At 40.3% G+C, this 62,732-nt stretch overlaps 1 protein-coding gene across 1 annotated transcript; it reads left to right on the top strand.

Moving 5' to 3' along the window:
* Window positions 1-9,268: 9,268 nt before the first annotated feature.
* Window positions 9,269-60,593, top strand: slc4a5a (solute carrier family 4 member 5a). The gene is made up of 23 exons (XM_036598853.1): window positions 9,269-9,336; window positions 11,726-11,886; window positions 13,120-13,272; window positions 13,654-13,755; window positions 15,463-15,518; window positions 26,391-26,548; window positions 27,619-27,706; window positions 28,192-28,346; window positions 29,219-29,347; window positions 31,594-31,768; window positions 34,804-34,937; window positions 36,768-37,039; window positions 38,422-38,456; window positions 41,139-41,330; window positions 43,664-43,777; window positions 43,932-44,093; window positions 44,352-44,530; window positions 45,985-46,057; window positions 47,404-47,472; window positions 52,040-52,213; window positions 53,233-53,412; window positions 55,000-55,055; window positions 60,422-60,593. Exons 1-23 carry the CDS (start codon window positions 9,284-9,286, stop codon window positions 60,591-60,593), a joined length of 3,042 nt encoding a protein of 1,013 aa, XP_036454746.1. The 5' UTR covers window positions 9,269-9,283.
* The last annotated feature ends 2,139 nt before the right edge of the window (window positions 60,594-62,732 follow it).

Below are 62,732 nucleotides of genomic sequence, written 5' to 3' on the forward strand. Positions count from 1 at the left end.
GTTCACTATTTTTCAGTCTTGCCCTTTTTACATTTTTAATAAGTCTCTGCACACAGGTCCCTCTCTGCCCGAGTCCTGAATTTTACAGAAGACTTCGCCATTCAACATAGATCCAGCAGTTCCATGAGCTTCAAAGTAAACTCTTTGGCTTCCATAAGCAACAGCTCAGAAGACTTGACAGTGCAGTTGAGCAGGAAGGGAAAATATTGCAGACGTTTTCTACCTTAGGACTCTACGCTGCAAGACACTACAGTTTCTTCACCAAACCAATAATGCTGAATTTTGAGTCTGCAAGACTCGGTTAGCCACTTCATATGAGTGAGATGGCACCCCTGGCTTGTGTAAGGGCTTTTTGCCACAGTGCATCATTGCTTTCAAAAGTGAACCGGCAGCTTTCTCCTCTGATGGTGCCAAAAAAGGATTTGTTCTTTCACTCTTGACTGGGAAAGCATTGAAATGGACTATTTGACATGGCAGTTTGGAGCAAGCCAGTTACAAGAGCCCAGTTTTTTTTTGTTTTTGAAGGGCAGCTTAGAGACATTTTTGATCAAATTACCTCTGGTAAAGAGCCATGTGAGCATCTGTTACAGCTAAAACAAGGAAAGACTCGTGCAGATGAATATGCATTTGTCTTTTCGAACACTTGCTGTGGAACTGAAACAACCAAACCCTGAACCTTAGAATTAGGCTACATTCATCTCTCCACTTGTCCCGAGGCAGCTGGCTTCTTGCTGCTTTTTTGTGGTGGGTTAAATCCTGTATCAATTATGGGAACTTAATACCATCTCCTTTAGGAATCAGTACTACTTGCCCTTAGTTCCAGCAGCCTTAGAGCTGGTCTGGGTTTTTCCCAAATGAGACCACCACAGTGCCTAAAATCTCATCAAATCAGAGAGGGTGATGAGTGGAAGACTCCTTTTCATCACCATTTCGGGTCATTATGAATACCTTGTGATGCAGTGTGGATTGTAAAATGCCCCTACTTTCATCCAGGCTTTTGTTAATGAGGTGCTTCAACATACGTTGAACAGATGAGTTCTAGTATACACCAAAACCTTTCTTGTGTTTTTCCCTGCCATGGAGGAACATGTTATGTTGGCACTCCAACATTTGTTTTGGCAAAATGAAAAAATGCTATTTCCATAAATCTGTCACAAAATTCCTGGCATACATTCCTGATCCAAAAGGATGATACCACGGTCAGAGAAGTCAGCGTATGGCTCCAACCACATGGAGAAAAAAGAACTAAACCCTTTTTTTTAGAATTTTTATTTTGCTTTACTTCTATGGGGCAAACCTCATATCCCCCCAGCACCGCCCTCAAAGAACATTTCTCAACATTCCCCATTCTCAGACACTCTGACCCCAAACTCCTTGTAGTAGTAGAACTTGATGCTTCCGAGACAGTCCCTTTTGCAAAGCTTCCTACGGCAATGGAAATAGCCGAGACCTCCGGGCTTTTTTAGACTATTTGGTCTCCCAGCGGAAATTGTGTCAGACAGAGGTACCCAGTTCACAATTCCCAATTTGGAAAGCATTTTGTAATCAAATGAACATCAGATTCTCCTCATGGTATCACCCACAGTTAAATGGCCAAGCCAAACAGCTCAACCAGAAAATTAAACAGTTCCTCCTAATGCAGCAGGTCCCAGCAGGAACCAAATGCCCTGGGCCAGATTCTTAAAGAATGATTAGTGCTTCCACAAAGCTCATTCTTTTCCATTGTCAAGTGTTATAGTACGATACACCACTCTTCCCCTAGTCAGGGGACATGCCAACTTGTGGACAAGTGGTTGAGGAGGTGTCAGGGAGCCAGCTGAGGACATACTGTACCACTCATTGATTGCTGATTTACTGATTTACAGCTTCCCATCCTGGGGGGTGGGGGTATTCCTCAAATGGAATATGTAAATGTTTGTCACAAGCTGTAAAGGTCAGTGCGTATCTTAGGGCTGCCTTAAGTTGTATTAAGCCCAAGTGAAAGTATACTGTGACATAAATTATATATTAGCATAGCAGTGATAATATATAATAAGGCCACTTATAAAATGAATGTTTCTGCATTAACACTGACCTAGATTATATGACAAAAAGTACTAAAAATTAATAAAGATTAGGAAGTTTATAAAATTACTTGAATACCAGGCTCTATTTTATGCTCATACAGTACAACAATGTATACTTCATTAAAGCAATGCCTGTATTTGACAATGAAACAGACGAAGAGGAACATTTCACAAATGCTTAAACATATTTAGCTAAAAAGTGGTTGAGAAATTGGTCAGGCTAATCCCATGTTGTCCTGTGATTTATCAAGGCATTGTTCAGTAATACTCATCATTATAGCATTCAGGCTAAATTCAGCTTGAAGGATCTTAATAGTAAATGTCCCACTGGAGATCGAAAATAAGAGACCAGATCTCATTACATGAATTAAACATATGTAAAAATCAAATAATACAGTTGTCATTCTGTTGTCTGCACTGTTAATTCCTGAGACAGTCCTGAGGCAGCCATGACAGCATGACCTTATCCAACCTCTCACACAGAGTAGTTGGTGATCAAGAAGCAATGGCCCAGAAGCAATGGCTCCAATTAAAGCAGATGAACAGAACAGGTCTCCTCTTTTAGCATCCAAAATGTTTTAAAAAAAAAGAAAAACTCTTTTTTTTTTTTGCTCTGCCTCCCCGTCACCGCTCCCGCTCCCCAGCTAGGCCACCTGGATTGATCATGAGGTGTAGTCTTGCACCCTTGCTGTGGAATGGGACTCATATCCCGCCTTTGTGCCTCTCGTGGCTATCATCGTCGTTTCCCCTTCTCTGGTGGTTGACGTTTTCCTCCCCCGTCACTTACGTCCCTGGGCGGTGTTCGGGCCCCGCCTTCCTGCCGGCTCTCTTGGCTGTCACCGGGGCCCGGGGGACGGGGGCATGGCACACTCGGCCAACTGTTGTATCTGTTAATCAGAGGAAGCTGTTATTTTTGCTAGTTCTCGGGCTGATCCTCTTGGTCCTTCGCTCCACTTTGTTGTCTTTTTCTTAAAGTATGAATGAAGAACTTACTATGTGAAAACATGCAATATCCTCTTTTACTCCAACAACCTTTATGGTTAGGAATTCTCGTCGCTTATGCCAGGCAATCTCTAGTTGATCCTCATCAATATAGAAGTGTTTACCTTTGAAGGTTAGGTTGGCCTTCTCTAAAACAGCCCCCTCAAGCACCTTGTAATGATCTAAGTCTGCCAACATGATGGCAGGTTTTCCAATCCAATGAACCCACTTGAACTCTGTCTTTGCAGTGTCCACTTTAAGGTTTCTGTCATCATTTTTTACCTTTTCCTTCAATTCCAGTCAACTCGAGTGAGCCAAGTCTGAAATGCAGCCAGCTACAGCATTGTTCCATCTTTGCACTAGTCCAGTTTTCTTTTTGTTTTTTTGTCTATAGATAACTTGTTCACAAATTGTATTTATTCTCTTTATGCAGACATATAAATGCTGGTTAAAGTTTGTCCTCCAATTACATCCTATACTTCATTTTGTTTGAGCTCTTACACAATCAAGTGAAGCCTATAAAAACATACAAATACATGAGCAAGAAAAAATGAAGTATACCAGCTGTAATTCATCATAAATGTTTGATTGTAGTTTGTGATCTTCCAACAATCTTTACATGTACAAATTTATCAAGTGGTCAGGCAGACTGTAAACTATTAAGGAGGCTTTTCTATTATGAATGCAAGTCAGTGAAGACACAGTGAAGACACGGCATAATTTGGCATACTAATAGAACTTTTTGTTCTTTAAGACTTTATAAGCAGCTGCTTTGGGAATCATATACTTTTTTAAGTGAATACATTGCAGACAGCAACCAGGGTGCCTCAAAAATCATGTGAAAGCACCTGTAGATGAAAGAATAAAAGCAATTTAACAGAAACTAATGAAGGTAAAAGGGATATTGGGCAGCTCCACCGCAGCTTTCATTAAATGTATCGTTTTATGCTGTTCAGCATTTCTAAATCTGACGGTAAACGACTGAAGGAGGTAGCATCTCCAGCATTTTTTCGACCGCCATCACTACACAATTTTTGGATGAACCAATGTAAATTCGGCTTCCAATAAATGTTATCTCAGCTTGACCTTCACTATGTTTAAGCATGCGATAGAAAGATCACCAGGCCTATTTGTTGTTTGTTGCATTTGTTGTCATAACTTCTTTTGGTAAATAATAATGGAATATCTGATAGCTATATGTCAGAGCAATTTATTGATTTACAATATTCCTTAACCTACAGTACAGTTCAAAAGTTTGAAAACATTGATTCCATTAATATGAAACTAAATATGTTGCAGATCCTGATTAATTAATACATTTTTGATGTATGGAGCTGAAAATGATTGTATAATACTTAAGAAAGCTGTACTGAGAATGAAAATATCCTGAATGCCTCATATTTAAAAAGTGGTGACCAAATTTACTGATAAAATAGCTACTCATCGTTCTTTTATGTCAACAAATTCACTATAAATGAAATTGACTATAAATAGATAATTACAGTTTCTTATTTAATAATGTTGCTATTGCTTTTTTTGCTATGTCATAACATCTAATAATGTCCTTATCAGTACAAACACAATCATAGTTTTCCAAACTATTTAAGTGTATTAGGCCTAAATTTAGCCTTTGTAAAAGGAATCTAATGAACTAGTTAGCAAGTTTTTAATGCTGTTCTAACTGGTTTAGGAAACGTGAGAACAGGAGCTTTAACATGTGGGTCCTCAACCTCAAACATAGTCCCAATTTTTTAAGTCATTCTTCTAATCACTGATGCCTTTGGAGTCTTAGATGGAATGTCTGTTGTACCTCCCAGTCAAGGGCTGTGATTTGAGTAATAATCAAAAAATCCAATTTTTTGGCCCTGCACCAGCTGGATGTCATCATATTGGCTCTTTTTCAGCAGCAGGACACATTCAGCATCCGACTTGCTGGCAGCCACAGCAGCAGCACAAATTTAGTGATTCTTTTTCCCAGAAGGTGACCTCCTTTGCTGCTATGTTTTGAAAGGTGCTGGCTTCTGTCTCTATAACCCTCCACAGCTCCCTCTCCACGCCGAGCTTGGCTCCTCACTCAGTTTTGAGAGTAAGAGGGCTTGTGCTGGGCTTGTGCTTGGCTTCATAAGGAGCGATGTCTGGTTTGCAGGTACAGCTGCACTTTGATGATGAGCCAGATCCCATAGTTCAGCCGAGATACCATCAACAAACTGGCACTTTATGTTGTGCATCCCACCTAGGAGAGAAGACTCTCTGCTTTATGGTTAAGTTTATTAATGTCATAACATTGTCATAGCAGCCCTAGTGTCTTTTCATATTGTCATAGTACCAGTCGAACACCTGGACGGAGCTGATTGGTCTTTGCATGTGTACAGTGTAATCAGTAGTATTTCATAGTTTTGATGTCTTCAATATTCAGTGACAAGCAGTGACTGTTAGATCTAGGCCTTCAGTTTGGGCTGTAAATGTCAAAACTTGGTTAAAAATGAGGGAAAATGTTAATGCAATTTCTGCTAGCAACTCTATGTGATTCTAGTGATATGTTAGCACTAAGCTAAAGGTGATTCACATGATTTTTTGACCATTCCAGATTACAGATGTTTGAAGTTTGTAAAATACATTCTATGTTTTTGTTTAAAGAGTGAAATGGATATTAACTTATATCTTACTTTGTATGTAGCACTTTTAGATTGATTCTTGCCTGCTGCCTTCATTTTCCAGTTCTAACAACTGACTGAAACTTGGTTAACCTATAGCCTGTACATTTACACTTACAGCATTTGGTAGGTGGTCTTATCCAAAGCGGCTTACAACTTATATAAGTGGTGTTAGGAGTTTTGCCCAAAGAGTTTTACTGGTATAGTGTAGGGTGTTTGCCTAGGCAGGGGAATCAAACCCCCATCTGCAACATGGAGGACAGAAACCCACTAAACTATACCAACCACTACTTGCAACCTGTATTCTGACTCAGTGACATATCTTGTTTTCCACAAAATCGGTCCCTCTCATTGAAAAGGTGGAGAAAATGTGATTAGTTAACTCCTCTGTCACTAATTATGTTGGTGGCTAATCTAATGTGTAAGGCCTTCAGTTCAGCTCCTGACATCCTAACCAATGGGAGGGCTTGCTTGGCAGTCTATGCCTAAATACCATGAGAAATGTTTTTAGTGTTCAATTAAATCAAGTTAATTTACATTTCACAGTAGAATTATATCGGAGTCTTATTGTGATAGCATTATCATTACTGCTAAACATAAGTGAAGTTACTTCAAGTGAACTGCTAGCGATGCACGCCACTCTGCTCAGTGGATTCAGTGAAATAATTCAATTAATTTCTTAACTCTAACATGCTGTATCTACTGCTGTGTTATGATGTATCCACATCCAAGGCAGATTTAACTAGCTATCAGTGTAAATTAGAATAATAGCTAAGTTAATTACAGCTAAATTGTAGCCATTCCCTCTCAATGTGCAGCGTTCATACTGCATCAGTTTTCTGCTCTATTTTGGCACCATAATCATCAGGTTAAGCTCATTTTATAGAGCTTATGTTGGATAACAAGCCACAATGTCTTGCATGTTAAGCATCCTTACCGTCAGATATAAATATTAAACTGCAGAAAAATGGAAAAAATTATTTGTAGGCTGAATTGTAAACATGGAATGGCTCCAGTAAGCCAATTTATCCATTTCTATGGCATTTTGACAGAAGATTTTGAATGAAAGCTGTCGTTAATCTTCTTCCAGGCCAAGGAGGAAAGTCAGGAGACCGAGATGCAGGACATGGTCTTTATTCGAGGAGTGCTCTGTCCATCTGCACCCAGTCTGACAACAGTACAACTCTAAAAAGCTGTTTTCACTCTGATCGCAATGTGTTACGCTCGCCACTCATGTATGGGGCAAGGTGCTTTCACACCACTTGCAGCATAAGCAGTGCTCGCCAGTTGTGCACAAAAGTGGGCAGTGCTCTCCGATAAAACTAGGGTTTCGAGTAGCGACAGGACCTTCCAGACATTCCTAAAGCTCCCCTAGTGGATTAAAGCATTTGAACTTTATGTAACCCCAGCGAATTGAATTTATATTCAAAATCCATCTCATTGAAAATAATGTGTTTGAAAGCACTGCTTTAAATTTTCCACATTCAGTGTGATTAAGTCAAGACAATAGACAGCTCTGTTGTAAACACATACAAACAAATACTATGTTCTGTTGTAAGTCTGGAAACCTTGAGGTGGATATCTGTTAGACGTGTGATCAGTCATCGGTGAGGTCAGTCATAGGAAATAACTGAAACTAAAAAAAGAAATAAAATAAACCCCGAAGCCTAATGCCTACAGGAAACACAAGGCCTCTTTTTCATGTACAGGGACACAGCAAGGGTCAGTTGAGATGGAAATACAAAGTAAATCTACTCTTGGTGTTGTTGAAGTGTTAACGCCAGCTACAATTTAGCAACTCCACATGTACTTATTTCCTGCACTTCCTCTCAGATGTTTGACTTGAACGCAGTACATAGAAATGTGGCAAAAATAAGCAGAAATAAATGACGCCCCTGCCGTTTATCCCAGCTTTGCCAATGAACTGAGTGTTTCTCTCTCTAACTAGCTGGAGAGCATCAAGCCGCCAAAGCTCTCAGTCTAAAATAGCATCACGCACGCTTCCTGGCCTGTTCTCTCTCAGGAGCAGTAATGGGTAATGACTCAAAGAGCGCAGGTAGTCTTCACAGACACAGACAGCCTTCACAACAGCACACTGGGCTGAGTGCTTTATGCAGAACATCTGTCAAACGGCTAATTTGTTGCTCCCTGAGTCGGAACATGTGAAGGCAGAATCCTCTCCGCGCTGTGAGCTGCTGTTAAAGGGCCCATATTCCACATTTTATTGTTTTTATTCTCCCCCTGAGCCCCCTTGTAAGATTTGAGTGGTTCTGTATCCCGAAACCAGCCATTCACTTTTACATGGCCACTTTCCAACTTCTCTTTCTCCCTTAGAATCAAACAGGCTGTTGCCTAGTTAGCTTGTTAGTGTGCCTTTTAAGGTTGATATATGTAAATTATCTCTTTTCTGATTGGCTGCCCTGTATTGTGCTTTGCCTAGGGCTCAGATAACCATGGTGTTTGGTGCACAGAAGGCTGCAGTGGTGTAGTTGCATCCTGACAGCCATGAACAGCACAACGTTTATTCATTATCCCACGTTCTTCCACTCCAATAACTCTGCCACAGATTGTCTGCAAGAACAACACCCTACATCACTTCAACATGAATGGGTGGAGCTAAATTGCTATAGGCTGAACTGCTGTGGGTGGTCATATATAAAGGCCGTTTTACACTGTACAAAGTGCTAGAACTTTTGGCACCAGAAAACTGGACCAGGTTCCAGTTTTACATTTTTTGTTACCTGCTCAAGATACCAACATGACCTAATGGTACTCGAGGGTATTCTCCTCTGTCTTTGGTAAAACTAGCTGAAACTAACTTTGCAAATTCTTCAATTTTCCAGGTGAAAATAAAGTCAATCAATTGCTATTACATCACCAATAAGTGCACCTGAATATAAATAGGAATGGTATATTAATGTGTTGATAGCTAATTTTTTCTATACATTCTATACATGATTCTGTGTAATTGTAGATATTTTTATGAGTGCATTAGCAGAACAGTGAAGTACATCATTTGATATCAGCCAGTAAGGTAAGCTAACTAGCAAGGAAGATACAAGATACTTAATTAGCTGTCAAAAAGACAGCTAAATCATTGTATGTGGTTATTATCGTGGTTCCTGCTGTCTCTCAAACAAGTGGAAAATGAACTATTTCTAGAACTATAAGATCCCTTGATTTTTTTCCTGTCCTTTCCCGGCCTGAAGGCAAGTTGTGGTATTTTGTGTTTTCCTTCACAATTTAAATTATCCTAATCTTAACAAGTGACCCATAACTGGTTCTAGAAGCATAAGTCTTTATATAGACATCTAAAGGTGTTCCATAGGAAACTAGCAGTGTCTAATGCTAGCCAGTGCTAAGCCAATTCCCACTAACATGCAAATCCCTCAGGTTTAAATGATTCTTGAGAGTTTTTCAGCAGGAGTTTGGGTCAGTTCTTGTGGTACACATAACCATAGCGACTGTTAAAATAATAATAATGTCTATGTTTGTTCAAAAGTGTCCCCAGCGGCAGAGCGGCTGCGCTACATTTTAGGAGAGGATGAAGACGCCATGCCAACGCCCACTCTCTTCACTGAGATGGACACACTTCAACATGACGGAGAGGAACTGGAGTGGAGAGAATCAGCCAGGTATGACCCCACAAACTTACAAAGCCTTTAACACACACTGATACATAAAAGTATGTGGACATCTCCAATTCTTCAGAGTTCACGTTTTTAGCCACTACGATATCTAACAAGTGTCCAGCACATATTCTCGCAATCTCCATAGACAAAGACTGGCAATAGAATGGGTCGTACTGAGGAACTCAGAGACTTCAAACATGGCATTTTCATAGGAGGTTTGCCATAAGGCAGTTTGTGAAGTTTCTGCCCTGCTAGATCTGCCCCAGCCAACTGTAAGTGCTATTATTGTAAAATGGAAGCATCTCAGAGCAGCAACAGCTCAGCCACAAAGTGGTAGACCTGGCCAAGTGTTGACTGGAGTGGTCTGGATGAACTCCAGTGGCCTGCGCAGAGCCCTAACCTCAGCCCCAATTAACACCTTTGGGATGGACTGGCTTCACAAATTCTCTTTTGGCTGAATGGACACACTTCAAAGTTTGTGAAAAAGCCTTCCTAGGACAGCGCAGGCCGTTATATCCACAAAGGGGGACCAGCTCCATATTAAAACCCGTGGTTTTGGGATGGGATGTCTAACAAGCTCATATTGGTCTGATGGCCAGGCGTCCACATACTTTTGGATTTCTAGTGTATAATTCGGTGGAGTGATTTTATAAGGCTAAATGTCTTTCATATGCATAATGGCAATATGCACCTCTGTGTAAGGAGTAACAGGGTGTGCGTGACTGTAAAGTTTGGCCTTGGTTGATTTTTTAGAGGGAAAAAAATCTTCGAATCATAAACAGTAGCTCTAAATCCAGGGGTGTCCAGTCTTATCCACAAAAGGCTGATGTGGCAGCAGGTTGTCATTCTAAAAAGCCAGTTTTTGGCCTCCTCTAATATGAAGTAAAAGTCTGTTCATTAAACTTATGCTTTGTTAAACATATGCTTATGCAAATACTTGAAAGAGGTTAACCACATTCTTTTTTTTAATATTTTTATGGTCACCATTGAAATGAGAAGCAAGGTGAACGTCATTACAGCCATTAGAGGAGTTACACTTTTTAGCCAGTTTTACATACATATGCATATTCAATGTTCATGCATGCAGCTGGGCTAAAAAGTCCATAAACCCAAATATCAAGTGATACGTTGTGGTTCACTTGAATATGGTATGGGTCTAAAAAGTGAATGTCCAACTAACAGCCCCTTTTCACATTTCATTTCGTTTTTATCAATAACTATTTTATGTGCGAGAACATTAGCATGCTAGCAAAGTATATGTCTTAGCTAAAGCTAACGCAGCTTGCTGCAGGGGCTTCTTTGAGGGACGGACTGTTTAGGAAGTCAAGTATGCGGGATTTTCTGCTCACAGACGAACAATTGGGAACCATTTCACCTCATCATAAAGTTTCCTCTCAGGACTAACAAATCCAGGATCATTTTACTCCAACAAAAGTGAGAATAGTCATCATCTGTGGTGAAGAAGGAGGTATGCTTTGACTAGCTGTTAGCAAGACTAGCCTAGCAAGCAAGCAGCAATGCAGCTAAAATAATGGCTATAAATATCTCTCACTCGTTAATTTAACATTCATAGTGTAATTTCTTTTGAAATAATAACATGAAGTGTTTGAATATAGTTTTCTAATAATGTCTGTTCAAGCAGCTGTTAAAACAGCTGACAATAGCACAACTCATTTTTAAGTACACTCGTAAAAAGTACACTCATAAAAAAAGGGTCTTTCTGTAAAGGAAAATGGTTCTATATGGAACTATGGACATTCAAAAAACCCTTTGCATTATTAAAGGGTTCTTCGTGTGGTGAAATGGTTCTTCAGATTGATAGAGAATGTGCTGTAGTTAGGTGGTTCAATACAGAATCACCCTTCTCAGAACAAAAGCTTGTATCTCCATTTTTGTCGTTTTTCAGTTTTTGACATAATTTGAAAATGCCTGTTGTCCATCATATTGTGTGTAAATTTCATAATGAATGGACCAAAAGAACCCAAAATTACTTGGACAAAAACTCTGGTTCCATTAAAAGTACAGTATGTTTTTTCCTTCTCCTGTAAAGTTACCATTTTGGAAATACAGGTTTTCTTCCGACAGCAGCGATATATAAGGATCTATATATAATAATGTTAAGGCCTAATCCCAAACCTAAGCCTTGTAGATCCCTAAAAAAGCAAAAGCAACAGTTTTGTCTCTTTCAGTTTTAATCAGATTCAATACCCTTTTATGTGAAGCAGTTTCAGACTCAGACCATAATTCAGACTGCCGTTGGACAGCGCTATGAATAGACTGCCATTCCGGTTAATAACACCATCTTCCCACTAGTAATTACAGTAGGTGAAGAAGAGTTCCTCCTCCTCCTCTCCTGTCACTGCGCTCTCATTCAGCTCTCTGTGTTCCTCAGGTGGGTGAAGTTTGAGGAGAAGGTGGAGGAGGGCGGCGAGCGCTGGAGCAAACCGCACGTGTCCACCCTGTCCCTGCACAGCCTGTTCGAGCTGCGCACCTGCCTGCAGACTGGCGTGGTGCTGCTGGACCTGGATGGATACTCACTGCCACAGATAGTAGGTGAGGAGGGGGATGAGTGGATTCACCAGTTGGGTTGGGCTGTTTTTTGCTGGAGAAAGTGCAGAGCTGTCTAAAAATTGGCAATTTGGAAGACAGTTGTACCAAATGTCATACAATAAGAGCTCTTCCACCTCACCACTTTAAGAAATTGTTTTCCTTTCCGCAGGCAAGATGTACTTGGTGTCAGAAGTTGGCACTTTCTGTGAATAGAGGTCATGTTAGGCCTCAAAACACTTCAAAAGTATGCTTTTTCTTAGGTGTTTAATTTAAAGACTTTAGCATTTAAAAATACCACTTTTTTGTTTCTGATTCCAACACTAAAACCTTGAGTATCAACTGATGCTAATCAATGCTAATTCTAGGTTTCCTCCATCACACATTACTAGCACATTGAAGGCTAACATGCCCTTAAACAGCATTCCAGGTTGGTCTAAGCTGGTTTAAGCTGGTTTGTGCTGGTCTAATGCTACTTCAGCTGAATGGTCATGCTGGTTGACCAGCATACCAACATCCAAAACATCCTCTCTGACTGACGGTAACCAAAAGTTGTTGGACAGCTCAACACACTTGGAGGAGAATGTTAATTATGAATTCTGTCAGCTAACAGATGCTACGTTAGCTAGTTTCACGCTGTGTTATTATGTGGTTACCAATGTTATAATTTGCCCTACTTTACTTTGCTTTAAATTTTGTGGCACTACAAGAAGTTCTGTGCTGATTTTAGGCTAAATTTGTGACAGAATCGGATCAGATTCATTCTTTTTTTCTCTTCCAATGTGTGATTCACCATTTTTTGCTGATATCTTCCCAGTAGCAATACCCAGTATCGGATCGATGCCAAGTCTAGCTAAGATTACGGTTGTTCTACATGGACAAAGTCCAGCTCCAGGCTAGAAGGCCACTGCACACAGTTAGTTCAATTCAGCAACAGCTTGGTCAGCTGACTACATTGTGTGATAGCAGGAAGACGAGTTGTGTTAAAGCAAGGGTAACGTCCTGACCAGTGCTGTGGCCATTCAGAAGTAGGTCTTCTAGGGATAATGTTTAAATTTGGACTTAGCAATCACTCAGTACTTCAGATGAGCTTGTGTTACCTAAGCTTCTGGAGATGCTACGTATGCGCTAAGCATTTTCCAGGAGTAGCTACGAGCACGCTCTAGCGCCCCCTTGGCACCATCAGTCTACACTACTCTACTTTCCAATAATTCAGTTTCCTGTTTCTGTTTCACACAGATGACATCATTGAGCGTCAGATTGAGGAGGGGATGATTGGTCCAGAGCTGAGGGATAAGATCAGCTTCGTGTTGCTGAGGAAACATCGGCACCAAACCAAGAAACCCATCCACCGCTCGCTGGCCGACATGGGCAAAGGCAGCTCTGGCGCCCGTAAGTGACCTCTGGCTTTATCGAACACTGATTATGTCTTTATTAACACTTTATTTGACTTGGATGATGTTGACATAGCCATGCTATAAACATATAATGGCAGATGTCATATGTAGTCATGAGTAGTTATGACAGATATAGTTCAATAATATTCCAGTGTCATGTTATCATTAGCGTTAACTGTCATGGCAGATGTGGAAGCACAAGGGGGGTGCACAAAGGGAAGCACAAAGTGGCCATGATGTTTTCTATTAAAGGTTCAAAAACAGCCATTAAGTGCAAGTTATTCATTATTCAGTGTTATGAAAACAAGCAAAAAAACATATTTAAAGATATGCAGAAGCCCCTTAGTTAAGGGTAATGTCTCTCTCTGTTTTGCAGCCCGGAGTCCGGCTCGCAGCCCTGCGGCCGCCTCCACCTTCAACCGCTCCACAGAGGACCTGCGCAGTAAACAGGCGGGCAGCTACGGACGACTGCGTGAGTGTGTGCCTGAATCTGACTGTACTGCTCCACTGTTAAACCTTAAAACACCTCAATTCCCCACTCTAATTACCACAACATTTAAGATTAACAGCTTAATAGTAACAAACTTAAAATCAAGGTGTTACAATGAAAGAAGTAGAATAATAAAGTGGCCAGTAAGTGGAAGTACAAGGTGGGTGTTTCTAATAAAGTGGCCAGTTAGTGGAAGCACAAGGTGGGTGTTTCTAATGAAGTGGCCAGTTAGTGAAAATATAGGGTGGGTGTTTCTAATATAGTGGCCAGTTAGTTGAAAAGGAAGGTGGGTGTTTGTAATAAACTTTCCAGTTAGTGGAAGCACAAGGTGGGTGTTTCTAATATAGTGGCCAGTAAGAGGAAGCACAAGGTGGGTGTTTCTAATATAGTGGCCAGTAAGAGGAAGCACAAGGTGGGTGTTTCTAATAAAGTGGCCAGTAAGAGGAAGCACAAGGTGGGTGTTTCTAATAAAGTGGCCAGTAAGAGGAAGCACAAGGTGGGTGTTTCTAATAAAGTGGCCAGTAAGAGGAAGCACAAGGTGGGTGTTTCTAATAAAGTGGCCAATTAGTTGAAAAGGAAGGTGGGTGTTTGTAATAAACTGGCCAGTTAGTGGAAGCACAAGGTGGGTGTTTCTAATAAAGTGGTCAGTAAGAGGAAGTACAAGGTGGGTGTTTCTAATAAAGTGGCCAGTTAGTGGAAGCACAAGGTGGGTGTTTCTAATAAAGTGGCCAGTAAGTGGAAGCACAAGGTGGGTGTTTCTAATAAAGTGGCCAGTAAGAGGAAGCACAAGGTGGGTGTTTCTAATATAGTGGCCAGTTAGTGGAAGCACAAGGTGGGTGTTTCTAATAAAGTGGCCAGTAAGAGGAAGCACAAGGTGGGTGTTTATAATAAAGTGGCCAGTTAGTGGAAGTACAAGGTGGGTGTTTATAATAAAGTGGCCAGTTAGTGGAAGCACAAGGTGGGTGTTTATAATAAAGTGGCCAGTTAGTGGAAGCACAAGGTGGGTGTTTCTAATAAAGTGGCCAGTAAGAGGAAGTACAAGGTGGGTGTTTCTTATAAAGTGGCCAGTTAGTGAAAATACAGGTGGGTGTTTCTAATATAGTGGCCAGTAAGAGGAAGTACAAGGTGGGTGTTTCTAATATAGTGGCCAGTAAGAGGAAGTACAAGGTGGGTGTTTCTAATAAAGTGGCCAATTAGTTGAAAAGGAAGGTGGGTGTTTGTAATAAACTGGCCAGTTAGTGGAAGCACAAGGTGGGTGTTTCTAATATAGTGGCCAGTAAGAGGAAGTACAAGGTGGGTGTTTCTAATATAGTGGCCAGTAAGAGGAAGTACAAGGTGGGTGTTTCTAATAAAGTGGCCCGTTATTGAAAATACAGGGTGGGTGTTTCTAATATAGTAGCCAGTTAGTTGAAAATACAGGTGGGTGTTTCTAATAAAGTGGCCAGTTAGTGGAAGCACAAGGTGGGTGTTTCTAATAAAGTGGCCAGTAAGTGGAAGCACAAGGTGGGTGTTTCTAATAAAGTGGCCAGTAAGAGGAAGCACAAGGTGGGTGTTTCTAATATAGTGGTCAGTAAGAGGAAGTACAAGGTGGGTGTTTGTAATAAACTGGCCAGTTAGTGGAAGCACAAGGTGGGTGTTTCTAATAAAGTGGCCAGTTTTCTTTTGTGTTTTTATTGTGTTTTTATTGTGTTGCAGGTCACGCACAAAGCAGAAGTATGAATGACATTGCAGACACACCGAGCACAGATCAGGTAAGCTGGTTGTTGTGACTGATGTCCACGTATGTATCTGTAGATACGCCAAGTTTTGCATACGAGTGAGAGGACATCCCTGCGGAGTTTCATGGTCGAGTCCAGCACTGACCACCGAATTGACATTTACACGTACTTTGTTTGGACATTGACACCAGAGTTACTTTACGGTTGTCATGGCAACCTGGCCCTTTTGTCACACTAATGCACTTCCCTGTCCAGAACAAGCAAGTTATGAAACGTCTTCCTGCTGTGAGTTAGAGTTAAGGGGTATTTTTATTAAAGCCCTCAATCTCTTTTCTAATTCACTTAATGATTGCTTCTGATAAGTGTTACTCCACACTGCCTACTCTAAAAGCCCTGTACAAGTCTTTTGTTAGACAAACCTTTTACTTGCACAGTTCTCTGGCTGTCCCATCAGATTTTATGCTGGCTTTGTTCTTAAAGAAGAAAAACAAAACTGTCTTGAAAGAAAATCTAATAGAACTTTGCCACTACTGAAGTACTGAAATATTGAAAGTGGCAGTTAAAGCAGTGAGGTGAGAAAGAAGTGGCTGTGCATGCAGTTAATATTACAATATATTATTTAGGCCTATTGATTTGGGTGCTAGTTCTTTCCTAGCTTTGCCAGGTGTATTTTAGTCTTTTTCCTGAGGTCCACTTATGATGTTAGGGTTTTATTGTACCAAAACAGTCAAAATTCAATTCTCCATGACCAACCTCTCTATTCCATAGAATTACACAGGCTGTTTGTGTTACTGTGCCTTTAAGACTGATACATGTAAATGAGCTCTATTCTGATTGGCTGGCCTGCATTTCACCTCATTCAAAAAAGCAGTCTGGGTTAAAACACTCCTTATAACTTCGGCATGAATGGGTGGGGTAAACTGCTGTGGGCTGAGTAGGCATCACAAAAACAGTGAATTCAAAACAGGCTGTTTTGCAGCTTAGGCTACTTTCACATTACAAGCCTCATTGCTCAAATCCGATTTTTTTGCTCAAATCCGATCTCTCTGACATGATGGTTCACACTCGTTTAGGTAAGTGATTCAAATCTGTCATTAATGTGAACGAACTGGCGTCCTGAAATGACCCAAATGTGCACATCCTACTGTCACGTGCGTCATGTGCATCATCAGCAAACAAACTAACGGTCAGAACGAGCTTCGCTGTGAAGATAATTAACTCTGATCAGCTCTCAGCTTCATTATTAGAGCAAGATGAAGGTGAAAAAGGTGAGATGCTGCTTTTCCACTGTTTACAGGCTTGAACTTCTGTTCGGCGCTGCTGCCAGAGTAATACTGAATGATGATGCACACGCAGTGGAAAAAAAGCACAAGTTCTCAATCCAAGCATCACATTAAGGTCGCATGGCCACGAATTGGATACGTATCCGATCTAGGACCACCTATGAAAGTGGCTCAGGTCGGATTTGAAAAGATCAGATTTGTGTGTCCACACAGCCCTGAAAACATCAGATCTGAGTCACATTAGGGCAAAAAATGGTATTTGTGCCACTTCAACCTGGTAATGTGAACGCAGCCTTATGTTCCATATATGGATGTGTTTTGAAATATAAGCAATGTTTCTATACTACATTAAACTGTTCTGTTTCAAAAAAAGAGGAAAAAAAGACACTGTTTACACTTGGTGACTTCATGTGACTAGTATCTGGATTGTATCCTGATGAGATTTTAGCCACATGCACAAAACATTTGGTAGTCAAAATACATCTCCAGTTAGGCTGCGTTCACATTACCAGGTTGAAGTGGCACAAATCAGATTTTTTGCTCTTACGTGACTCAGATCTCATGTTTTCAGGGCTGTGTGGACACAAATCCGATCTTTTCAAATCCAACCTGAGCCACTTTCATATGTGGTCCTAGATCAGATACGTAACTGATTCGTGGCCATGTGACCTTAATGTGAATGCTCAGATCGGAATTCATGTGCTTTTTTTTTCCTGCGTGTGCGCCATCATTCAGCGTTACCATGGCAGCAGCGCCAAACAGAAATTAAAGTCTGTAAATGGTGGAAAAGCAGCTCATCTCACCTTTTTCACCTTCGTCTCACTCTAATAACGAAGCTGAGATCTGATCAGAGTTAATTATCTTCACAGCGAAGCTCGTTCTGCTCGTTAGTTTGTTGCTGATGATGCACGCAATTCATTCACGTGACGTTACTGAGTAGGATGTATGCATGAGGGTCATTTCAGGACGCCGGTTCGTTCACATTAATGACAGATTTGAATCACTTACCTAAACGAGTGTGAACCATTGTGTCAGAAAGATTGGATTTGCGCAATGAGGCTTGTAATGTGAACATAGCCTTAGTCGGACTAAAATCCGATTGCTGTGTGGGAGAAAATATGCAAATCCGCAACCATTTACCAGTTTATTAAGTCGTCTGCAGTTTGTTTGGCACAGTATTTTCTGTCCACGTTGCTGTTAAGCATTTTGTTTCATCCGGTCCCCAACCATGCGTGTCCTCCATGATTATCTTCCTCGCAGAGACGAATCACATGCCCAGTTTCGGTTGCACTGGGGGTGGTTTTGGTTGTTAAATGTGTCTTGGAGAGACGGATGCGTTTACACTAATATAATGTGGCTCAAATGCTCTCAGATGATCTCAGACCATGTTCTGAAGCGGTTTTTATGTGGCTTGGCCTTATGCAGATATAATCCTGATACTGAAGAGGCATAAAGTGACCAGGTGTAAACAGTTTATTTAATTCTGACTCTTCAAAGGAATAGCAAAGATATGTTTAAAAGGCCGAAAAAAGTCATAATTAATTTCTACCATGACCATTTCCCAACTTCTCTTTATCTCATACAGATGGGTTATGTTACTGTACCTTTAAGCTATATGTGAATGAGCTCTGTTCTGACTGGCTGTGCCTCATTTAAAAAGCAATCTAAGATGAAACACTCCATACAACTTCAGCTTGAGTGAATGGGGCTAAACTGCAATAGGCTGAATAATTTGATATCTGTGAATGCATTGGTTTTCATGGCCGGAACGAGCGTCGAACTCCCGTGTCTCTTTTGTCCGAGGGGGATTGTGACGTTAAGAGCATATAAACACTTGGCATTTGTGGTTCATGTTAATTTGTTGCTTTAGAATAGTCAGGAGTGCACCAGGTAGAAATAGAGCCAGGCTCATAAAATGCAGCAAGACAGTAAGAGCAAATTAGCACATTAGCGCAACTGCTCATTCATAGTTTTTAAACACCTCAGTGTCGCTGCTGGACTGAGAACCAAAAATATCCAGCAAACAGCGTCCTGTGACCACTGATGAAGGTCTAGAGGATGACCAACACAAACTGTGCAGCAGCAGATGAGCTACCGTCTCTGACTTTACATCTACAAGGTGGACTGACAAGATAGGAGTGTCTAATAGAGTGGACAGTGTTTAAAAACTCCAGCAGCACTGCTGTGTCTGGTCCGCTGGTATCTAGCACCTCTATGAAGGTGGTTCATCAAAAGCTCTGAGTGATGAATATTTATCTATTTGGTTTGCTGTTTATTAGTTATTGATCATCTCAGGATATGAAAGATCAGTTACATCTCAGGCACTATTCACAAGAATTTGGTCATAGATCAGCAGGTTTGCTCTGGGAGATCATCTAATAGAACCTAGTTTGGCTGAATGTGCTTGGTCCACTCTGATGTGGCCTTGAGTCTGGGTCACTATTGATCGACCATCGAGGGGAAACGTGTCTCCCTGCCTCGTCCTCGTGCCTCTCTCTCACATGCCCACAGCAGCAGGAAGCTCTTTAACTGATAAAACGGTGCTGCAGTCATCTTTTCCCTGCTTTCATAATTATGGGACTTGCAATAGTTAAAGGGGAATTCCACCCATTTTTCAAAATTTATACATAATTCAGTGGTAGTGATTTAAACCGGCATGCAAGAGTAGTCTGATGTGAAGTGGTTCCATTCTAAAGAAACATACAGACTCAGATTTCTTTACAGAGGTAGTGATAGGAACCAGGGGTCACAAAATGTATACAACACAAATATAGCCATTTTACTTACTATCCAAAACCACCAGTGAACCTACACGAGTCTTCTGAGTTAAATTTAAAAAATAGTGTTCTGAGTGTTCTTCTCCACCATGAATAGATTTAAAAAAGATCACTTCCATTGAAAACATACTCAAAACTATCAGAAAACAATGGATTCAATTGAAACAGCATACTACTGTACTACATACTGCATACTGCACTAGTATGTACTGTATACTCCACACTACTCTACATAGCAGTATACAGTACAGTATCCATCATACCACAAAATCCATGTGCCATACTACAGGGAAGGGGCTGGTTTGCCTATCGAGGCCATAGATTACTATATTGAGGCAACAAATTACCATATTGAGGTCACAAATTACTATATTGAGGCCACAAATTAATATATTGAGGCCACAAATGAATAGAACGATGTCACAAATTATTATATTAAGGCAACAAATTACTATATTGAGGCAACTAATTACTATTGAGGCCACAGATTAATATATATAGAGGCTACAAATTACTAAATTGAGGCCATGAATTAATATAATGGGGCCACAAATTAAAATATTGAGGCCATAAATTAATGTATTGAGGCCACAGATTACTAGATTGAGGCAACAAGTTAATATATTGAGGCCACAAATTACTATACTGAGACAACAAATTAATACATTAAGGACAAAAATTACTAAATTGAGGTCACAAGTTACTAAATTGAAGCCATGAATTAATATGATGGGGCCACAAGGTAATATATTGGGGCCACAAATTACTATATTGAGGCTACAAAATTACAATATTGAGGCCACAAATGAATATATTGTGGCCACAAATTACTATACTGGGGCCAAAAATCAATATATTGAGGCCAAAAATTATACATTGAGGCCACAAATTAATATATTGAGGGCACAAATTACTAGATTAAGGCAACAAGTTAATATATTGACACCACAAATCACTATATTGAGGCCACAAATTACTATACTGAGGACAAAAATGACTACATTGAGGCCACAAATTAATATGAAGCCACAAGTTCATGGCCTCAATATTTGAATTTGTGGCCACACCTTATTAAAAATAACCACCATGTCACTTTTGAGGCTCGGTATGTATCCATAAAGACTGAAACTGGGCCTATTAAACTGTACGTAGCAAACCAGGTGGTTACGTCAGTGGTTACATTCCCCTGAAACGGCTGCATTGCATTTTGGGATGCAGCATATCATGAGGACAGCTCTGCTTGTGTACGGGAATATTTGGCCGGACTAGTACGTCATCTGAGTATCTTTGGCGTACAGGGGAAATTCATGTTGGTCACATACTTCAAACTGCGTACTACTTCTGGGCACAGTCAGCATGCTGGCAATATATAATAGGCTATTTTGAACACGGCCAGTGTCTCAGACATCAGGCAGTGTCTTCATAACCACTTCATGTAATAACTTTCTGTGAGGGAGCTTTTAGAGGTGGATGTTTGGTCAGACTTTTCATTCAAGCTCTTTTATCTTGCACACCGCTGAATTAGCTCAGGACCTCCTGCACAACATGAATGGAGTATTATGTTGTTATTTCATTAGTGTAATGAGATATTAGGTTTTAAATAGATGTTGTGCATTTGTGATAATCAGCCCTGTAGCCACACAGCACGAGGTTGATTGTCGCAATCACTGTACTTAAACCTGTAATGAATGACTAAGTCAAAGTTTGTTTCTCATTAAAAAGTGATAACATTTAAAGAACTTAACATACGAATAGAATATAGAGCTAATTTAGCAGATCATTTTCTGGTCATTCAAGTTCCAGACAGCCACATCTTAAGGCTTATTGTTCAGTAACTAAATGGAGAGCAATGCAAACTGACTCATTAATAACTCACGTCAGTTTAAATCTCTTATAGTTTCAGTTATTGTGAGAACGTGTGCCGTTCTAGACGCCTTCCCCCTGGTGTACAAGATAACAGCACCATGACAACCAACCCCATGTTCCCCTACACATTTTACCATCATAAAGCTGCACTCTTAAAATATAAAGATGCCATAATGAAAATGGAAGAAGCTTTTAAAGGTATGAAGGACTTTCACATAATGTTCAGGGCTCTTCTTAGAACCTTTACATTATGAGGAGGTTCCCGAGTCTTCATGCTTGTGCAACTCATTTACAAAAAGAACGTACCACTGAAAGGTTCTTTAGGGAACTAAAGTCGGTTCTTCTATGACATCATACAAAGAAACATTCTTTAAAAAGTGCTACAAAGGGCTCTTGAGAGATAGTAGACACTCTTAAAAAGGTGGTGCCTCACTGGTTCTTTAGTAAAGAACATGGTTCTATATAGAACCATGACCACTCAAAGAACACTTTGCATGATTGAAGAACATCAAGTGTTCTTCAGATTGATGGAAAATGTGTACAAATGTGCTATAGATGGTTCTACATAGAACCTTTTTGAACAGGGTTCTATATAGCACCCAAAAGGGTTCCTCTATTGTTATGAGCTTGACATTGTAACAATAGAAGAACTCTTTTGGGTGCTATATAGAACCCTTTTCAAAAAGGTTCTATATAGAACCATCTACAGCACATTTTCCATCAGTCTGAAGAACCCTTTTATGATGCAAAGAACCCTTCATGGTTCTATAGAGAACCAATGTCTTCACTAAAGAACCCTTGAAGAATCATCTTTTATAAGAATGTAGAAGAACCACTTCAGTACCTGTAAGAACCATGTTTGTAAATGACATATATGGATGTGAAAAACCTTTTAAAGTAAAAAGAACTTTGCCATGATGTTCTTTACCAATTCAAGAGTTCTTCTTAGAAAGTTTACATTATGTCAAGGTTCTTTACTTCTTTAAAACGTTCCTCACACTCACACATCTCAATTACAAAAAAGATTCACTTAAAAACCTTACATTGAAAAGTTCTCTGAATTGTATCACTCAAAGAAGACCTACTGCTATACTTAAAAAACAAGTATCACAAAAGGGTTCTTTGAGCGATGCCTTCAAAGAACCACTGTAGTTCCTGAAAGAGCCCTTTTTGCAAATGAGGTATTTGAATGTGAAGAACCTTTTAAAGTTATAAAGAATCCTCACATAATGTATACAACTTAAAAGATTCTTCCTAGAACATTTACATGACATGGAGGTTCTTATTTACAAAAGCGGTTTTCTAATGAACCTTCCATTGAAAGGTTCTGTAGCAAATCAGAATTGGTTCTTTTATGGCATCATGCAAAGAATACTTTCTGCTACACTGCCACAAAGGGTTCTTTGAGTACCATAGAAGAACCACTTTAGTACCTTAAAGAACCATTTTTGTAAATGAGATATGTCAGTGTGAAGAACCTTCACATCACATAAAGCTTGTTTAATACTTTAATGGTTCTTTCTGGGTGGAGATACTTTACACATCTCAATTACAAAAATGGTTCTTTCAATGGAAGGTTCTTTAGGAATGAACTTTTCTGTGACACTAATGGATTCTTTAGGCAGTGCAACAGAAGAACCATGTTAGTTCTATAAAGAACCATGTTTATAAATGAGATGTGTTGGTGTGAAGAATCTTTAGGAAGTTATGTAGAACCTTCACATAATGTAAACCACTTTAAGGTTGTTCTTCGACTATGAGGAGGTTCTTTAAACTTCTTAAAAGGTTCTCATTTACAAAAACGGTTTTAAAGGGTTTTAGACAACCAAAAATGGTTCTTCTATGGCAGTGGTCACCAACCCGACAACGTTCCAACTCCGGAATGTTCAGTCTGATTGGGAATGCTGTGCTTATATACAGCTTTTGAATATGATGCACAGTTTTCATACAATCTTTATTAAATTACGATTTTCTCCCATAGAAATGAATGGGGTCAAAAATTACAGGACAATCTACTGTACTTCTGCTTGACCAAAAGGCAGCGTTTTGCGTACACTATCTTAGGGCAGGCCCCCGAGCACAAATTCAGTGTTTTTTGGACCTGCACTCATCTGTTTGTCATTTTTTCCCCATCTCTCGTTTCTCCCATAGACCCCCATTCATTTTCGCCCTGACACAAACACTATTATTTTTTCACCCCACAGGCACCAAACTGCATGTACTCACTCAGGGCAGGACCTCAAACTCTAATGTAAAGCAATACTGACCCACACCCATCTATGTGTTGTTTCTTCATCCTTCATTCCTCCCATAGACTCCTATTCATCTTGGCACCAACCCAAGCCCTAATCTTTCTTTTGCCTGACAGCCACCAAACTACATGAACTCACTAAGGGAAGATCCTCAAGCTCTTAACCACAGCCATACAGACCCGCACTCCTCTATGTCTTGTTTTTTTCATCCCTTGTTCCTCCCATAGACTCCCATTCATTTTTAACAACAACGACCACTTGGCAACCCCTCATACCATAGCAGCCTCCCGGCAAAAAGCTTCAGCTGCACAATCACAATCTACAGGAAATGCACTATTCTAGTTGTTATCTGTGACTGTTTTGTTTGTATTTTGTTCGTCGGCTGAGGCTTCCAGATTGGACACTTGAATTTCAGTGTCACCATCAAGTTTTGGGCATCTTTAGATCTCAACATTTTTGAAGTTGGTGCTTTTTAATATGGGCACACTATTATGTTTCATATTCTGACTTGCAGAAAGTGATAAGAAGGAGGAAAACGATCAGGCCAAGTCAATTGATATTCTATTGACATGTTACAGCAGAAGTTTCTTGTGGAACTGGGTTTGCTTTGCTCCTGCTGATCTTACTAAACTCCAAGACTTGAAGCAAAATCCATTTACCTTCTAAAACTTTAGAATGGAATAATCGCCTTAAGTGTACTTTTGATTCAGCTTCACTGAGCTTATTACAATGACGAGCTAAGTCGACCCTTTTTTTTGTACAGTGCACACGAGCACATGGATACAATGTAATTGGATGCTCTATAATTAGAAGTGGTTATAAGACATATTTTCAGTAGGTGGGAGTAAATGGGCATGGACTTCACATCTACGACTCTAACAAAAGAACAAATTAGAGCTTGTGTTCTAAAAAACTACTGCCAGTCTCGGCCGTAGGTGGAATACTTTTCTATAACTCTAATAAGCATCTGAGAAAGTATCACAATAGTCATAGAGAGCTCTGATAAAGAGTATGGCTCCTTGCTAATGGCCATTTGTGTTACTTACGACATGACTCATAATTTATAATAGCGTCCCTCGAGGAAGTTCAAAAGGCCTCATTAATCAAAGACTGAATCCCAAAATGCTCATATGTGAAAATTCATGTTAAAGTAGTTGTTAATAAAGCATAATTTTGATTTCAAAAAGTGTCTAAATTGATGTATGTTTCCAACCTGACATATGAGTTTTGGCAGTCAGCCCCTGAGACAGGACCAGTTAGACATGGGGGCAAAATGAATCCCCTACCTCATAAGAAATCTAGCCTACATCATTAAAACCACCCATGTATTCATTTAAAAGTCACTAATGTCTGACAGTTAACACATCTTACCATAAGATACCAACTAAAAAAGGTGAACAGTGAACTATCACGACGAACTATCAAGACTCACGACAAACATGTCAGTGATGTTAACATATTACTGATGTAATTTTGCTTTTCTACTGTGGTAAACTGGACTTTTCTTCCACTGATGTAGGTCTATATTCTTGTTGGATCCCTGTAAGTTTAAAATGAAGTCAGAATCAAAAGCTTACATTCATTCAAAGAATATAAACTAAACTGAGACCGAAGCACACAGCTGTATGAGAAGCCCAATGTGCCCTTCCACCATGCCTGCCAGTATGCAGAGAGAGTTCGTTCCGTCAACATGTGATTCTCTTAGATACGCTATATTTGGCAAAACTATGTGGACACCCCTCCTTCTGTTTCATCACTCAGTACAGAGTTCCAAACTGCCTCTGGAAGTGACATCAGCACAGAAATAGTGCATTGGGAGCTTCATGAGACGGGTTGAGTATCTGTATACAAGCCTAAGATCACTATGTGCAGTGCCAAGTGTTGGCTGGAGTGGTGTAAGGCACTGCCGCCACTGGACTATCTGGCAGTCTGATGGACGAATCTGAGTTTGGAAGATGCCAGGAGAGCATTACCTACTGAGATGCATAGTGCCAACAGTAAAGTTTGGTTGAGGAGGGATAATGGGACTGGCACTGTTTTTCAGGGCTTGGGTTGCTTAGTTCCAGTGAAGGTTAATGTTAATGCTACAACATACAAGGACATTTTAGACAGTTATATACTTCCAACCCTTGTGGCAACATTTCAGGGAAGACCATTTCCTATCTGTTATAGCTGCAAAAGGAGACCAACTCCATATTAATGCCCATGGTTTTAGAGTGGGATGTCCAAAAAGCTTAGGTAAGTGTGATGGTCAGGTGTCCATATCCTTTTGGCCATACAGTGTATAATAAGTATAATTTTTCCATTGCATATCATGCAAAATTCCAATAAGTCAAATAAAACTCAATTTACACTGATATATCTTTTTTCTTTGTAACATTTTAAACCAGTGAGCACCAAGTCCGTAAAATAGAGCATGCAATAATCTTTTCTTTCCTTTCGAGCATTTATTGCTGGAAACATTCATATGCAAATCAGTTCAATCATGGATGGAGTTGGAAAACTGGTTTGCATGCACTCACTTCTACGACCGTTTTTGATTTATAAATGATCAGTCATACTTCAAATCATTTGCATGCATTTATTTAAGTGTACACTCGAATTTTATAAACCATTTGCACACAAATTCTGAGAACTTCTATTAAGAACTGATTCAGTATGAAATGCAAGTACACTTTATAAATAAGCCCCCCCCCCCATTTTTTCTTTCGCCCACTGTGACTGCAGCTGAAGAACAAGTTTATGAAGAAGATCCCGAGAGATGCCGAGGCATCCAACGTGCTGGTGGGGGAGGTGGACTTCCTGGACAAACCCTTTGTGGCCTTCGTTCGCCTGGCCCAGGCCACCACACTGGGAGGCTTGACTGAGGTTCCAGTGCCCACCAGGTGCACTATTATCACTCATTACTGTGTTTATTTTATTTTCTTCATTTAGTTTTGGTTTTTGCCTTTCTATTTTATTTAAAATTGTAGAGCTCCTTAATGACTGATCACAGGTCTAGCAGATGTCAAACTCAGATATTGATTATAGATGTTTCTTGACTTACAACAGAATGTCTAGTGTCCATACTGACCTCACAAACAGATGCTTATATATGTTTACAACAGAATGTTCACTGTCCTTAGTATGTGCACAAACAGCAACTTGCATGTGTTTACCACAGAATGTCTATTGTCATGACATCATAGATATAGCAATAGCTGCAGAAGAAATAGACAGTATAAAATTCTCTGTGCGAACACTATTGTCAGACTAGGCTACTGCAGACTGATGGACAGTGCACTCTCGGATAAGGTCTCAGTGTCCTGGCTCTCTCCTTGGCACGGAAAAAGATTTACAGTATTACCATTCAGTTTTTCTCAGTCTGTTAGAATCCTGCCTTGTAACATGGGTCCAAACACCTTCTGCATCAAAATGGACCTTTTGAGACCACTGTATTGGTTTATTTTTCTGTACAGGTTCAGTTTTTCCCTTTGCCCAACCTTGTCAAGTGTAGTTGTGCAAATTGCGACAAAGGTTATGTTTCTAGTGTTTATGGTGGTTGTAGTCCATCAGGTAATTTGAACAATATAGATGAATACAAAGGGCCTGGCAAAGTACAAAATGTCCAAAGGTTGTTTAGTTTGGGGCTGTAATTTCAGATGTAACAGCCAGTAATAATTTGACATCTCACTGAAAAAAACTTAACAGGCCTTTTTATAATGAAGCTGAAGCTCCCCCTGCTGTCCTATCTTTGGATATCTTTATCTTTATGCCCTTGCAAACGCATTTGTGCGTTTGCAAGGGTTTCCTCCCTTTCAATGATGCAGACAAACGGTAAAGCAAATGTAAGCAGTTATTTAGGAACTTCAATTTAACTTACATTGGAAATGTAAAATGAAGTGGAGATCTTGAATGTTTAAGGTGTAACCTAACTAATGCCAGCTTGTGTTTATATTGACTTTTCGTATGACAGATTCTTATTTGTGCTTTTGGGCCCCCTTGGCAAAGCCAAGTCCTACAACGAGATTGGCCGTGCCATTGCAACGCTTATGGTGGATGATGTAAGTATGTTTCAGAATGCATCAATGTACAGTTTAAAAATAGGCTTAACAGAAAAAGAAAGTGGATAGATCTCAATACAACCAACTAACTCAAGGATCTCAACATGGACCTTTCAGCTTTACCAGAAGATGAGTTGCTAGAGCATACTTACCTTGTTTGTTATCCAGTTTTTTGTCAGCTCAATCTGATCCCACTAATGATTCTGATCTATTGGATTGGACTGGGACACACCTACATCCAAGTTATTTAAGAATCTACAGAACAATAAAATTAAAATATAATGTAAAATATAAAAATATCTGTCCCAGACAGGAATCGCAGCTAGTCAGATTTTGGTAGCTAAAAGCCGAGGCCTTCAACTTGCAAACATGCTACATAAATCTAGCACAGAGAATCTCTCCAAAGCAAACTTGAAGCTAGTGCCTTGTTGGGTTTGTTTGTTCCTTATTCTGTTTGGAGCTTTAAGACTAAGTTTCATCTCCAGTTGTTTAGTGATGTGGCGTACAAGGCCAGGGACCGTGAAGACCTGATTGCAGGCATCGATGAGTTCCTGGACGAGGTGATCGTACTTCCGCCTGGTGAATGGGATCCCAAAATTCGCATTGAGCCCCCCAAGAAAGTGCTCTCTGCAGACAAGAGGTAAACCCAAGAATTTGTTTAGCATTTTTGGTGCCACTAATAAAATTGGTATCTACATGTGTTGTTTTTCTGAGGCTTGAACCTTTAGAAAAATAAGCCCGCGGTGGAAATTGCCAGAAAGAGTTCTCGACCCAAAAGGTTCAACTTGAAGTTGTAATTTCAAGCAGGAAAAATTCTGCTGCCCAAGTTTACGCCTTGTTACTGACCTTTACACATCAGTGGTTGATGGAAGGTCATTATTTAGTTTTCTGAATTGTCGCTGTCAAATCAAAACCTTATGTAGCCTCTTTCTGCAGGCCACTAGTGGCTGTACCGCAGGCATAAATCAACTCATATGTTTCATTAACATACCCAATAGTGTTAAATTCTCCTCATAAATCTGTAATAAGATTAACTGAGACAATGTCAGCTCTAAGTATGTGAAATGCTATGAATCTACATTGAGCTGCTAGTGAGCGACGAGGGGTAAATGCTAAGAACAGATTTTTACTTTTTTAACATTTCAAGATAAAAGGTTTGTTACGACAACAATGAAATGTAACTCAGTCACTGATTAGGTTATTTGCTTAACGGTTGGTTGAGTAAGTTAGGAGGAAGAAGTTAGGAAGATACCAAAATAGATCAGTCTAGCGAACGAGCTAAACATGTTTCCAACTATAAAAAGTTTGTAATTACAACTTTGCAAAGACCATCTGACAATACATGAAGGCAGTATGAATCGCTGTTTGTCACTGGGTTGCTCTAACCCATAATCCAAAGGCACTGATGCCTGTAGTTTGCGATTATCCATTTACTGCACCATTTAACCTTCACTAATGCAAGGTTTTGCTGCTAAACTCAATATCCATCACATTTCTGTTTCACTAAAACAGGAAGTCAGTATTCTCTCTGAACGAGCTGGGTCAGATGAATGGCTCGGTGGGCGGAGGGGGCGGTGTGAGCGAGGACGAGGAGATGCCTGTGCCCCATGAGCTCGGAGAAGAGCTGGCCTACACTGGCAGGCAAGTTCTTCTGGTGCCTTATTTGCTTAATTCCACTTGATTATCAGGATAACTAAGCAGAGATGTAGTCTATGTAATACACAAATATACTATATGTACACAAGGGAAACCTCAGGGATTTGCAGAAACCCACTAACAAATGGACTATAATACATAGTTAGCTGTGCCTACCATTGGGACAGTAATTGGCAGTTAATGTTGTCCTCATGCGTGTTGGACTGTCCAATCACACTGTGCTTGCAGCAGTTTGAAAAGATGCGGTGGTGCTTCATGTTTCTGGGAGGAAGCTCGTGTTAGCCTTCACTCAGCTTGGCAGCATTGTGATGGGGGTCTAGCCAGCCCTGCCAAAATTCGGGAAAAATGTTATGTTTAAATTGAAAGAAAAAGTAGCAAAACGACTTAATGTTAGAGAAACAGTAAGTGAAAAACATTCGGAATGATATCCAGAGTGAAATTACCACATTAATACAGCATTAGTGGGTGAGAGTTCACTGGCTAAATGTTTTAGTTTCGTTGCTATATGCTAAGCAAGGCTAGTCTTGCTAACAGCAACTCGCTACTTTACTCTAGACTGCATCACTGGTTCAGAGGCTGGGATGTCTTTCAGATTTCTGAAGCTGAGGAACATTTTAGTTATGTTGCTATGTGTTGGCTAGGCTAGCCTTGCTATGAGCTAAACACAGTTCTTTACTCTGGGCTACATCACTGAGTCAGTGACTGAAGGGCCTTTCAGGTTGCTGAAGTTGAATATTTTAGTAAATTTTTGGTAACACCACAGTATTCTTTACTCGAGATGATATCACCAGTTCAGAGGCTGGTGGGTCTTTCCAGTTGAAAATGTATTTAGCTATATGCTACCACATAAATACAGCATTAGTGGGTGAGAGTTAACTGGCTAAATGTTTTAGTTTCGTTGCTATATGCTAAGCAAAGCTAGTCTTGATAACAGCTTATCTCAGTATACCTACTACTTTACTCTAGACTGCATAGGTTCGGAGGCTGGAGTGTCTTTCAAGTTGCTGGAGTTGCTGATGTGTTGACTAGGCTAGTGTTGCTAACAGCTAAGCACTGCATAGTAACTACTTTACTCAGGACTGCAACCCTGGTTCAGAGGTTGGATGGCCTGTTGGGGTTGCTAAAGTTGATGAATATTTTAGTCAGTTTGCTACGTACAAGTCTCAAAGGGCCAGACATGAGCTAATAATAAAAACTTCTGGGGACAACCATAAGAAATTTTGGGATGGGACTATTAGGGTGGTAACAAACTGAGTGTAATCCAACATCTTGTGAAAGTGGAGCTCAGGGAACAATAGTGTGCTTGTCAACACCTTCCAACGGACAACAGGCATTAACAGCAAACATTAGCTTTTCCAAGAGAAGTTCCATTAGCTTATAACAGTGTTTTGCTAGACAGCTTGTTCTGTTGTGTGCTTTCTTTATTAAGTACCCAATTAGCTGGTGCTTCTATAAACGTTATTCCTCCTTGGGGCCCACAAAAACAGATACAATAACAACAAACAACAAATGTTGAGTGGTGTTAAAAGAGTACAGACTAGAGGAACAGGGGGGGTTGGCTTTTTAGAGGGGATGTACTTTTGTTTTTGGCAGATTTTGCAACAATCCAGCACAAATTGCTTAACAAGCTGTCCCCAGGCATACAAGATCTGACCCTACGAGACTAGCTATATTCTGGCTAGGCTAGTCTTGCTAACAGCTAATTACAGTATTCTCACTACTTTAGAGCACTTTACTGGTTGGGAGGGCCTTTCTGGTTGCTAAACTCATTGAATATTTTAGTTATGGCTAGACTTGTTAACAGCTAATCACACTGTACCCACAACTTTCCTCTAGACTACATCACTGTTTCAGAGGCTGGACAGCCTTTTGGGTTGCTGAAGTTGCTGAAAATGCTGTACCTGGCAGTTTTGGAGTTAGTTAGAGGGTTTGAACCAGCTGGCTAGGTTTCCAAAGCATCTAGAGAAAGCAGGTTTATTAAATTTCATGATGATAAATAAGGTGATGAAAAGAAATGCATTACAGTCTTTGGGTATGATGAGCTGACGGTCCTGAATGTTCTGCCAATAAACCAAACAGTTTGAAGGGCCAGCAGCCTCTCGTCTAAGCCTCTCTGTGTCTCACACACACTTTGTCACTTTTTACTTGACTTTTTAATGGGAGCTGTGCAAAGGACAGGCCTGTCTTTAATAATGTATTAAGCTAAGCCTGTGTGGGTGTGTGTGCTGCAGGTTTTGTGGAGGCCTGTTTCTGGACATCAAGAGGAAACTGCCCTGGTACCCTAGTGACTTTTATGAGGGCTTCCACATCCAGTCCATCTCGGCCGTGCTCTTCATCTACCTGGGCTGCATCACCAATGCGATCACCTTCGGGGGTCTCCTGGGGGACGCCACAGACAACTACCAGGTACACGCTGGAACCTTCCGCCAGGAAGCCATGAGCATGACATTTCGTTTAAATTTGAATGTGGCCTTTACTGAAGTCATACTTTCAAAGTGCAGGCTCCCTTTTTTATGTTGATCTTTATTTTTCTTTCCTTTATTGTTTTTCATTCTCTCTTGCTGTATATGCGACTTGCCTCATTGGTCGATTCTACCTTGATCGTTCATTAACATGCACATATTTTACACATTGATGCATCAGATATCTACTCTGTCTGGCAGAGAACCCTCAGGACCTTCTTGGAACTAAAATACACATCTGTAGTTTTTAGTTAATTTTTATTTAAAAGAATCATAATGCTTGTTATTTTCAAACTGTAAATATTTTGGTAATACTCTTTTTTCATTGTTAAGTTTCATTATCTAATCAGGATTGTTTTCCCCCTGATACCTTGTTACATCCTGCAAAACGAGCTCTCCCATTGGTTAAGGACTTTAGTAATTGGCAGTGGAATGTACCAGTAATGTTTTGATTTCCCGGAGACAGTTTAGTAAGAAAAAGGTCACTCTAAATCTTCTGGAAGTTCTAGATATGTCACTGTGAATATGAGCCGTAGCCAAGTTTCGGTTAGTTGTTGGCAATGAAAACAGCTCAGTGCCAAAGATCTTCACTGAAACTGTAAAAGTGCTACATACAAGGTAAAATATGCTATTTCTTTTGCAAGCTTTAAATGTCCATGTATAATCTAGAATGGCCAAAAAATGTTTATGTGCACCATTGTTAGTTTAGTGCTAACATACTAGTATAAATCCCATAGGGGTGCTAGCAGAAATTAGCGTTATTTTGGGTTTTTTTCTTAGTTTTTGACCTTTTTGGCCCAAACTGAAGGCCTAGCTTTGATAATTACAGTTCACCACTCATTGAATCAAGGAGCATACCTGAATATGATTGTAGTTAATCTCTCATCCAAGCACGTCCAGGCGCAATGGACCTATGTAATGATGCCATTTGTCCTATATGAGGACTATTGACCCAACAGTTTAACTCAGCATGCTACGAAAATGCTAAAGAACTTGTTTTGATTGATGTAAAGTGATGGTAGTTCCTATGGTTACATCTTGAATTTAACATTACCTAATACATTTTAAAAATACATTTATTTTTTATTCATAATCAAATTGTTTTTCAATTGTTTTGTATAAAATCAGTAGTGTGTGTCCATTAAATGATAAAATCTCTCTCACAAACTCACAGAATATATGACCGGGAGGAAATTTCAAACTGCAGATATGGACTTGAAGGGTCTATAGGGTCCTTAATGGGAGCCCCTTAACATCAAAGCAGTGAGGACAGAGATTTTCACTTTAGTTCTTAGATCAATGGAGTGGATCCACTCGAGGTCAGACTCTCTGGAGGAACACTGACCTCTCATAGATTATCTCACTGCAAGGCAGACGAGGCCAGCACCACTGCCAGGGGAAGCAACATTGAGGTCATGAGCCGGGATACAGGCCTGTCTAAGGAGTCTCAGAAACAAGCCCTATCTGCCATGAGTCCTTATCATGAGCAAGCGGCCTGGTTGACTGTGCCTGCTAATGATGATATAAATCTTGCAGACTCTCAACCTCCTAGACTGTCTCATCAGCAGGGAAATGAAGCCAATGGAGCTAAGAGAGAAAACCACAGCAAGGAAAGGGACAGGTTGGACCAAGGTCTCAGCCACGAGCCCTACCTGCATTTAACTCGCCAGTTAGAAGGCTCACTGAGCCAATGCTTAGACTTTGGAGCCCTTTATTCAGTTAATATCATTGCTTTCACAAACAGCATTCCAGAGTTACAGTGATCTACATGGTTTGTTGTTTTTATTTCTTTAATTTAATTTAATTTCTATGGCCTTTTACCATTGTAAATATACAACAAGCTAAAATTGCATTTTAGAGCTACTGGGTTAAATACGACATTTTTTCCTACAAATTTTAGTTTTACATTTTAATAAATAATGAAAAAACTATGACTTTTCAAAACTGGCTATTGTGCCAGTCTTACTAACCAGATGTCACACAGTTTGTTGGTGATTATATGGTTTCCATTGTACTCAGAAGTTTGAAATCTCTGAGTCTGTATTCCCAACCTTGGATCTAAATGTGTTAAAGTGTTTCTTGGATACATTGACATTGCTTCTTCCTGCAGTCCCTCTAGTGGACACTGGAAATTGAGTATTATTACATTGTTTTTAATTAATATAATCAAATAATACATTTTCCCCATAGCTCAACAAAAATGACTTAATGTTGAAGTAAAAACAGGTGCAACTGTAAGCACTATTACTATAAAACTGGAAGCAACAGGAGCAACAACAGCCAAGATTGTGGTATGTCCATGCAAACTCAGAGCAAGGCTGTCGAGTGCTGAAAGGCAAAGCACATATAAATCTGTTGCATCACTCACTACAGAGTTCCAAACTACCTCTGGAAGCGACATCAGCACAAGAACTGCATGTAAGGAGCTTCATGAAATGGGTTTCAGTGGCTGAGCAGCAGCACACAAGCCTAAGATCACAATGCACAATGCCAAGCGTCGGCTGGAGGGGTGTAAAGTGCGCTGCCATTGGACTCTATCATAGTGAAAACATGTTCTGTAGAGTGATGAATCACGCTTCGCTTCTTGGCAGGTTGATAGACCAATGTGGGTTTGGTGGATGATAATGCTACCTGCTGGAACAGTACGTTTTAATGGAAGAGGTATAATGAGCTGGTGCTGTTTTTCAGTTCTACTGAAGGGTAATGTTAACGTTGCAGAATGGAACAGGACGTCCAACAAGCTAATACAAGTGTTATGGTGAGGTGTCCACATACTTTTGGCCATATAAAATATCTGACGGACACAAAGAAGTGCCTTGTTGTCCTGATTGGATGTTAGTGGTTTGTTTTTTCTTTTGTTTACAGGTCCAGAGGCAGCCGTAGTTTTTCTTCTGAGCATATATTTTATTGACTGCCTCGTAATAAGTGTTCTGACCTAAAATCAATGATTCCACATCTCTCTCTGTTTCTCTCCATTAGGGGGTGATGGAGAGTTTCCTAGGTACGGCCCTGGCAGGGACGGTCTTCTGCCTGTTTGGGGGTCAGCCTCTCATCATCCTCAGCTCCACGGGGCCCATCCTCATCTTTGAGAAGCTGCTCTACGAATTCAGCAAGTGAGGAGGCCTTTGTAATCACTTCATAGGTGGCTATCAAACATGCCGAAGTATAGATCAGTCAGTTTCATCAGTCTCTCCTCGTTGGCTTTTTCAGCCCTGACTAATTTGACTCCTGATTCGGGACACTGCTACTTGCTTGAAAGAACAATCTTTTTGCCAATCCATTCACAAGCTGACGACGTGCTTTGGATGCCATAGCAGTGAGCCAGACTTGTCTGATGTTTTCCAAATTTCTCCAAGTTTCATAATCAACATAATCAACATAAAGGAAAAACTGCCATTGGAATAACATTAACATGAAGCTATAGCTGATGTAAATGTCTACTTGCATCCTACAGTGCTGTAGTCTCTGATTTTCTCTGATTTTGAGAGGTAACCCCCCCTTCTGTTAAAGTATATTGAAGGTGGGAGGAAAGACCACTACTTTTGGGTGTTTTTTTCTTAGGTGACAAACGCAAAGGAAGTCAGATGGCTAAAATTACTGCTAGGGAGCTGAATGTCTTATTGCAGCTGTATAACTGTGGGAGCTGTCTTCAAATCACCATTACAATGGAGAGAATGGATTAGTCAAACAAAATAAATGGCTCAGATGAGGAATACAACATGCTAAATGCTAAGTTTAGCAATGTGCTAGGCTTTCTAGATATGTTACCTCAGTTTGGCTTCTTTTCTTTGGCTAGAATGTTTCCGTAATGATCTCTGGCGTCCATTTTGTGCTGAATAAAGATTGAATGGATGTTTTCTTTCCCATTTTGATCAAAAACTGAGGTAAAAGTTACGCTAATGCTAGCTTGGTTGTATTTATTAGCCTGTAGATCAGTGGCTAGGCTAGTCAGAATTGGTTGACACCACAGGGGTACCGTGATGCATTTGCGTAATGGACGCTGGATGTTGTAGTGAGAGAAAACTGATGAATGTAAGTATGAAAATGATCTAAAATTATCAATTCTGTCAAACTGATAAAGCTAAAGGGTACAGAATACTGCGTAACACAACAAAACATAGTCAACTGTAGTTTTCGGCCAGAATTCTCCTTTGTTACAGTGTTTATTTTGAATGTGTCTGTATTCACTGTCTAGTCCTTGGTTCAGTTCAGGCCTTAATTTTCATATAATGTTGGAAAACAAAGTTTTTAGGTGATTAACATCTAAAACAATGTCATTAGCAGTACTAATATGATTAGGCTATAATAATAGTATGATAAAACAGCTGCTCTATATCATAGCTCATAGCTCATCAGTCATCTTAATATTTAGGAAAGTTTTCTGATGGGCCTTATTTAACCTTTAGATTTTTTTTTAGATGTTTTTCTCTTGTTTTTTGTTGTTTCTGACTTTGAAACCAACTGAAAAAGTTGACAACATTGAATACAAGTCGACTGTAAATGCAATTCCATTTGGTAAATAATAATATAATTAAGTAGAAAAGAACATTTCCTGGTTGTTAGGAAACTGTTAGTTGGTTGCTATAGTGTTCCAGGTAGTTGTTATGGTATTTTTTGTGGTGACTGTAAGGATGTTAATAGGTGGTTTCTATGGTACTCTAGTTTGTTGCGAGGTTGTTGCTAAGCAATTACTGTAGTATTTCAGGGGGTTGCTAAGGTATCTCAGGTGGTCGATGCTGGCTACCTGCTACATTATCTAGCTAACCTGCTTACATTACTGTTAGCCACTTAGCAAATTTCCATCAGCTGCACACTTTAGATCGAAGTGTGTTATGAAAAATAGTTACCTGTCTAGCAGTTTTGGTGTTACTGTCTCTGGTTCTCTGAACAACTATGCATACATGTGCCCACAAACCCAAACCAGACTCTCTTTTCTGTGTCAGGAGCAACAGCATTGACTATATGGAGCTCCGGCTGTGGATTGGCATGCACGCCTGTGTGCAGTGCTTCTTTCTTGTGGCCACTGACGCCAGCTACATCATCAAGTACATGACGCGTTTCACTGAAGAGGGCTTCTCCAGCCTGATCTCCTTCATCTTCATCTCTGATGCCATCAAGAAGATGGTGGGGTCCTTCAAGTATTACCCCATTAACACTGAGTTCAATCCCGACTACGTCACTGCCTACAAGTGTGAATGTGTCGCCCCGGACCCAAGTGAGTACATGTTCAGAGTAGAGCTACAACATAATGGCCTGATTACAAGATGCTTGTGAAAACTGACGTTAATTAAGCTAGTCAAATTCAAACATGACAGATAAAACACTGGTAAAATGATAAAACCCTGTTATATTTGAACCTATAATGTCAAATGTGCCCAAGTATGTAATGGATTTTACTTACATTTTTACCATTTTCCACCTTTCAACAGCAGTCGTATTAATCCCACTGAGGGATTCTCTGTCTTTGCTAACATTTGCAGCTAAAACCAAAGACAGTTAAGAATTCTTTTACTCTTCCAGTTGAGGATAATTTCACCAAGCACTATATTATATAAAAGCACCTGAATGTTAACTGGGATGGTATTTTAATGTGTTGTTTGCTATTTTTAAAAAGACTACTTTGTAGAGAGTTCAACATAGGTGATAATAGCTATAAGCTAACGCATTAGCATGTATGCTACTAGCCACAGAAGAGTGTTTTTGCCCATATTAACACCGCTGAAAGAGAAAAAAATGAAGCTTTGACTGTTTGTTCTGGGAAGCTTAACTTTAGCTTACAAAGGCTGTGACTTTCCATTGGCTGAATGGGCTGTTGGTTGAATTTGAAGTGCACTTCAAACTTTAGAACAGAGTAAAACAACTTTTCTATGAAACTGGTTACCAAGATTTTCAAGATCTGAGCCGGAACACCATCCTGTCTCAACTTTTACTCCAGGAACGAGGGTCCGGCCCATTTCCACCCCGGACGTAACCTGTTACGTCAGTGTTATGTAGCAGGCCTCAAGTGCTGTAATGGACTCTGAGTTAACTAGGCCTTAAAGAATGTTCGTACTGCTAGCGCTAAGCTACTCAGCTACTGTCATAAAGTTACTGATGAATAAGTAGTAATGAATGTATAATTTTATCATGAATGCATTTTGAAGCTGTCTAAAAAGAGCCAGCGGAGAATCTGTGAGTGTTGTAACTGATTTGTACTGTGGTTGCTTTTGCTGCAAACATCCAACATGGCCGCCGCTTCATACGTGTAAGTATCAGCTCGGTGGCTCTTTTGTTGCTCAGACTTAAATTAGGTATTATTTACCTGTAACATGCTGCATGTGAATTTAAACCAGAAGCATTGTGTCTCCGAAAAACGTGGTTTTGTGCCGCTTGGGGATTTTGAACCAAGCAATTAAAATTCCCAGACTGTAGCTTTTAGCCGAAACCCATCTGTTGTCTACTGTAGTGCACAGATGTGGCGTGACCCAACAACGAATTGCAATTTCCATCTCAGATTCATCTTTTTCTCCGCTCTGCTCATTCTGATCATGTTCTCTCCTCTTTCTTCACCCACCCACCTGTTTTGATTAGTGGCTCCAATGATCTTCGCTGTTGTAGTTCCAGTGCCAGATAACTCTTCTGCTTTATTTGGTGTAAGTGCTTCTCTTTCTTTTTTTTGTTTTGGTTTGTTTGTTTTGTTTTTTTTTAACTTCATCCTTGGCCTTGTTGGATTCATGTGGGATTAGGAGTTCAAGCCTTGTCTCGGTTTCTGATTCAAGTCTTTAAATGACTCTCATTTATATTCAAATGGGATTTTGAGTTCAGTGATAGAGTCTCGAGAGGAATTGAAGGACACTGTGATGAAAAGGGATTCAATCTTCCGCTGCTGTTTTTTTTCCCACTCTCTGCTGTTTTATTGTCTTCTCTTTCTCTATCTCTGTCTCTCATATGAGAACCATTCGTCCATCCATTACTAGTTTTGGACGATTTGACGATACTATCGTCGCAGCCTCAAAATTCCTGACAAGGTACATGGAACTCACTCTCAATTCATGGCAAACTTTGGCTCATCACCTTCAACCATTCATCAATAGGTGTGGCAGGAAGTTATTTAACACTGTAGCATGGTCAAATTATAAAATACTTTTTAGTTATGGTCAGTTTCCACCCTCTAGCTAGTTCTTCCCCTTATCACATGATGCTAACAAGCTTCTAGCATAGAGGTTAGCATGTGTGCCCTCCAAGCCAGCCGCCACGTCTCTTCAAACAGCTGTTAATGCAACGTCATTGCACAGGAGAACGCTAGCAGCGTTATGTCAGCTAACATGCCTTTATTAGCTAGCATCATGCTCAGAGATGCTGGCCAACAAAGAGAGAGTGTGGACAGTTATGCTCTTTTAGGCCTCATCCACACATGTCCAGGGTACTTTTAAAAATGTTTTTTTTCCCTTTGTTTCAAAAGAATCTTCATCCACAACAGCAGCATTCCCAAAAATTTACAGAAATAAAAAATGCAAAAATGACTCACATGAGCATGCCGGCCAAGTAGGGGCTACAAAAATGTAACATTATACACCTCAAGAACAACATTTTTAGCTGCAAAATATAGAGTGCACCGCAAAGCTAAGGCAGGGATGTTCTAACAACACCACTACACTGTGTTACAAATGCTAAAGACTTTAACCTGCTGGCCGTCAGACCTCTTCAATATTTCACACAGTTTCAAAGACTGATTCCTGCCAGAATCTGTGGTTTAATTAAAACGTAAAGCTAAATTCAGTTATCAACACGGTGAAAACATTATGAGGACACAGAAACAACCTAGCCTTCGATTATATTTCAGACAGTGTTCTGCATTATTAATAATTGTAAAGAGCTACAGACATGCGCAAGTTAATGGCATGAAAAAAGCTGTATTTTGCCTGACCACATGAGAACACTGAAAAATTCTCCATCCTGGACAGCATTAAAAAAAATTCTAAACATTCTTAAAAACTTACGAGGCCAAAATACAGAGAAAAAACATGTTGTCAAAAACATCCCGATATGCATGAACAAGACCTTAGACTCCCAGCCATGGATGGTTGTGGCTTCGCTGGGGACCAAACTTGATGTTTGGTCATCTCTTGATGATAGGGCCAACTTTTAGAGTGCTGTGAGTCCCATTCAGGAATCAAAATAAAGCATAGTCACTCTAGACATTTGCTGGACAAGCTGACAAGGTTGGACTGGAATAATGATGACAAAAAGATTCTCAATTTTGGTTCAGTTAACAAGTTTAAACAGTAAAAACACTAAAGTGCATACTAGAGTGACGCTTAACATAACATAATTGTGCCATAACATTATATACTTTTGACAACATTAAGTTATAGACTAAAGTGTACATAACTGGTGTGGGTAATTCCAAGGAGGTGACTGGTGTGTGCAGCAGTGCTTACCCAAGTAGCTAACCTTGAAGGAAATTTAAAGACATATAATACAGTCTCCCGACTGACTGCATATCACACAGTCTATCTATACACACACACTGATGTGCCAAAACATTATGACCACTCACAAATGAAGCGAATGACGTGGATTATCTCGTATCAGTGACACATGCCAATCTTCAGTGGGCATGTGTCAGAACTGGACCTTGGAGAAATGGAAGAAGGTCGCTTGGTCAAATGAGTCCTGTTTTCTTTTGCATCAAGTGGTACATCTGTGCCATTTACCTGGGGAAGAGATAGCACCAGGATGTACTGTGGGAAGACGAGGAGCTGGTGGAGGGAGTTTTTGGAAATGTTCTGCTGGGAAACCCTGAGTCCAGGCATTCATGTAGACGTCAAGTTGACACATGCCACCTACCTAAACATCACTGCGGACCAGGTACACCCCTTCATGACAGTGGTATTCCTCGATGGCAGCAGGATAATGTGCCCTACCAAACTGCACACATGGTTCAGGAACTGTTTGAGGAACATGACAAAGAGTTCAAAGTGTTTTCCCGGCCAAATTCCTCAAATCTTAATCCAATCGAGCATCTGTGGGATGTGCTGGAACAACAATTCAGATCTGCGGCAAATCCATCTTGCAACTATCAGGACTTTAAGGATCTGCTGCTAACGTCTTAGTGCCAAATCCCATCATGAGTGGTCTTGTAGAGTCCATGTCTCGGTGGGTCAGAGCTGCTTTGCCAACACACAGAAGACCAACAGAATGTTAGACAGGTGGTCATAATGTTTTGGCTCCTCGGTGTATTGGTGATTTTGAACCCTTTCCATCTTTCCTCTTCACATTCTTTCTTTCCCTCTCTCACTATCTCTCTCTCTCAATCTTTCTCCATCTCCCAGATGAACATAACAGCTCTGGACTGGACTCAGCTGAGCAAGAAAGAATGCGTGAAGTACGGTGGCTCGCTGGTGGGGAAGTCCTGTAAATACGTGCCTGACCTGGCCCTCATGTCCTTCATCCTGTTCTTCGGCACCTACTCCATGACCGTCTCACTCAAGAAGTTCAAGTTCAGCCGTTACTTTCCTACCAAGGTATCCACAGGGAAGGAGGGGTGAGCGGGAATTAGTGTGAGAGGAAAAGAGAGAGAAAAGAGGGGATAATGTGTGAAAGAGAAAATACGCCCTTCACACATCCTCTGATTCTAGCAACACAGTCTCTCTCTCACAGACACCAGGATGCCTAGAACTGTCTTCTCAGACTCCCAGCAACCAAAATGGGTATTCTGTTCCTTCACATGGTGTGCCCGCCAAAAGTTTTGGCACCCTTGAAATGTTTTCATTTTTTATAGATAACAGTGTGTCGTAGGTGTTAGAAACCACATGTCTATTAGACATTACTTAACAACTCAATTAGTATAGATGAATATAGTATTATAGTATAGATTGAATCCTGTATGCATAATATGACATACATAGCATCGTACAATCCCTGGCATAAGCCTGTATAATTGCACCTAAATAGTACAATTACATAGCAGTTTATAAAGCAAACATATGTATGACTCTACCAAATCGGTTCAAAGTCAGGACTGAAAACAAATTTGGGACTTTTAACTGACTTGTACGAAGCCCTGCTGGTGACATCCCGTATAAATAAAAATATTGCGTGGCCACGACTTAGTAATGTGTGGGAACAAGATAATTAGGTTGTGGCCACGATTTAGTAAGGCATTGGAACTAGATCCTAATGCATGGCGACAGCTTAGAAAGAAATGGAAATGAGATAATTAATCCTTGACCACAGCTTAATAAGGCATGATCTCACTCCCACACCTTATTAAGTCATGGCCATGACTCAATTATCTCGTTCCCATGCCTTACTAAGTTGTGGCCATGCGTTAAGATCTCGTTCCCACATGTTAATACGGCATGGCCTTGCATTATTTTTATTTATATGGGATGTCACCAGCAGGGCTCCATGGACTTGGACTACCTTCTGCTTTGAGTAACCCTACGGTTACTATGGTTATGTTATTAAAATAAATGATTGAACAAAAACGTTGACTTAATTGTAGAAAATGTGTGTTTCGGTAGGGACAGTTTTTAATGTTCCTCACTGATTTTCAGACTTTGGGAGACATTTACTTCAAAACAGTGGGATCTAACTGCTCATCATGTGGCCAAGAGGGACAGGGATGCAGTCTCACTTCCTGCTCTTAAATGCAGGGGTGTGGCTAAAATAAGGCTCCGCCTATGCACCAAAAGTCTTTGTGTTTCAGTAGTGACATGAAAACATGGGACAGCACTTTTTTTAAAAACGTTGAATAAAGTCCAACTTCACTTTAAAGAAATCAAAAAAACATTGAAGAAAATGTAAATATTATTTACACAAGTGTAAATTTGGGGGGTTAAGGTTTGGAACTGACACCTGAGTTTCCTATAAATTGGGTTTAAATAGATTATAAAATAACCCTTGTAAATATCTAAGATTTCAATGCTTAATTGTTTTTATAAATAGTTTGTTTTTTTTTACTGTGCAACTGCAGTTTGAATTAATTTGATTGAATGCTCCATATATTAAATATATAATATAATGTGGCCTGTACAAAAGGGTTACGTTTTATATTTATTTATTTATTTATTTATTTATGTTTCAGAGTCAGAGTTGAGCTACCACTAAATAAGCATTAATAATTCAACAATAATTATTGTTAAATGATGATGAATGGATGAATTTATGTATGCTTTCAAGGGTAACTTTAATATTGCCTTCTGTTACATACAAATGACCACTATTTTATCCCAAGTTTGAGGTTTGTTGTACATGAATGGTTACACCTGTTTTATTCCACTGCTGTGACTGATGACAAAGGTTAGATAAACTGAACCCTTGACAGAACATTCCACCGTGGTACGCTGCTATTGCCACTGGTGGAGGTGGAATTTTCCACCACTGCTCCATTTAAAAAAAAAGGAATATCTGGTTTGCCATCATCCATCTACCATTCCGAAGTCAATAAGCAGGTCTTTCTCCCATCACTGGTATTTTCAAGATCAAGCTGATAAGCAACAGAGATGTTTTTTAATGGTACTTTCAAGTTTTCTAAAAGAGCCAATAAATCTGAAGAATCCTCTGTCATGGTCTTGAACTGCTCAGATATTAGTCGTATCCTGGTGCAAAATAATAGGTTGTTGTTTACCTCAGACTTCAGTTCAGACTTTGCTCAATGTTCAGATGCAGGAGGTAGGAGGGGGAGGTTGGGGTCAGCCAGTTAATTGACTGCTATTTGACTCCTGTTTGTATTTTGTCTGTTCCAACTTATTTTCAAACCTCAGAAACTGATGCATGTCTTGTATTGTGATAAAAGTATCGCAATGTTATATTTTTGCCTTCATACTTGTGGTTGTTTTCATCTTGTGTGCAGCTGCGGAAGCTCATCAGTGACTTCTCCATCTTTATGTCCATTATGACATTCGTGGGGCTGGACATGCTGATAGGCCTGAAAACCCCTAAACTCATAGTGCCCACTGAGTTCAAGGTGAAAAAAAAATAAGCTCTTGTTCCTTTGGTAATAAGCAATTTTTAGCAGAAATTTATATATATTATATATTATATCATATATATTTATATATATATATTCAGATCCTTTAACTGGACAATCTGTTGTACATCTTTTGCTGTGTGTTCTTTAGCCTACACGTCCAGATCGGGGCTGGATCGTGATGCCGTTTGGGAAGAACCCATGGTGGGTGTATGTAGCCAGCTTTGTCCCCGCTCTCCTCGTCACCATCCTCATCTTCATGGACCAGCAGATCAGTGCTGTCATCGTCAACAGAAAGGAGAACAAACTAAAGGTTAATTCATCCTGAAAACACAAAGTAAATCATGCAGTGCGTTCTGAATAAAGAAAACTTGAGGATACATCAGTATACAGTTTCTCCTTTTGAATCTTGGTTCCTCTCAGTGGTTCTTCCTCACACTTTCAGTGAGTTTCTCCTTTTGAGTCCTGGTTCCTCTCAGTGGTTCTTCCTCTGTTTCTGGAAAGAGGCTGTGCAACAATGTCTGTTGAGCTGATCTGAAGTCCTCTTTCTGTCTCCTTCTGTCTTGAACAGAAAGGGTGCGGTTATCACTTGGACCTTTTCTGGGTGGGGGTCCTGATGGCTGCCTGCTCCTTCATGGGACTACCATGGTACGTGGCAGCAACGGTCATCTCCATCGCCCACATTGACTCCCTGAGGATGGAGAGCGAGTCCAGCGCCCCGGGAGAGCAGCCGCAGTTCCTGGGTGTGAGGTACGGGAGGAGCACTGCTGTTCAGAGTTCTGTACAACTGAGAAAGTTTGAGCAATAAAACGCTAATGCACGTTTGAAGGGACATCTTTTAGCCACTGGGGGTTAAATCAGAAGATGAGCTAATGCTAAAGCTAAATGTTTCATTAGATGAGGGGCAGTTGTCTCTTTCTACATGAGGTTAATAATGTTAGCCCAGCCGCACTACTTCAGACTTCTCAGCCACGTCCGTGGCTTGTTAAGTCACTCATGTTTCATAGTAACAAAATAATATGCGTTAGTAAGATGCTACACTGTGTTCGAAGCGTCCGTCTGCAGTCCGCAGTCTCTCAGACACATCTGTTAAACCACCTACCAAAAAAAGCAATAGGTTGATAGGCCACACGTTGAGTTGTAACTGTAGTGTAATACAATAACCTGTTGTCCAGTGTCAAATTTTTCCAGCATCAGCTTTTTACGTTTACAGTCCTACATGTCTATAGTTGATGCTGTGAGAGCGTCAACATCCAGTATCCAGTATAGTTCATATATATTATATATATATATTTTCAAATTATGTCAAAAGCTGAAAAACGGCAAAAATGGAGACACAAGGTTTTCTTCAGCAGCAAAATAGACATTTGTCTGCCTACATATATCCTGAAACAGATTTTAAATGCATGCAGCCTTTTATTTTGGAAAATAAACTAAGACAAATGTTACAAACAATTCAGAGAAAAGAAAATCAATGACTAGGCCTAATATAAAAATGCATTCAAAATGTTGTTGCTGCTGACACTGTGCTAGATTGGTTACAGCTGTATCACCGGCTTTACTTATGATATTGCTGTTAAATTATTTACTTAACTAATTAACAAAGGATAAGCAAAGAAAGAAATTAAGGAAAAAATAAGCAAATTGCACCATGGGTGAAAAACGAGTGCTGAAAAGTGGAATATTGTCTAATACTCTGCTTGAACACTGGGCTGCCAGCTTTGCCAGGCCAACAGTGGCCTGCTATCCTCTTGCCATCTGGGCTAGCGGATTGTATGCAGCGTTTGCCAACAGCAACCAAAACAGAACCAAAACAGACACAATAATTCTGCATGTTTGGCCAGAATAAGCCTTTTATTTTCTTCAGGGTTCAAAATACTTTACGTTAGGAAGCGTTAGGAAACACGTATACTAATGATCAGTAATTATCGACATAGAATGATGGAAAAGTACAGTGTGATGAGCTTTACAACTGATAGACATTGTTCTAGCATTGGCTTTTTTAGTAATCAATAGCATTTTACTCTCTTATTACAAGTACAGTGCACATCTTTACATTCAGGCCTGTCTACTAAATACATGCACTGAATTAGACTTAAATGACTTAGTACACTCTTGATATTTTGGCCAGTGGTTCATCTCTTCATCTCCATTCTGCTCCTTCTTCTCCTCTCTGCCTCCGGCTGTGTCTGTCTGACCTGCAGGGAGCAGCGGGTGACGGGAATTCTGGTGTTTGTGCTGACCGGAGTCTCCATTTTTCTGGCCCCCGTCCTGCAGGTGAGCTCAGGACATGTCAGGGCTTGTTATGGCTCGACCTCGTTCGCCTGTTCAGAACGGTAACGGTGGGTCACTTAAGAACAATGTGATTATTGAAAAAAAAAAGAAATACAGCAGAAAGTCTGTTCTTAAGCTCTTCACGTCAGCTGGAAACCTGGAGTGGAAATGACCAGGTTTTTTGAAAACATGTCCTAAAATGCCTGTTTCTGGTGCATTTTCACATTGAAATATACTTAAAATGGCATTTCCTGCTTTAAAAATAATAAGACAAGAGCTGTTTTTTAGCTGTTTTTTTTTCTCAGAAGCTTAACTTTACTTACATCAAGGGTCTCCAACCTTAACTGACAGAACAAAACCACTCAAATTCTGCATGTTGCCAACAACAGAACTTTTGACTGTTTTTTGAAACCAAGTATAGATGTGTTTGCAGCCTGTTTTCATTATAGACCTTACAATCATTAATGCTAATGTCTGTTTAAATGTTTAAAATGAATATAATTTTGTTCATACGCTAAAACTTATAGATACTTTCTAAAAATGAAAGTAACAAAACACCTAAAAGTTAATGACACTTTCAATGAAATGACCTTAAACTAGCGACAACACGCAGGAATCCAAACAAGATCTCAACAAGGCAGAGACTACAAAGCAGCCACTGTTGCATCAGAAATACTGAACTGCCTTTCGTTGTGTGATTTAGACCGTCCAGCATTCAGTGTCCACTTACTTTTACATTATACAGTTATATTTGAATACATAGCTTGCAGTGAATGGCTGGCATTAGCAGGCTAGCTAGCTGGATATCAGTCATTATGCTACTTATATTCCAGTTGCATTAGCTAACATGCTAATTTTCAGCAGTAAACATACAAATTATCAAGTAATACTAATCACACTGAGGTTTGAAGAAGGTCAGAAAATGAAACACCACTTTTATTACCGATTGAAGAGTTTCTTGGCTGCCTTCACGCACGAGCACACAGCGTACTGACAGTCATTACCATGGAGACTGCAGCACCGTGGCTTTCCATTGGCTGAAAGGGGCTTTTTTTTATATACGTTTACTCTGTGGCAGGCTGTTGAACTTGAGACGCATTCAGTAGACTTTGATGAAAAGATTTCACTAAATTCAACTTTAAACATGGTAATAACTCCCAAATCACCCCCCAATAGCAGAGCACACAGTAACAACCCAGTCCTCAGCCACATTTCAGACAGAGTTCTCCATAATTAATAAAGGACAACAGCTATGGGCATGTGCGAGCAAAGCCCAGGATAAAAATACGCTTTGAGAGATATCTGTATAGGTGTGAATGAGGCTTAACTGCTCTGTTTTCTCTCCTCAGTTTATCCCCATGCCTGTGCTGTATGGTGTGTTCCTCTACATGGGTGTTGCGTCTCTCGGGGGCATCCAGGTGAGCGGCTTCAGTCTTCAGTCTCCTTTATTTTATCTTTATTTATGTACTCAGAGATTTTGCTGCAGTGAACTAGCTGAAGTAACTCCATTCAAGGACAGCTGAGGAGTTTTATGCCCTTTCTGCTTTATAGAAGGTTTTTAGGGAGCCAAGCACAGTGGATGAGCGTAATAACTTAAAAGCCCAGTGCTTGAAAGAACAGGCCAGTATGTAGCGCTACTGCAACCAGTGGCTCAAAGTAAGGGAGGACAGAGGGGGGGGGGACAGGGGGGACACCCTCCCCGCTTTTTGAAATGATAAAAGTGTCAGAAATGGTGCACGGCCATGTTATTGATGACATTTTTGAGAGTGCCTTCTTCATGAGATGCAAGAGAAATGAGGCACTGTCCCACTTTGTCTTTAGGAAGTACATTGTTTACAACACTTATTTACTGGATTATGATCATTCACACATAAAATTAATGGTGCCAGAGGGAGTTCTTTGTGTGATGCCACAGGAGAACCACTTTTGGTTCCCTTCTTTAGATAATCATTTTTGAAAATGAGGTGTGAGTGTGAAGAAACTTTTGAACATCTAACACGGTGTAAAGGTTCTAGGAAGAAAGCTTAAATTTAGTAACGAACGTTTACGTTATGTGAAGGTTCTTTATACCTGTAAAAGTTCTTCATATGCCATGGAAGAACCATTTTTCGTCGCTAAAGAACCTTTCAATCAATGGTTCTTTAAAAAATGAATTTCTGTAAGCGAGATGTGAATGATAAGGACCTTTTCAAAAGTTTAAAGAACCTCTACATAGTGTAAAGATTCTAGGAAGAACATTTGAATTGGTAAAGAACCTTTTAAAGGTATACAGAACCATAACATAATGTCAAGGTTCTGTACCAATTCAATATATGTGAATGATAAGGACCTTTTTAAAGTTCAAAGAACCTTTATATAGTGTAAAGATTCTAGGAAGAACCTTTGAATTGGTAAAGAACCTTTACATTATGTTAAGTTTTTTTATACCTTTAAAATGTTCTTCATATGCCATAAGAGAACTATTTTTGGTTCCCTAAAGAACTTTCCAATCGATTGTTCTTTAAAAATGATTTTTTGTAAATGAGATGTGAACGTTAAGGACCTTTTTAAAGTTTAAAGAACCTCTACATAGTGTAAAGATTCTAGGAAGAACTGGTAAAGAACCTTTACATTACACCTTTAAAACGTTCTTCACAGGCCATAAAATGACCATTTTTGGTTCCTTAAAGAACCTTTCCATGGACAGTTCTTTAGAGAACCATTACTGCACATATATGTCAGTGTGAAGAACCTTTTTAGAGTTTAACAAACCTCTACCTAACTTAAGAGAAGAAACCTTCGATTGGTAGAGAACCATTTAATTATATGAAAGTCTGTAATACAAGGTTCTTCCCATGCCACAGAAGAACCATTTTTGGTTCCCCAAAGAACCTTTCAGTGGATGGTTCTTTAGAGAGACAATTTTGTAAATGAGATGAAGTGAGTGTGAATAATGTTTAAAGAACTTCCACATCATTTAAAGGAAAACCCTTAAATTAAATTGGTAGAGAACCATAATGGTTCATTTAACCTCTGAAATTACACACTTCTATAACCTAAGAATAGCTCAACCAGCTTGCATTGAAGTCCCTCTAGTTACTGAATAATACGTCTTAGTTATGTATTAAGCCTGGGATATTAAGGGGTTAAAAAGGTTCTTCACATGCCATAGAAGAACCACTTTTTGGTTCTTACATTTGAATGGTTGTGTATAAGCTTTAGCCTCATGACACTTGTCTCCACTGCTGCTATAAACTTGCTAATGTGGTTTCTGACACTGTATGAAATACTGTTATCTATAAATATGGACAAATGTGTAGATACATTAGCCTTGTAGCTCCTTATCCAAAGCTAACCTTGGTGGCAATCATGCCTTGACTCTATTTGAGACAATGGGAACACTGTTGCAAGATTTCCAATCCATTCCTTCAATGATCCTATTAGTAATCCTAATGTGGCTGTAGAGGGACAGACTCGACAGGCTCGAAGTTAAGTATTAGGCGACCCATCTGAGCTTCCATCGGCCATGGTAATGGGAAAAAGATCACCGCCGGTGCAGCTTGATAAAGGCTACGTGCTGTCTCGGAAGCACACTGCACTTTGCACTCGAGCCGTAAAGGAGTGGGTGATTTGTCCGCGCTCTGGCAGTGAAACGGTGGAGAACTTGGGCTGTCTGGTGGGTGTTTGTCAGTTTACAGAGGGGACGAGGTAGGTGAGGGTTGGTGGGGAGGTGGTATTTGTATGCAGGATGCTTCTCCCCCTGGCCGCGTCCGGCAGCATTCTGATGAGGCAGCGCGGAGTCAGGCTGTGTGGAGGCAGCCAGATGCTGCTTTACAGCGCCTGGCAATCAAACCCTGACAGTTGGGGGCCAGCATACATTCAGTGGCACAGAAAAAGGACTAACAAGAGCCAAAAAGTGAAAAATGTTTTTTGATTCATTATTCAGGTGTGGAAGGAGCAAAAGCCTTTAATGTTGCAGAGACAATATGGGTCATTAACTATCTTGGGGACGGTTAAACCAACAGGGCTTCGCCTGGTTGTAAACTAAGTGTGAAACTTTCTAAAAGCTCCCTCACAGAAAGTTCTTACATGAAATGGTTATGAATTCACTGTCTGATGTCTGACACTTTGTTTTTTTTGGTAGGTTTGAGAAGCTTTTGACCTAAAACATATATTTAAATCAATTTAAGTTACTTTAAAGTGAACCATTCAACATCAAACCACTCTGAGACATTATGAACAATCTGTAGAATTCCCTTTGATGTTGTAACAAGGCCAATCATGTGACCATCTCAAAGCCAATCATATGTGACTCCCACATGAAAATATGACCAGTTTTACCTTTAAAAGACAAGAGTAATGAACTTAACCAGGCTGGTGGACTGGCATGACATTGTGGTTGACCTAAGTCAAATTGGTCATGCTGGCAGACCAGCTAAACCATTAAAGTTAAACAAAAACATAACCCATGCTGGACAGCCAGCTAACTCTAAAAAAAAAAAAAGCTGGTCGACAAGCATGATGAGCTTGACCAAGCTAACTGACAACCATTACAAGCTTAACCAAGCTGGTCAACAACCATGACTAGCATGAACAAGCTGGTCAACCAGCATGACTAGACCGTCCAAGCTGATCAACAACCGTAATGCGCTTGATCAAGCTGGTTAACAACCATGACTAGACTGACCAAGCTGATCAACAACCGTAATAAGCTTGATCAAGCTGGTCGACCAGCATGACTAACTTGACCAAGCTGGTCAACAAGCATGACAATCTTGACCAAGCTGGTCGACCAGCATGACTAACTTGACCAAGCTGGTCAACAAGCATGGCAAGCTTAACCAAGCAAGTCAGCAACAATGCCTACATTGACCAAGCTGTTCGAACAGCATGACTAACCTGACCAAGCTGGACGATCAGCATGACTAGCTTGACCAAGCTGGTTGAACAGCATGACTAACATAGCCAAGCTGGTCAACAACCATGACTAACTTAAACCAAGCTGGTCAACAACCATGACTAAAGTAACCAAGCTGGTCAACAACCATGGCTAGATTGACCAAACTTGTCAACTAGCATGGTTGGTCATGCTGGCAGACCAACTAAACCAGTCAAACAAAAACATGCCCTGTCTGCTGTCTGGTCAACCAGCTAAGTGGATCTGCCAGCTTAACCAGTCTAGTCCATCCAGATGTCCAGCTTGTCAACCACCTAATGATGAAGGGATAGAGGTTAACAACTAGTAGGAAATTCAGAAATCAAGGCTGTTTCCAAAGCTTCCGCTTATAAATACAAATTGAAAGGTTGGAAACTCGCAGGTGTGATCATTCTAAAAGCACATGAAAGCAGCATAAGTGTACTGTTGTTCTGGACTCGAAGAGTGCTATTGATTTTAACAGCCAGCTAAACTCTTCCTAACACCAAGTCCTCCAAGGAACAAGCAGTGTGTTATATTTAGTAGGTCTAATGATGGAAACTGTGAAACTGGAAGAACGGTAGAAGATTTAAACAACAAATTTGTGGTGTTTACATACAAGTCAGGTTAGCCAAACAATGCTTTTCAAACTATCAAGTCAAAAACCTATAAACAAAGCCCAAAGTCAAGCTTGTCCAATAGGAGAAGCTGAGAGACATGCCAATGATTGGACAGTCTTGCACTTTGGGTTTAAGTTATCCAGCTAACTGAGAAATCCTGCTTTGTAAAAATAAAAACTGTCTACAGGCCTGGGGTAAGTCAGTAACAGGTAGCAATAAAACAATAATGTATTTTGAACCTATAACATGTTAATTATTAACTATTAAAAATGTATCAGCTATAGTCATTTGTACATGTGTGTGTTTAATGTTTTAGTGGTATAATAAAACCTGTATATTTGGGACAGTTGTCCTGTTGCAACTAAGGCATTATTTCAACATAATCAGCTAATCGCTAATACTACACTTTCGTAAAGGTCCCATAACAATAAATGATGTGTTGATATGTTTCTCATTTTTGTTTCCCAATAGTTCTGGGACAGGATCAAACTGTTCCTGATGCCAGCAAAGCACCAGCCGGACTACACGTACCTGCGGCATGTGCCTCTCAGAAGGGTCCATCTCTTTACTTTGCTGCAGATCGTCTGCCTGGCCGTCCTCTGGATCCTCAAATCCACCTTCCTCGCCATCGTCTTCCCTGTAATGGTACGTCAGAAGTTATTCTTAACCCCTGGCTTTGCAGGGTGGTAGCAAGGATCAGGCAGGGATGAATGAAAGAGTGTGTGTCCCACCCAGAGCCAGCTCTGGCATTTTGAAGGACCAAAACTTTTCCAAATTTTGCTTGTTTAGGTTAGAACTGGAGCTATGAGGCTAACAAACACTAGAACTCAAAGGTCACCCAAATAGCCCAAATCGCTTCTGTAAAACTATATCACCAAAACTTCTCACAGCCTGCTCAAACAGCATCTAGGTCTTGATTAAGACTTGCCGATGTGGTTTGAAGCATAGTATGACTATTTACTATGAAATATGAAATTAACAAAACTGTGGACAGACAGTTTAGAGAAAAGGGTATTCTGTATTGTGGCTGCCCAGAATTTATTTTCATAGCTCTTAGTAAGTCGTGCCGTGCCACATCAACAAGTCTATATGACCATAAATGACCATAATGAAGAGCTGGAAGTGGTTTGGGCAGGTCGAAAGAAGTTTTGGTGCTGCATTTTTACAGCAACGATTCTGGCTATTTGGGTGACTATTGAGTTCTAGTGTTTGTTAGCAACGATAGCCTTGTAAGTGCAGTTCTAAACTAAAGAAGCACAATTTGGACACCAAACATTTTGGTTGACTGACTACATCTGTGGTGAGTGGAAAATTAGATGAATTTGATTTTGTGCCAAACTATTCCTTTATGAATCTTCCAGTAAGCCTTAAAGTCTTTTCGGGGCCCCTCCCTCCTTATGGTGCCCCTGATTCTCAGCTGATTTTGTCTCATTAACTACTTAACAAGCTCATCATGTGCAGGGTCTGGTTTGAAAATATGCAAGGCCTGGGTAGCTTTGGAAACCACTGCTGTAGTCCATCTGTTGATGCACAGTTTGTATTAGCCATATTCTTCCCTTCATCAAGGGTCAGTTTCTGACCACAGAGCCACTCATGGCTGGAGATTTTTGTGTGCTTGGACTTTTAACGATCTCAAAACCAGTCCCATCTGCTTGCGTTCTCAGATCCTGGGCCTGATGCTGGTGCGCAAGATGCTGGACATGGTCTTCTCCCAGCATGACCTGGCCTGGCTTGACGACCTCCTGCCCGAGAAGGAGAAGAAGAAGAAGGACGACGAGAAGAAGAACAGCAGCAGCAAGAAGGACAAGAAGAAGGGCAGAGTGGGAGATGACAGCGAGGACGATGTAAGTCTGGCTTTTGAGTGACTAGCGCCGTTATCGTTTCGGTCAGTGAAAAGAAAGTGGCCCGCTCGGGCTTTGGAGATACTCCGGCTTATCAGCGACTCCCAAAGGGGCCGACTGCCAGAGAAGATATCCGTCCACCGAGTCTCAAAACAGACTTACTTACACACAGAAAATCCCATCAGTATCCAGTATCCTATTTAGAATGGAAAGATCAGCACTTAATAGATTTTGAATGGCTCAGTGGGGTGTGCTGCTGCTGCCCCCTACTGGTCACTGTGGCTCTTAACATGAAACAGGTCTTAACAGGCCTCAGAGCCACATAACTCTTGAGCGCTCACCATCATTAAACGTATTAATAAATCTACTACATTTATTTGGATGTCATTTATTAGCTCAACAATTCACTCACTTGAAATATTAATTAGAATTAATATAACAACTTCATGATAACATTTTTATATATACATTTTTTGCCTTCATTTTATTTGCAACTTTTAGGTCAGGAACTCATATTTACAATGTAAAATAATTTCAAACACACATGAGTGAAGCACTTTTCATTTTTACCTTTTTATGATTTTAAAGCATTAATGTAGTTTGCTAATGTAGTATTTTAATTAGAATTAAAATTATAAAATTTCTTCTCCTATTTTGTTTATCCCAGGACAAGTAATTAAAGTGAGACTTAAGCATGTGCAGATATTAAGTATAATATAACATCAAATAACATAATCTGGGCACATTATTAAGCGTATCTACCTTAGATAGATCAATAGTAGACAGTAGTTCTACAATTACAGACTGTAGTCCATCTGTTTGTCGGCATATTTTGTTAGCCCCTTTCATTAGTGGTCACTGATGGGTGTTGTTAAGCGGTTGTAGGATGTTTCTGTAGTATCACAGGTGGTTGCTAGGATGTTGCCATGGTATCCTGCATGGGCGCTAGGACATTGCTAGTGTATTTGTAATGCCATAATGGAAGTGGGGTGCGCTAACTTTTGCCCGCCCAATTCTTCCATTCATTCCTATAGAAGAAAAAAACATAATTTAACGATCGTTGTATGGAAACTGTACAGTGATCATTCTCCTGCTGGAGTTTTTAAACATCTCAGTGTCGCTGCTGGACTGAGAACCAAAAATATCCAGCCAACAGCGTCCTGTGGTCTGAAACTGACCACTGATGGATGAAAGACTAGAGCATGACCAACACAAACTGTGCAGCAGCAGATGAGCTACTGTCTCTGACTTTACATCTACAAGGTGGACTGACAAGGTAGGAGTGTCTAATAGAGTGGACAGTAAGTGGACACTGTGTTTAAAAACTCCAGCAGCACTGCTGTGTCTGATCCACTCGTACCAGCGCAACACACTCTAAAACACCACCACCACGTCAGTGTCACTGCAGTGCTGAGAATGATCCATCACCCAAATAATACCTTCACTGTGGGGGTCCTGACCACTGATGAAAGGGGTGAATGGGGGGCTAACTGTCTGCAGCACAAAGTAACCCTTCGGAATAAGAATATCTAAAAACAGTTATCTTGAAATGTCCATGTCAAAAACGTCCCCGTTTCCTCTGTCTTACAGGAGAAGTACCATCCATACTCCAACTGCTCAATGGGCGAGACGGATCTGGACCGCAGGTACTGTGTGCTCAAACTGCACCTTCCTTACAGAGACCTGTTAGAGCCCCCCGACTCCAACTCAGAGTGGACCGCCCGCTGCCAGCCGGGCAATTATTACTATTGATGTATACCATATACACTTTACACACTACATACACCTCACTATATCTCACGTAAACAGACAGACGGGTGACAAATTAAAGGAAAAAACAATGTAAAGTCATAGAATAGCTTCAGACCTCCTTGCTGTAGATTCTACACCTCTCTGGATGTGTACTGGAAGGATGGAACGCTGGTTTTCCAAAAGATATATCCTCAATTTGTGATGTGATGATGGCGGTGGAGACTGCTGTGTCCTAAATTTCTCGTAAGTGTTCAAAGGGGTTGACTATGAAGGATACCATCATTTCCATACTCATCAGACCATTCAGTGAATCGTCGTACCCTTAACATTCCAGTAGAGACCAGAATAGAAATCATAGCATAAAGGACATCAGTCAGTATTGACTTGCAGTGACCCTTCCTTCTAAGAGGACAAGTGGACTCAAACCATGGCAGCAAACATCATAACAGGAACTGGAACCCCCTCACTGTAGGGGTCAAGCAGTCAGGCCTGTGCTGTTCTCTTGGTGTACGCTGCACATGCACTCTTCCACTTGTGGAGAAGATGGTGAAGGATGGCTTGTCTATCCTTATCACTGTTTTCCACATCTCTGTAGGCCTTGCTAATGGTTTCTACGCCACTGACCTCTCAAATGGTCATTTGTTTTTGTAATGAGGCGGTTTATGCACCGCAGCCCAATTATCTATGTAGTAGTGGATGGACTTTTCTTACTAAATCTGATCACGTTCCCGACACCTGAGGAACCACAGTGTCGAGACTTCTTTACTGATGTCTTTCCCATAGATCTGAATCCAGTCTTTGAACCCCATTTCTCTTTTCGTCTTGATCCAAACGTATCTGCACCTGTTATGATTCTCTACTCATTTATTCAGTCGTTTCCTTTAATTTGTCACCTCTCTCTACATGCAGACATGCAATAACACACACACTCACCTGCAGTCCCTGCAGATTTTGCTTTTCTGTTGCTCAAAATTCATGAACACTGTTGTACATTTTCTTTACTTCACAGTGATCATCATTATAGACAAATGCTTTAAATAGACATAAACAGCTGAGTTTTGCTATTAGACAGCATGAAATATAGTGTGTATTAAAAATACAATAATATGACTTGCTTATTTCAGTGTTCAGTAAGTACAGTACTGAGCAAAAGTCCAGTCAAAACAGCCATTAAGTGTGTACAAGGTACTCATTTGTCAGACATATTTAAGCCTCAATTATTTGATATCACATTTTTCAGTCTTAAGGGTCTCTTTTTCAGGAGACTTGCTTTCACTGTTTCAAAGAAAACGGCAGGGATGTTTTTCCACACCTCCAAAGTTCAGTCTAAGAGGTTGGTTGCACTTTCTGCTTCTCGGGTTTAAGTAATCCCAAACACATTGAGTGATGTTGAGGTCTGGACTGGTCAGCCCATTGTTCTGAGAACACCAGCAACCTCTCTGTTTGATGTTTTCTTTTATCAGTGAGGGCTGCTTGACAGCTACACTTCCTTTAGACCCATAGTATTGAGTTGTCTTCTCACAGTGAAAGGATAGACTGTTTATCTGATGGGTACAAATAAGATTTGATGATCTACCAGGTCTTCCAGGTGGTTGTTAGGGGTCCCATTGTTAGGAGACCCACTGTCTCTGTATCTTTCCTCTTCCTTATACAAGTCGATTCTCTTGCATAATCTCCTGAAATATGATTAACTTGTATTTAATGACTGTTTTGACTGGAAATTAAATAAATAAAGAGCGCCTTCTTTGTGTTTTGCACAGTGCTGTACATGCTATGGACTAAAAAAGTGTCCCTCCTTATTGTCCTTTCCATGCGCTTCGAAGCAATGCAGATGGACGTAAACTGTCAGATTCTTTTCTGGAACATTTGTTTCCTTTTGCATACATCTACACACAATACACACAAGGCATTTAGCATGGATCTAACTGGCCTGGCACAGAGTTTACAATATTCTGACCAGGATTGCATATATGTTAATGATAATTATAATAAACCATGCAGCAAAATCATTCTTATAAACTAAACTCAGATGCTCCAGGATGTAAATGCTGATATTCATTAAATCAAATATCAAATAGAGCTGTTGCTCATCTGAGGTTGCAAACTCAAAATTAGAAATTTTGGTTGTTTCTTTCTCCTCTGTGTATGTGTATGTTGCTCATTCTTTACTTTTGACTGTGGCTGTGCTTTTGCGAAGTGTCCCTGTTCAGACTTGGTTTAGAAAAAATTTGCCAAAAAATCACATTTGCAGTTTCCCAAATGTAGTCGATCAGCCAAGACATGTTTGTTGTCTGATGTTTGCTTCTTTAATTTTGCAGTGGAGCTACAAGGCTATCATAGCTAACAAGTATAACAGGTTATACCTCATAAATTAGCATTATGTTACCTATAAAATGGATAAAAGTACTATTTTCTTTACGGCCAAATAGGCTGATTGTCAATTTTTGGGCCTTGTTCTTTAACCCGAAGCATACAATGTGTGGGCTGAGACACGTAAGCACATTTCCAGTATTATCTAATGGCCAAAGTCTTTGAAAATCAACCTCCCCAATTTAGTTGTGGCAAGTTCCAAACACTGGGTAGGTCTCCTCCTGTCACATGATGCTATCAAGCTGGGAGGGTGAAGGTTAGCAGGTGCTTCTTCCAAGACACGAGAAGCACCACCTCATTTTCTCATTGAACAGTTCAACACGCTTGGAGGAGAATGCTAACTGCCAATTATGGGGGGCCAAGGACTTTTACGCTCTCTTGTACTCCCGACCACGGATGGCTGTGGCATCACTGGGGATCAAACTTGTGATCTACCGAAGATAGGACCAGGGCTTAACATATGTTCACATTAGCTGGTAACAGATCGACAGGCAACCATTCACTTCCTGTGAATGGGTGTAGGTCATTTGTAGCAGCGATTTAGCAACAAGTGACATGCTGCAAGGGCAACAAGTGACAAGCTTTATTCAAATGAAGTATGACGTGGTGAGGCAACAATGTAAATGATTGGCTCAAATTTAGAGTCGACATGGACTGTCTGAGGTCTCTGGAATTTTTGTTTCGTTCAGCGTTTTGTTCGTATTCAGTGTAGAAAAGTAGAAAAGAAACTTCTAAACTTGTAAACTTGCAAACAGTTCAAATTCTAAACAAAATGGCAGTACATGTGTAGTAGATACGTTTTCTTGTCAGAAGCTGGACAGTGTACACATCCACAAGCAACAAAAACGGCCTTGAATACACCCATAAGAGTCAACATTGAGGCGACATTCGCTACTGTGAACGTAAAAGTAGATGGTTGCACCACTCAGGAGCCCACCAACTGCTGTCTACCGATTCCGATCTAATAAAAACAGCTTCCATTACTTGAAGCTGTTTGTAGCTAACAAATGATAGAAGCTAAGCCTCGTAGCTCCAATGCAAAACTAAAGAAGCAAACTTCAGACACCAAACATGTCTTGGTTGATCATTCTTATTTGGGGTAAAAGGGGAGAAACTGTGTAAATTTGATTACTTTGCCAAACTATTTCTTTAACCTGTTTCTGGAAAATGGGCCTTACTGCTTTGCCCATGATCGTTGTGACATAATACCCACACATAACAGCCTTTTTCTTATCCAGATATGTGCTTTTGTAGCTTTACTCACATATTGCAGTACATTGAATGCTGCTGGCTGGGATGTCTGCATTGCTGTTTGTGCATGGTCTGGATGATAGTATTTTAGGGCAAATAGGCTTTCAAGTCAGGCTGTGATCACATACTTGTTATTCTAGTTTTTAATCACGCTTTACGCTCAATCAAGAACGAGTCGCAAGGCTAAAACTGTTGTAACTCCCAGTAAGCATGAACTAAGGTAGTTCTATTTACTCAGTTCCATGTAATGTAAAGTTTAGCTTGATTTGTCGGGGATCATAGGCTAGGCTGTCACAGTGAAATTATCTGGGACACTGGGGAAGAAATCTTGATACTGAAATGTTAAGCCTTCTGGGCAGAAACCTTCTTAACTTCTCTGGATCTGCAAGAGATTTTCTATGAGCTGAATAGAGGTGTAATGATATACATGGTTTCAAGTTTGACACAATCTCAAATTCTGAGGTCAAGATTAGATTTTGATCTACCTACTATCACCTCTCACTGCAATGAAAGAGTTGATCCTGGCTGGCTGTCTGGGAATTGCTTGGCTTTGTGGTGAGGATTAATGTGTTTCCCATTCAAGTGCATGAAGCTTCAAGTTCATTTCTTTGGTTTAACTGAACAGTTTGGTGAAAAATTAAATCTACACTGTTTTCCCCCTTAACCTGGAGGCAATTGATCAGCCAAGACATGTTCGTGGTCTGAAGTTTACCTCTTTAGGTTGTGCTGGAGCTACGAGGCTAATGTAGCTAACAATAATAAAACCTTATAAGTACCAATTGGCAACAAACTACGTGCCTGAATCATTACACATTTCCAACAAATGTTAAGTAATCTTAAATGGTTACTGATACAGAATGACAGTAGTGGGCAGTATCCTGGCTCATCTGGTATACCAGCTGAAGTTCTTTCTAAGATGTAAATTTTGTCAGAACCTTTATACTGGTAAACTTACACAAGTGCAGATGACACAGTGTGCAAACTAATGTTATCCTGTTTACCTGAATGGTTGAGTCAGGCATCTTTCAGTAATTCTTTATCTCCTGTTGTGAAGTCAGTTGCAGCGGTAACTTTGGTCCCATTTGGTATCGACGAAGTGAACATTAGAGAGATTTGGAAGTAATGGCCAGTCTTTTGTGGTTAGCCTTTAGCTTAGCATTGACCCATGATCACTTGCTGCACTCTTCTGCATTGTTCAGATGATGCTGAGGTCTGACAGTCATAGATGTAAATGTAAGTGTAAGGTAAAAAAATTCTTGAGAAATTTGCACATGAATTAACATTTAACGGCAGGTCCAGAGAATCTTACGTGTAGTGCAATTTGATGTTTACTGGCAGGGTACAAGCTTCCATGACTTGTTTGCTACATTAGTGTACATCCAGCAAAACTAAGGAAGCAAACTTCAGACACCCAACATGTCTTTCCTGATCGACTACATTTGGAGTAAAAGGCCAGATTGGGCTCTCTTGTCCCTCTTCCAAAGACTTGCCCCTAAACTGTAGGTTCGGATATCAAACTTTCATACTTTTGTAATGGATGGGTAAAGAGTTACACCGGTGACCCCTGACCATTTGCCATTCCACCTCCTCTTCCACTCTGCCCTCCTCACTCTTGTAACGGGACCTCGCTGCTCCGCAGCATCACCTTGCACCTGAAGATCTCGTGCCCGTCGTCCCCAGCGATGACTGTCACTCGTGGAATGTCCTGCCCGGTACCGCAGGTCAAGATCGAGATGGAATCCGACTACGAGGACACGGACATGGACCCCCGGGACAGACACCGCGACATGAGCAGCGAGACAACCCTCTGAGAGCCTGAGTGGACTCAGTGGTCTATGGACACTGCGTTTGCAGAAGTTTTCTAGCTTGCCTGTAAACTGCTCTGATTGAACTCGGCAAGAACTTCTTGTCTTTTCTTCAAATGCCTCAGTTGCACTGTGAAATACGGAACTATCTCCAACTCAAGCAACCTTAAAACACAGATCAGTTTTGCGAAGAATGATACAAGCTAAGAACCAAAGTGAAATGAGGTTGAAGAATTATTTTCTTACTTTAAATCAGTGTATATTTTAGGTAAATATATTTGTATTGCTGTGTATGTAGAGTCTATGTTGTGTTTTCATCTTTGGTCTTCTAGAGATCTAGATAAAATTGACGTCACACTACAAAGAACTGTGGGAAACCATTTCATGGATTCTGGGGCCAAGGATGCGCCTCCCTCTGTGGCTCCGCCTACCCACACCCCATCATTTCTCCTCTTTTCCTCCTTCGAAATGTTCCACAGTTTGAATAAACAAGGAGAAAAGAAACAACCAAAAAACTAAAAGAACAAGAACCTGAAATGTTACTTTAGTACCATACAGTACTTGAAATTGCACACAAATGCCTGCAACGTTCACTTTGGCTGATGAAGACTTCTTTTATTTATTTGACTGCTAACTGTGTGTCATGTGTAGTTGTGATGTAAAGTGATGCAAAGGAAAGCTGGCTGGTTGAGGGAAAGGAGGACGCAAGAGCTTCTACTTAGCACTAATACTTTGGACACACCTGATTGAATGTATGTTTTTCATAATCTTAGAAACTTGTTGGTTGCATTTTACTGTAGGTCAGTGTTCATAAGGCAACACAATACCTACACAAGCCTTTCACGACAATTGATATAAACCTACATTAGTGTTAACAAAGACTTATTTCAACAAGCATCAGGCTACTTTTTTTTACCCTCAGCGAATGTTGACTTCTGACGCTTGTTGGAACAAGCCTTTAAAAAGGTCTATGTAGGTTTATGTCGGTTTAAGTATTTGTTGTGTAGCCTTATGATATTAGCTTATTATATAACACTGCCCTTCAGTAAAATTACCAATAATTTGATGTAAAGGTTTATGGTAAAATGCTACTACAATTAATGACCAAAAGTATGTGGACACCTGACCATCACACCTGTATGAGCTTGTTGGACATCCCATTCCAAACCATGGCCATTGATATGGAGTTGCCCCTGTTTGCGGCCTATAACAGCCTCCACTATTCTGGGAACCTTTCCACAAGATTTTGGAGTGTGTCTGTGGGAGTTTGTCCCCATTCAGTCAAAAGAGCATTTGTGAGGTCAGGCACTGATGTTAGACAAGAAGGCCTGGCTTGCAGTCGACCTTCCAATTGATCCAAAAGGTGCTCAGTGAGGTTGAGGTCAGGACTCTGTGCAGGCCACTGGAGTTCCTCCACACCAAACTCGTCAGAACGTCTTTATGGAACTTCCTTTGTGCACAGGGGGCAAAGTCTGGCAGGAAAGGGTCTTCCCAAAACTGTTGCCACAAACTTGGAAGCATATAATTGTCTAAGATGTCTATGTATGCTGTAGCATTAACATTACCCTTCACTGGAACTAAGGGGCCTGAAAAACAACCCCAGCACATTATCCCTCTTCCACCAAACTTTACTGTTGGAACTATGCATTCCGAAAGGTAGCGTTCTCCAGGCATCTGCCAAACCCAGATTCATCCATCAACCTGACAAATAGTTAAGCGTGATTCATCACTCCAGAGAACACGTTTCCACTGCGACCGTCCAGTGACGGTGTGCTCTACACCCCTCCAGCCGACGCTTGGCATTGCGCATAATGATCTTAGGCTTGTATGCAGCTGCTCGGCCATGGAAACCCATTTCATGAAGCTCCCAATGAACATCTCTTGAGTTGATGTTGCTTCCAGAGGCAGTTTAGAATTCACTCGGTGGCTCCACTTTGTGAGTTTGTGTGATCTACCGCTTCATGGCCCAGCTGTTGTTGCTCCTAGATGCTTCCGTTTCACAATAGCAAGGCAGAAATTTCACTTTTCAAATTATCCTAGGACAGTGCCATGTTTAAAGTCACAGAGCTCGTTAGTGTGACCCATTCTACCACCAATGTTTGTCTATGGAGACTGCAAGGCTGTGTGCTTGATTTTATGCACCTG

Source organism: Colossoma macropomum, unplaced genomic scaffold, assembly GCF_904425465.1.
Source record: "Colossoma macropomum unplaced genomic scaffold, Colossoma_macropomum, whole genome shotgun sequence".
Classification (NCBI taxonomy): domain Eukaryota; kingdom Metazoa; phylum Chordata; class Actinopteri; order Characiformes; family Serrasalmidae; genus Colossoma; species Colossoma macropomum.

Coding starts and splice junctions, on each gene's coding strand:
- slc4a5a (XM_036598853.1), top strand. CDS start 9,284: ATGGACACACTTCAACATGACGGAGAGGAACTGGAGTGGAGAGAATCA. Junction 11,887..13,119: donor CTCACTGCCACAGATAGTAG/GTGAGGAGGGGG, acceptor TGTTTCACACAG/ATGACATCATTGAGCGTCAG. Junction 55,056..60,421: donor GAGACGGATCTGGACCGCAG/GTACTGTGTGCT, acceptor GCTGCTCCGCAG/CATCACCTTGCACCTGAAGA.